Raw genomic sequence first — 72,089 nt, 5'->3', positions numbered from 1 at the left:
CAATATATTTTCTGAACATTTATTTTATTATGTTTTATTTTATTTAGAGATACAGTGTGGAACTTCTGATCCTTCAAGCTGCACTGCCAGCAGCCCTCTGACTTAACCCTAACCTAATCACAAGATAATTTACAATGACTGATTAACCTACTAAACTGGTACATCTTTTCACTGTGAGAGGACACCGTAGCATCCAGAGGAAACCCACACCCTTCACAGGGAGGATGTCTAAACTCCTTACAGATGACGCTGGAATTGAACTCCCAACTCCTACAGCCCAAGCTGTAACAGTGTTACGCTACCGTGGTGCCCTGATGATGTTCTGCTGCTAAATTAAACCAAATCTCCTCTGCCTACCCATGATCTGTATCCCTCAATCCTCTGTATATTAGAGTCACAGAGCAATACAACTCTGAAAGAAGCCCTTCGGCCCATTCAGTCCATGTTAACCACTGTGCCCCCTCCCCCCCCCCCTCCAGCCAGTCCCAATTTCCTGCGTACTGCCTATATCCCTCTCCAAGTGATACTGTCGTACCTTCCTCTGGCAGCTCGTTCCACATACCCACCACCCTCTGAGTCAAAAATCTGCCCCACAGGACCATTTTAAATCCTTCCCTTCTCACCCTAAATCGGTCCCCCTGGTTTTGGACTCCCCTACCCTGGTGTAAAGACAGTTGCCGTCAACCCTATCTATACTTCTCATTCTTTTAAGCATCTCTATAAGATCTCCCCCTCATTCTTCTATATTCCCAGGAATAAAGAGGTAGCCTAGCCTCTGGTCCTGGCAGCATCCTGATAAATCTTCTCTACACTCTTTCCAGTTTAGCCACATCCTTCCCTTTGGGCGGCCGAAGTTCTACACACCACTCCGAATGCCTCCCAGTGCAACACAACGTCCCGGCTCCTGTGCTTAGTGCCCTGGCTGGAAAAGGCCAGTAAGCTAAATACCTTCTTCACCACCCTGCCTACCTGTGACGCCACTCGCAATCCCAGATCATCCATTACACTCTCTCGTGCCCTGCCATTCACGGCATAAGTCCTGCGCTGGTTTGATTTTCCAAAGTGCCTCACCTCACACTGATAAAAACACAGAAAACCTACAGCACAATACAGGCCCTTCGGCCCGCATTGTCGTGCCGAACATGTCTTACTTAGAGATCACCTGAGGTTACCCATACTCCTCTATTTTTCTAATCTGTACTTATCTGTAATGAAATCTATTATTCACTATTCAGCCCACTTTCCTAACTGATCAAGATCTCACTGTAATCAATGATAGCCTTCATATCCTCATTCAGTGTCAGCTGCAAACTTGATGATCAAACCTAGTGGATTCACTCCTGCATTATTTATATAAATTGTAAATAATAAAGGTTGTAGCACAGAGCCCTGTGGCACAGAGCTCATTACCACCACTGAAAATTGTGATTTATGAACATAATTTCATCAATAAGTCAGAATAATACAGCAATTATATCTGTGATCGCTGGGATCAGAGGATGCAGGAGGGTAGAGTTAAGGAGCTGCAAGGGTTGAAAAAGACCCCGATGGGAGTGATATACAGGCTTTTTGAATAGTACCCAGGATGTGGGCTACAAATTTCAACAGGACTTAGAAAAGGCATGTCAAAAAGGCAAAGTTATGATAGTTATGGGGAATTTTAATATGCAGTAAGATTAGGAAAATCAGGTTGCTGCTGGATCCCAAGAGAAAGAATTTGTAGAATGCCTTCGAGATGTCTCAGAACGCAACAACTTAGAAAGCCTGCAAGTGCCTGGTTGCCCCATTACAGGGTGGTGTGGGGGCTTTGGAGAGGGTGCAGACAAGGAAAAGCAGGATGCTGCCTGGATTAGAGGGTACATGCCATAGGGAGAGGCTGCACAAACTTAGGTTGCTTTCTCTGGAGAAATTAAGACCCGGAATGAAATTGGTTTATTATTGTCACATGTACCGGGATACATTGAAAAGCTTGTCTTGTTCATACAGATCAGGTCGTTACATCAGTGCATTGAGGTAGAACAAGATAAAGCAACAACAGAATGCAGAATAAAGTGTAACAGCTCCAGAGGAAGTGTGGTGCAGACAGGCAATATGGTGCAAGGCCATAACGAGGTAGATTGTGAGGTTAAGAGTCCGGCTGACAGAGGTTTGATAGAGAAACCAGATAGAGATGATACTGAAAAGCAGAGTAGACAAGGTTGAAATGCCTTAATATTAAACGGCATACATTGTATAAGTATTTGGGACACTGTGCTGCTTAATTAGGATCGCAGACTGTTGGTGAACTTTTTAACTAGCAGCTATCACGTTCACATCATGTGGCCATCAGATGCTACACCATGAACAGTTTTTAAATAAGTGTCAACTTGTGTGTGTTTGTCCTCGAGAAGCGGTGATCTTCCTCACTGATAGTTGGCGAGTAATAAGCAGAAAGACAATTCGGAACTGTTTTGCTCGCTCACGTTTTGAGCATTCAGGCTTGGAGTAGCCAGAGGCTGCCAGTAGTGAAAATGAAATGATTTCACTGCTTCATCAAATTAGGAACTATGTAAAATTTGAAGATATTGGTGATCACTGTTACAATGAAAATGAAGATCAGAAGACTGCAATTATCAAAAGCATTGTTTGAAAGCAGTCGTTATCTGCACTGGGTGTCTGCACTGATTTTGTTCTTTTACAGTCAATCAAGATAACACAACAACATGCTCTGGGTTAGTTCTTCCATCAGAATCTATTAGGAACTCATACATAGTTTTGTATTACTGTTGGAGTTTTGGTAGTCTTCTAATTTGTTCTGTTTTGCATTTATGATGCTGAGGTACATCCTAGGATGCACTGGGACACACCATCACTGATGTATCCTAGGGCTATCGGGTATTTTGGGTCTCACCCAGGCGACCCAGCCGGGGTTGATCAGGCCCTGACTTGTGTCCCAGCAGCACTGGTCCACGGGTCACACCTCTTGATCCACAGCCACCTGGAGGCTCGCTCAGCAGCCTCTGTGACAGTCCTGGTGGCTCTTCTCTTTGCAGCCCCTGTAATGCCAAGGAGAGGGTAGGATCTGACAGCAGGCAACCAGTAAAACTTGTACACCCTGTATAGGCTGGCATCGTGCCCTCCACCCCTGTCTCTGGCACTGCTTTACCAACTCCTGCTATTTAGCTACACTCAAACTCTCTCAATCCAGTCAGTGTCAGTTCTACCCTGACTACCTGCTTCGAGGTCTCTGACAGAATACCCATGTCAGGGATGTTATCATGATGAAGAAGAAGAAGAAAGACTTTAAGTCCGAGTGGAGTCATCGGGACACCATCATGACGGCGTTATTTTTGCAGGCTTTCTTATTTTTACGAGGCTGAATTGCTAGCTCGACGCTCAACCCAGCACGAATGGAGAGCCCGCTGGATTCGAACTTGGGAGCCTTCGCTCCGAAGTCCACTATGTCACCAGCCGGCTTGATATGACGAAGTCAGGGAATTTTAATTGCTTGCCCGGATTGACTTTCATTTGCCGGTCAGACGCTATGGTGAGCAGGTCTGCTGGTGATCTAGGCTGAGGCTGAGGTTGGTCTCCAGCCAGACACCACTGTCTCTACCAGATCCCTGTGCCTCAGACATGACTCAGCCATTTCCACTTCATCCTTAGCCTTCCACTTCCCGGCTGGCAGAACCGCGATGCCTGCTGATGAGACATTGGATGAGTCGCTGGAATCTCTGAACAGCAGCAATTCTCTTGTATGAGAAACCATGAAGGGAAGATGCAGTTTATTCCTCTATCCAAATAAAGCAATATTGCTCAGGCTACACGGGAGGCCCAGCCTTCTTCAAAGGTAGCCATTGATCTTTAAATACATTATTGGTTACACAGTTAAATGGTAGTTTGTTTTTATTATACTTCTTAACAATTTCTATGAAACTTCTGCTAATTGGGGCAGCCGCTTGATTGGGCCAAAAGGTACTGGTGGACTATGCCCCAGTTAACCAGAATCCACTGTGTATATAAAAAATAATTAAATAAGCAGTGCAGAAAGAGAGCAAAGTATGCTGAAGCAGTGTTCATAGCTTCATTGTCTGTTCAGAAATCTAATACTGCAGCGGAAGAAGCTGTTCCTAAAGCGTTGAGTGTGTGTCTTCAGGCTCCTGTGCTTCCTCCCTAATGGTAACAGTGAGGACGGGATATGGGTGTTGGTAGTCCTTCATGATGGATGCTACTTTTAGAGGCATCGCCTTCTGAAGATTTCCTCAATGGTGGGGGAGGCTAGTGCCCATGATGGAGCTGGCTCAAACCATCAGACATAGGAGCAGAATTAGGCCATTTGGCCCATCAAGTCTGCTCTGCATTCCAGCATGGCTGATCCCGGATCTCACTGAACCCCATGCACCTGCCATATCCTTCGATGCCCCGACCAATCAGGAAAATATCAACTTCCGCCTTAAGTATTCCTATGGACTTGGCCTCCCCCTACAGTCTGTGGAAGAGCATCCTACAGATCTACCACCCTTTGGCTAAAAATTTTCTCCATTACCCCTGTTCTAAAAGATCACCCCTCAATTTTGAGGCTGAGCCCTCTAGTTCTGGACACCTGCAGCATAGGAAACATCCTCTCCACATGCACCCTATCTCGTCCTTTCGATATTCTGTAGGTTTCAATGAGATTCTCCCACATTCTTCTAATTTCTAGAGAGCACAGGCCCAAAGCCGCCAATCATCTGTTAACCCCTTCATTCCCAGAATAATCCTTGTGAACTTTCTCCTGACTCTCTCCAATAACAACAAATCCTTTCTGAGATATGGGGCCCGAAACTGTTGACAATACTCCAAGTGTAGCCTGACTAGTGACTTATATAGCCTGAGCATTATTTCCCTGCTTTTATATTCTATTCCCCTTGAAATAAATGCCAACATTGCATTTGCTTTCTTTACCACAGACTCAACCTGTAAATTAACCTTCTGGGAGTCTTGCACGAGGCCTCCCAAGTCCCTCTGCACCTCTGATGTTTGGACCTTCTCCCCATTTAGATAATAGTCCACACTGTTGTTCCTTTTATCAAAGTGTATTATCATACATTTCCCAATACTGTATTCCATCTGCCACTTTTTTGCCCATTCTTCCAATTTGCCTGTCCTTCTGCAAAACACATTGCTTCCTTAGTACCACCTACCCTCCAACTTATCTTTGTATCATCCGCAAACTTTACCACAAAGCCATCAATTCCATTATCTAAATCACTGACAAACAACGTGAAAAGTAGTGGTCCCAATACTGAACTGAGGCACACCACTAGTCACTGGCAGCCAACCGAAACGGCCCCTTTATTCCCACTCACTGCCTCCTGCCTGTCAGCCATTCCTCTATCCCTGCCAGTATCCTTCCTGCAATGCCATAGGATTTTATCTTGTTCAGCAGTCTTTAACTCTCTGCAGCTCTTTCTGATCTTCTCCTGCACAATAATTTTCCATTATAACCAAGCACCTACCAACTGCTATTTGTTAAATTATGCTATATTCAACTAGACACCCATGTAAAATTATCAAATCAACTTACTATTTGCTAGGATATAGAGATTTTAAATTATTTTAATTTATCAAAATATAAATTTCCTATTAAGCTGTTGTGAACAAAACACTCCCACAGTTATCATTTCCCAATGGATCTTCTCTCCAGGATCGTCCATAGATAACTAACTGTACTTCCTCTCTTGTTTTTGTTACCGTACCGACACATAATTATAACATGTATTTTTACACACATTGTGTTCTGGCTCCTCCCCCTTCCTTTCCAGTGCCAATGAAGGGTCTCGGTCCAAAACATCGGCTATTCATTCCCCTCCATGGATGCTGCCTGACCTGCTGAGTTCCTCCAGCATTTTGTTAGTGTTACTCTGGATTTCCAGCATCTGCAGAATCTCTTGTGTTCAAGTGTTACACACATTTTATAAACATCCAGCTTAATCACACCAATCATTGAGTCTAGGACCAGAGGGTACAAGGATGTCCCTTTAGAGGAGGCATTTCTTTAGCCAGAGGGTGATGAATCTGTGGAATTCATTGCAACAAATGGCTGTGGAGTCAAAGTGTCTGGGTATGTTGAAAGCAGAGCCTAATAGGTGATGCATTAGTAAGAGTGTCAAAAGACATGGGCCGAAGGCAAGACAATGGTTTTGAGAGAGAAAATCGATCAGCCATATTGCAGCAGACTCAATGGACCAAATGGCCTTATCCTGCCATGGCTTATCGTCTTAATGCAGACATTAGCCACCACCATCACTATACCTGTACATAGTCTCGAGCCTTCCTGCCACTGAGGAGACCTTCAAAAGGCAATATCTCAAAAAGGATTAAGGACTCCCAGGCCCTCTTCTCATTGCTACCATCAAGGAGGAGGTACAGGAGCCTGAAGACACACACTCAACGTATCAGAAACAGCTTCTTCCCTCCACCAACAGATTTCTGAACCCATGTACGCCACCTCAATATTTTTGTCTTCTTGGTTTTCTACATTACTTACTCACTTACTTAATTAATTAATTATATATATAGTTGTTTTTATTATTATTATGCAGTGCCATGTACCGCAACACATTGCACAACAGGTGTCCGTGATATTAAACCTGATTCTGATTCTGAGATTCCAAAACTTTCCCAAGGGCCACAACTGCAACGATGACCTTTTCTCATTTACATCCTGAGGAAGAGAATCATCCTTGCACTCACACTCGTTTCCCTTGGACATCTTCTCTGAGCTTGGAAACCCATCTGCCCGGTGCTGCAGCTGGAACTGTTTGTGGCCTCTCTTGACCCTTCTTGCCCACAGTTGACATCAGTCGGTACAATCCAGATTATTCTCCTTCTAGAACTTACACTATGCCCCACCGTCAGTCAGGGGACTGAGTTCAAGAGCTGTGAGGGGACGCTGCAGCTCTGTAAAGCTCACTTTGCGTATTGTGTTCAGTTCTGGTCGCCTCTTTATAGGAAGGAGGTGGAAGCTTTAGAGAGAGTGCAGAGGAGATCTACCGGGATGCATCCAGGATTAGAGAGCATGTCATATGAGGATAGGTTGAGCAAACTAGGGCTTGTCTCTTTGGGGCGAAGGAGGATGAGAGGTGACTGAAAAGAGGTGTGTGCAAGATGATAAGAGGCATAGATGGAGTGGAGAGCCAGAGACTATTGCCCAGGGTAGAAATGCCTAATGTGAGGAGGCATAATTGTAAGGTGATTGGAGGAAAGTACGGATGAAAGGTTAGAGATGGCTTTTCTTTAAGCGCAGAGAGTGGTGGCTGCATGGAACCAGGGGTGATAGTAGAGGCAGAAACATTAGGAACATTTAAGAAACTCTTAGATAAGCGCAGCAATGATAGAAAAACGGAGAGCTCTGTGGGAAGGGAGAGTTACGTTAATCTTGAAGCTGGTTAAAGGGTCAGCGCAACATCTTGGGCTGAAGGGCCTGCACTGTGCAGTAGTGCTCTATGTTCTATGTTTTAACATGTTGCCGTCTGCTCTGGTGTACCAAGTCTGGTCAGGCCCATTCACTAACTCCATAACGATAGGCCCAAGGTGGCACAGTAGGGCAATGCATTACAGTGCCAGTGATCTGGGTTCAATTCCCACTGCCAGCCGTAAAGAGTTGGTATGTTCTCCCTGTGATTGCGTGGGTTTCTTCCCGGTGCTCTGATTTCCTCCTGAGATGAACTGGTAAGGGTTAGTAACTCGTGGGCATGCTATGTTGGTGCCTGAAGGATGGTGTCACTTGCCGGCTGCCCCCAGCACAATCTCAGACTATGCTGGTCATTGACACAAAAGGTGTGTCGTTTGCATGTTCTGATGTGACAATGTTTTGACTTACCAATTCAGAGATAAAAATAAAGACAAACTTTACTTATAGATGTACACTGAGACATCAGAACGTACGGTGAAATGTGTCATACAGTGAAAAACCTTTCTTGCCTGCCACGAAAATAGATAATTTCATTACACCGTGCATTGAGGTAGTACAAGGTAAAACAATAACTGAATACAGAGTGAAGTGAAATAACTACAGAGAAAGTGCGGTGCAGATAGACAAGATCATAACGAGGTAGATTGTGAGGCGAAAACAGTCCATCTTTTTGTCCCAGACAAATGTTTGATCCTCTTATAAACCATTATTTCATTGGGTCTTATAATAGTCTCAAAATGTTGGGTCATGTGTTCTCAAAGGCTTGAGATCTGTTCTCCAGCATCTCATGGACTCACTGTAGAATGTAGCCTCAGAAAATGTTTCATTTTTATTCATCTCCACTTGAGTGGTTTGTGAAACAAAATGATACTGAACACGCTTATTTTACCACATCACCCTGTGCGGAAGGGTGCCGTAGGGACGTCAGAAGAAAGACATCTCTACAAGGGTGCTCGAGTTTAACAATGAGACACCAAATGGGGAAGAGTACTCAACTGTGAGCAGCACAACACTCGTACCGCAATGAGAGTTCTAACAAATCCTGAGAGGAACGTGGGAGAGAGAGAGGCAGCTGAGATAGGATGAAAATTCGAACAACACACAGTGTGTGTGTGTGTGTGTTCACAAGCCACTGGGAAACAAATATCCGATGCCTGGACATTGATGACCAACGGTGTTCCACAGGGATCTGTTGTGGGTCTCCCTGCTCTTTGTGATTTTTATAAATAACTCGGATGAGGAAGTGGAAGGGTGGGTTAGAAAGATGATCAAAAGTTGGTGGTGTTGTAATAATGTGGAAAGTTGCCGTAGGTTGCAATGGGACATTGACAGGAAGAGAGCTGGCAGGTGGAGCTCAGTCTCCAAAATGTGGAGAAAACATAGAAACATAGAAAACCTACAGCACAATACAGGCCCTTCAGCCCACAAAGCTGTGCCGAACATGTCCGTACCTTAGAAATTACCTAGCATAGCCCTCTATTTTTCTAAGCTCTACGTACCTGTCCAGGAGACCCTTAAAAGACCCTATCATTCCCGCCTCCAACACCACCACCGGCAGCCCATTCCATGCACTCACCACTCTCTGCGTAAAAAACTTACCCCTGACATCCCCTCTGTACCTACTTCCAAGCACCTTAAAACTATGCCCTCTCATGTTAGCCTGGGGAAAAGCCTCTGACTATCCACATGATCAATGCCTCTCATCATCTTGTACACCACTATCTGGTCACCTGTCATCCTCCGTCGCTCCAGGGAGAAAAGGCTGAGTTCACTCAACCTATTCTTGTAAGGCATCCTCCCCAATCCAGGTAACATCCTTGTAAATCTCCTCTGCACCCTTTCTATGGTTTCCACATCCTTCCTGTAGTAAGGCGACCAGAACTGAGCACAGTACTCCAAGTGGGGTCTGACTAGGGTCCGATACAGCTGCAACATTAACCCTTGGCTCTTAAACTCAATCCCACGGTTGATGAAGGCCAGTGCACTGACTGCTTGTTTTATGGTAATTGCCAGTAACATCATACACACTTCATGCCTACCTGGTAATCTTCAGGCTGTGTCACTCAGGGACTTGTGCTAACATTATTTTGTGAATGATTGTAGACTTCAGGAGAGGGAAACCAGAGGTCCATGAGCCAATAAAGATTGGAGGATCAGAGGTGGAGAGAGTCAGTAAATATAAGTTCTGGGTGTCAGTACTGTGGGTATACCCTCACCTCAGGGACTGCAGTGGTTCAAGAAGGCAGCTCATCGCCACCTTCTCAAGGGCAACTAGGGATGGGCAATAAATGCTGGCTTAGCTGACGATGCCCAAATCCAAAATGAATAAATTTTAAAAAACTATCTTAGAGGACCTGTCCTGGACCAATCACAGGTAAAACCCTCCCAATCATTGAACACTTCGAACCATAGAACATTACAGCACAGAAACGGGCCATTTGGCCCTTCTTCGCTGTGCTGAACCATTTTTCTGCCTAGTCCCACTGACTTGCACCTGGCCCATATCCCTCCATACACTGTGAGCCCACATTCACCACTTCATCTGACAGCTCATTCCACACTCCCACCACTCTCTGTGTGACATCTACGTGAAATCTTGCTGTGGAAAAGCAACATCAATCATCAGAGATCCTCACCACCCAGGCCACGCTCTTTTCTCACTGCTGCCGTCAGGTAGATGGTACGGAGCATCAGGACTCGAACCACCAGGTTCAAGAATGGTTACTAGCCCTCAGCTATCAGTCTTTTGAACAAAAGGGTATAACTGCACACCTTTAAGGATTATTTTAGCTTGTTATTTGTTGCTATTTATTTATTATCTGCATTTGCACAGTTTGTTTACAGTTTATAGTTCTTGATGTTTGCAGCTCACAGATCCTGCTTACATTTACTGTTCTATAGATGTGCTAAGTGTGCTCACAGAAAAAGAATCTCAGGGTTGTATGTGGTGACGTGTATGTAGCCTAATAATAAATTTTAAACCTTTTGAACTTTGAACCAGCAGTGCTGTGTGCTGTGTCTTGCACCTTGGAGGACCCCGGAGGACTGTTGTTTTGTTTTGCTGTGTACACGGGTTTGGTTAAATGACAATTGCACGAACTTGATCTTGATTTGAGGGCATGCCTTACGAGGAAAGGTTGAGTGAGCTAGGGCTTTTGTGATTGGAATGAAGGAGGATGACATTTCAAGTTCAAGTGCTAGTTGTGCTATATACACATGTATGTAGGCCTCCATTAGTCTTGATAGACCATGGATTTGCACCGTGGAAAGTTTCTTGGAAGACTGGCAGTTGCCCAAGCTGCCAGTCTCCCCTCTCCATGCCACCAATGTTGTCCAAGGGAAGGGCATTAGGACCCATGCAGCTTGGCACCGGTGTCATCGCAGAGCAATGTGTGGTTAAGTGCCTTGCTCAAGGACACACACGCAGCCTCAGCCAAGGCTCAAACTAGCGACCTTCAGATCACTAGACGAATGCCTTAACCACTTGGCCTCGTGCCAACACACACATGTATACAGCTAAATGAAACAGCTTTTCTCCTGGGCCCCTGTGCACAGCATAGTACCAACAGTTACACACAGCATCAGCACATGGTACATATAATTACAAGCACACGCGGTCACACAATAATGTTAGCACAAGTCCCTGAGTCGCATAGCCAAAAGATTGACGGTGCCTGGGATGTTGCCCTGGAGCCACATTTCTGCAAGAACAAGCACATAGCAGTTCCTTATCTCACACAAGGTCAGCCGGAGCTGAAGGCAACCCAGCCTGCCTTTCAGGGAGTTCAGGGAGTGAACACTTGACAGCAGCTCTGGCATGAGAACGGGCCTGTAGGGACCGCCACCCAACCCAGAGCAGATTCCACCATACCTCTGCTCTCCCCCACACTGCCTCTGAGCTCTGGCATGAGAACGGGCCTGTAGGGACCGCCACCCAACCCAGAGCAGATTCCACCGTACCTCTGCTCTCCCCCACACTGCCTCTGGCTGGCTGGAATAGTTGTGCTACGGCACGAGGGCCTGGCCTATGCAAACCCCACGTCCCTGCCACACACACACACACACACAGTCAGCCTTGTCAATGAACCTGACCTGAGGTATATTATAGAACCAGTGTCCATTGAGGTCTTGTGATCACAAGAGAATATTTAACCTCTTGCTGGAGAGGTCGCTGCAACCAAGCATCGTCCCAGAAATTGATAGGGGTACACAAGATAATAAGAGGCTTAGAGAGAGTGAACCCCCAGAGACTTCCCCACCCCCCAAGGTGAAAATAGCTAATATAAGGCGACATAATTTTAAGGTGACTGGATGTCAGAAATGAACTTTTTTTACACAGAGTGGTGGGTGTGTGGAATGCTCTGCCAGGGATGGTTGTAGAGGCAGGTACATTAGGGAACTTTATGAGACTCTTAGATTGACACATGGATGACAGGAAAATAGAGGACTGTATAGGAAGGAAGGTTTAGATTGATCTTGGAGTCAGCTAAAAGGTCAGCATGATACCAGGAGCTGAAAGCCCTGTACAAGGCCATAATGTTCTGTGTTTTAAATTAAGAAAACATTTAGGTAAACACAGGAACAGGAAGGGAGTGGAGGGGCATGGACCATGTGTGGGTAGATTTTTTATTTGTTACTTTATTTGTGGTCATTTTACTTCATATGTTATGTGTGTGAGTTACGTGCACTGTGCTGTGCACCTTGTTCTGGAGAAATGTTGTTTCTTTTGGCAGTGTACAGCTGAGTGACAATAAACTGGACTTGAACTTAATTCGGCAGGGTTAGCACAGGCATGCTGGGCCGAAGGGCCTTTCCCCAAGCTGTACTCTTCTGTCTCTGTATATTCCAAGAGCTGTCCGTGTTGTCACTCACGCCCCACCCAGCCTCACGTTGTGGGTTTGCCTTGCCATTGCACTGGGATGGTAGCAATTATCTGTCTCTGCTCCGTCTCTGCACCCTGCAAGGTGGCGGCTCACTCTCAGCTGACAACCCGTCAGCGCGGGCCAAACCTCAGTGTTGGGGGGTTTCTGGGTGGTCCAAATAGCCCTCCATCTGGGCGGGCGTAGCCACCTACTTCACAGCCGAGCCCAGAACACAGTGTCACCAGCCAAATTGCTTTATCTGGCTTCTTTCTCCAGTTCTCACTCTCCTCCTTTTCATTGTTCTTGCAATAGCTATTTCATTCTTTTTGTATTTTATTTTAGCGAGCAGGCCTTTGTGGTCCATCGAGCCCAGCAACTCATCAACTTACCCCAAGCCTCATCGCAGGACAATTTACAATGACCAATTAACCAGTTCTGTTTTGGACTGGAGATACCGGAGTTCCCAGGAGGAAGCCACTCAATCACAGGGAGACAGCGTCAGAATTGAACTCTGACCTCCGATGCCCCTAGCTGAAATAGTGTCACGCTGACCGCTACACGACTGTGACGCCCCATTTCTAATCAAAATTTATTGTTTTTTTTTACTAATTTGCATTGCAATGCACTGCTGCTGCAAAGCAACAAATTCCACACCATAGGTCAGTGACATTCAACCTGATTCTGACTTTGTTGACAGATTAACTGAAATTGCGACATTTTAAATTTAAAAGCGGTCCTCTCCCTTCGGGATGTGGTCCTCCCCGGTCCCAGAGCCGGCCAAATCCACCTGCATCCCTCTGATCCTCAGGAGAGGGGCGGGAAGCTGGCTTCATCCAATGAGGTCAGTGCAAGCACAGATGTCGAAGGCCAAAGGTCAAACCCATGGTCCGATAGTCACGGGATTGATACCAAGACGTCGGCAAAGGCTGGAGGGCCAACTTGAAGGTCGAAGTGAAGAGTTCAGCGACTGTCCAGGGGTACAATCGTAAAAAGAGTCACAAGGGGTTAAGGAGCAGGGGAGTTAGTCAGAAGTGTTAGCAGAACTTGAGGATTCCCTTCAAAGATCCAGGCAATCCCCAACCTCTCACACTCTAGATGCACATCAGTTAATCCTCTGTGAAAAAAAGCTGAAAAATAGTAATAGAGTCTAAAGCAGACAAGTGTGATGAGGTGCTAAAATTTGAGAAGACAAACCAACGTAGATCCTACACAGGGTACTGAGGAGTGCAGTAGGACAAGGTAATCTGACAATATACAAGAATAATTCCTGGAAACTAGTGTCACGGCAGATAGGTTTGTGAAGAATGCTCTTGACAATTGGCCTTCAATAATCAGAGTACTGAGAAGAGGAGTCATGGACAAGTAATTATGTTAAGGTGCAATAAGACGTTGTTGAGTCCGACTTTGCAGTAATGAGCACCTTTGGATCAGAACAATAATGTATGAAGTAAGGTGGGGGCAATGGTCACTCAGTGACTGATAAGTACACTGATGTGTGAGGTAAGGTGGGGTGATGGTCACTCAGTGACTGATAAGTACACTGATGTGTGAGGTAAGGTGGGGGCAATGGTCACTCAGTGAGTGATAAGTACATTGATGTGTGAGGTAAGGTGGGGGCAATGGTCACTCAGTGAGTGATAAGTACATTGATGTGTGAGGTAAGGTGGGGGCAATGGTCACTCAGTGAGTGATAAGTACATTGATCTGTGAGGTAAGGTGGGGGCGATGGTCACTCAGTGAGTGATAAGTACATTGACGGGCGAGGTAAGGTGGGGCGATGGTCACTCAGTGAGTGATAAGTACATTGAAGTGTGAGGTAATGTGGGGGCGATGGTCACTCAGTCAGTGATCAGTACATTGATGTGTGAGGTAATGTGGGGGCGATGGTCACTCAGTGAGTGATCAGTACATTGATGTGTGAGTTAGGGTGGGGGGATGGTCACTCAGTGAGTGATAAGTACATTGATGTGTGAGGTAAGGTGGGGGCGATGGTCACTCAGTGAGTGATAAGTACATTGATGTGTGAGGTAAGGTGGGGGGATGGTCACTCAGTGAGTGATAAGTACATTGATGTGTGAGGTAAGGTGGGGGCGATGGACACTCAGTGAGTGATAAGTACATTGATGTGTGAGGTAAGGTGGGGGTCACTCAGTGAGTGATAAGAACTTTGATGTGAGAGGTAAGGTGGGGGGATGGTCACTCAGTGAGTGATAAGTACATTGATGTGTGAGGTAAGGTGGGGGCGATGGTCACTCAGTGAGTGATAAGTACATTGATGTGTGAGGTAAGGTGGGGGCTACAGTCACTCAGTGAGTGATAAGTACATTGATGTGTGAGGTAAGGTGGCGGCGATGGTCACTCAGTGAGTGATAAGTACATTGATGGGTGAGGTAAGGTGGGGGCGATGGTCACTCAGTGAGTGATAAGTACATTGATGGGTGAGGTAAGGTGGGGGCGATGGTCACTCAGTGAGTGATAAGTACATTGATGTGTGAGGTAAGGTGGGGGCGATGGACACTCCGTGAGTGATAAGTACATTGACGGGCGAGGTAAGGTGGGGCGATGGTCACTCAGTGAGTGATAAGTACATTGATGTGTGAGGTAAGGTGGGGGGATGGTCACGCAGTGAGTGGTAATTACATTGATGTGTGAGGTAAGGTGGCGGCGATGGTCACTCAGTGAGTGATAAGTACATTGATGTGTGAGTTAGGGTGGGGGGATGGTCACTCAGTGAGTGATAAGAACATTGATGTGTGAAGTAAGGTGGGGGCGATGATCACTCAGTGAGTGATAAGTACATTGATGTGTGAGGTAAGGTGGGGGTCACTCAGTGAGTGATAAGAACTTTGATGTGAGAGGTAAGGTGGGGGGATGGACGCACAGTGAGTGATAAGTACATTGATGTGTGAGGTAAGGTGGGGGTCACTCAGTGAGTGATAAGAACTTTGATGTGAGAGGTAAGGTGGGGGGATGGACGCACAGTGAGTGATAAGTACATTGATGGGCGAGGTAAGGTGGGGGCGATGGTCACTCAGTGAGTGATAAGAACATTGATGTGTGAGGTAAGGTGGGGGCGATGGTCACACAGTGAGTGATAAGTACATTGATATGTGAGGTATGGTGGGGGGATGTTCACTCACTGAGTGATAAGTACATTGATGGGCGAGGTAAGGTGGGGGCGATGGTCACTCAGTGAGTGATAAGAACATTGATGTGTGAGGTAAGGTGGGGGCGATGGTCACTCAGTGAGTGATAAGTACATTGATGTGTGAGGTAAGGTGGGGGCGATGGTCACTCACTGAGTGATAATTACATTCATGTGTGAGGTAAGGTGGGGGCGATGGTCACTCAGTGAGTGATCAGTACATTGATGTGTGAGGTAAGGTGGGGGGGATGGTCACTCAGTGAGTGATAAGTACATTGATGTGTCAGTTAGGGTGGGGGGATGGTCACTCAGTGAGTGATAAGAACAATGATGTGTGAGTTAAGGTGGGGGCAATGGTCACTCAGTGAGTGATAAGTACATTGATGTGTGAGGTAAGGTGGGGGCGATGGTCACTCAGTGAGTGATAAGTACATTGATGTGTCAGTTAGGGTGGGGGGATGGTCACTCAGTGAGTGATAATTACATTCATGTGTGAGGTAAGGTGGGGGCGATGGTCACTCAGTGAGTGATCAGTACATTGATGTGTCAGTTAGGGTGGGGGGATGGTCACTCAGTGAGTGATAAGAACAATGATGTGTGAGTTAAGGTGGGGGCAATGGTCACTCAGTGAGTGATAAGTACATTGATGTGTGAGGTAAGGTGGGGGGATGGTCACTCAGTGAGTGATAAGTACATTGATGGACGAGGTAAGGTGGGGGCGATGGTCACTCAGTGAGTGATAAGAACATTGATGGGCGAGGTAAGGTGGGGGCAATGGTCACTCAGTGAGTGATAAGTACTTTGATGTGTGAGGTAAGTTGGGGGGACGGACACACAGTGAGTGATAAGTACATTGATGTGTGAGGTAAGATGGGGGGATGGTCACTCAGTGAGTGATAAGTACATTGATGGACGAGGTAAGGTGGGGGCGATGGTCACTCAGTGAGTGATAAGAACATTGATGGGCGAGGTAAGGTGGGGGCAATGGTCACTCAGTGAGTGATAAGTACTTTGATGTGTGAGGTAAGTTGGGGGGACGGACACACAGTGAGTGATAAGAACATTGATGGGCGAGGTAAGGTGGGGGCAATGGTCACTCAGTGAGTGATAAGTACATTGATGTGGGAGGTAAGGTGGGGGGATGGTCACTCAGTGAGTGATAAGTACATTGATGTGTGAGGTAAGGTGGGGGCGATGGTCACTCAGTGAGTGATAAGTACATTGATGTGTCAGTTAGGGTGGGGGGATGGTCACTCAGTGAGTGATAATTACATTCATGTGTGAGGTAAGGTGGGGGCGATGGTCACTCAGTGAGTGATCAGTACATTGATGTGTCAGTTAGGGTGGGGGGATGGTCACTCAGTGAGTGATAAGAACAATGATGTGTGAGTTAAGGTGGGGGCAATGGTCACTCAGTGAGTGATAAGTACATTGATGTGTGAGGTAAGGTGGGGGGATGGTCACTCAGTGAGTGATAAGTACATTGATGGACGAGGTAAGGTGGGGGCGATGGTCACTCAGTGAGTGATAAGAACATTGATGGGCGAGGTAAGGTGGGGGCAATGGTCACTCAGTGAGTGATAAGTACTTTGATGTGTGAGGTAAGTTGGGGGGACGGACACACAGTGAGTGATAAGTACATTGATGTGTGAGGTAAGATGGGGGGATGGTCACTCAGTGAGTGATAAGTACATTGATGGACGAGGTAAGGTGGGGGCGATGGTCACTCAGTGAGTGATAAGAACATTGATGGGCGAGGTAAGGTGGGGGCAATGGTCACTCAGTGAGTGATAAGTACTTTGATGTGTGAGGTAAGTTGGGGGGACGGACACACAGTGAGTGATAAGAACATTGATGGGCGAGGTAAGGTGGGGGCAATGGTCACTCAGTGAGTGATAAGTACATTGATGTGGGAGGTAAGGTGGGGGGATGGTCACTCAGTGAGTGATCAGTACATTGATGTGTGAGTTAGGGTGGGGGCGATGGTCACTCAGTGAGTGATAAGTACATTGATTTGTGAGATAAAGTGGGGGCGATGGTCACTCAGTGAGTGATAAGTACATTGATGTGTGAGGTAAGATGGGGGGATGGTCACTCAGTGAGTGATAAGTACATTGATGGACGAGGTAAGGTGGGGGCGATGGTCACTCAGTGAGTGATAAGAACATTGATGGGCGAGGTAAGGTGGGGGCAATGGTCACTCAGTGAGATTTAAGTACTTTGATGTGTGAGGTAAGGTGGGGGCGATGGTCACTCAGTGAGTGATAAGTACTTTGATGTGTGAGGTAAGTTGGGGGGATGGACACACAGTGAGTGATAAGAACATTGATGGGCGAGGTAAGGTGGGGGCAATGGTCACTCAGTGAGTGATAAGTACATTGATGTGTGAGGTAACGTGGGGGCGATGGTCACTCAGTGAGTGATCAGTACATTGATGTGTGAGGTAAGGTGGGGCGATGGTCACTCAGTGAGTGATATGTACATTGATGTGTGAGGTGATGTGGGGGGATGGTCACTCACTGAGTGATATGTACATTGATGTGTGAGGTAAGGTGGGGGGATGGACACTCAGTGAGTGATCAGTACATTGATGTGGGAGGTAAGGTGGGGGCGATGGTCACTCAGTGAGTCATAAGTACTTTGATGTGTGATTTAAGGTGGGGGGATGGTCACTCAGTGAGAGAAAAGTACATTGATGTGGGAGGTAAGGTGGGGGGATGGTCACTCAGTGAGTGATCAGTACATTGATGTGTGAGTTAGGGTGGGGGCGATGGTCACTCAGTGAGTGATAAGTACATTGATTTGTGAGATAAAGTGGGGGCGATGGTCACTCAGTGAGTGATAAGTACATTGATGTGTGAGGTAAGATGGGGGGATGGTCACTCAGTGAGTGATAAGTACATTGATGTGTGAGTTAGGGTGGGGGGATGGTCACTCAGTGAGTGATAAGTACATTGATGTGTGAGGTAAATTGGGGGCTACAGTCACTCAGTGAGTGATAAGTACACTGATGTGTGAGGTAAGGTGGGGGCGATGGTCACTCAGTGAGTGATCAGTACATTGATGTGTGAGGTAGGGTGGGATCAATGGTCACTCACTGAGTGATAATTACATTCATGTGTGAGGTAAGGTGGGGGCGATGGTCACTCAGTGAGTGATAAGTACACTGATGTGTGAGGTAAGGTGGGGCGATGGACACTCAGTGAGTGATAAGAACATTGATGGGCGAGGTAAGGTATGGGGCAATGGTCACTCAGTGAGTGATAAGTACATTGATCTGTGAGGTAAGGTGGGGGCGATGGTCACTCAGTGAGTGATAAGAACATTGATGGGCGAGGTAAGGTGGGGGCAATGGTCACTCAGTGAGTGATAAGTACATTGATCTGTGAGGTAAGGTGGGGGCAATGGTCACTCAGTGAGTGATAAGTACATTGATCTGTGAGGTAAGGTGGGGGCAATGGTCACTCAGTGAGTGATAAGTACATTGATCTGGGAGGTATGGTGGGGGGATGGTCACTCAGTGAGTGATAAGTACATTGATGTGTGAGGTAACGTGGGGGCGATGGTCACTCAGTGAGTGATCAGTACATTGATGTGTGAGGTAAGGTGGGGCGATGGTCACTCAGTGAGTGATATGTACATTGATGTGTGAGGTAAGGTGGGGGGATGGACACTCAGTGAGTGATCAGTACATTGATGTGGGAGGTAAGGTGGGGGCGATGGTCACTCAGTGAGTCATAAGTACTTTGATGTGTGATTTAAGGTGGGGGGATGGTCACTCAGTGAGAGAAAAGTACATTGATGTGGGAGGTAAGGTGGGGGGATGGTCACTCAGTGAGTGATCAGTACATTGATGTGTGAGTTAGGGTGGGGGCGATGGTCACTCAGTGAGTGATAAGTACATTGATTTGTGAGATAAAGTGGGGGCGATGGTCACTCAGTGAGTGATAAGTACATTGATGTGTGAGGTAAGATGGGGGGATGGTCACTCAGTGAGTGATAAGTGCATTGATGGACGAGGTAAGGTGGGGGCGATGGTCACTCAGTGAGTGATAAGAACATTGATGGGCGAGGTAAGGTGGGGGCAATGGTCACTCAGTGAGTGATAAGTACATTGATGGGCGAGGTAAGGTGGGGGCAATGGTCACTCAGTGAGTGATAAGTACTTTGAAGTGTGAGGTAAGTTGGGGGGATGGACACACAGTGAGTGATAAGAACATTGATGGGCGAGGTAAGGTGGGGGCAATGGTCACTCAGTGAGTGATAAGTACATTGATGTGTGAGGTAACGTGGGGGCGATGGTCACTCAGTGAGTGATCAGTACATTGATGTGTGAGGTGAGGTGGGGGGATGGTCACTCACTGAGTGATATGTACATTGATGTGTGAGGTAAGGTGGGGGGATGGACACTCAGTGAGTGATCAGTACATTGATGTGGGGGGTAAGGTGGGGGCGATGGTCACTCAGTGAGTCATAAGTACTTTGATGTGTGATTTAAGGTGGGGGGATGGTCACTCAGTGAGAGAAAAGTACATTGATGTGGGAGGTAAGGTGGGGGGATGGTCACTCAGTGAGTGATCAGTACATTGATGTGTGAGTTAGGGTGGGGGCGATGGTCACTCAGTGAGTGATAAGTACATTGATTTGTGAGATAAAGTGGGGGCGATGGTCACTCAGTGAGTGATAAGTACATTGATTTGTGAGATAAAGTGGGGGCGATGGTCACTCAGTGAGTGATAAGTACATTGATGTGTGAGTTAGGGTGGGGGGATAGTCACTCAGTGAGTGATAAGTACATTGATGTGTGAGGTAAATTGGGGGCTACAGTCACTCAGTGAGTGATAAGTACATTGATGTGTGAGGTAAGGTGGGGGCGATGGTCACTCAGTGAGTGATCAGTACATTGATGTGTGAGGTAGGGTGGGATCGATGGTCACTCACTGAGTGATAATTACATTGATGTGTGAGGTAAGGTGGGGGGATGGTCACTCAGTGAGTGATAAGTACATCGATGTGTGAGGTAAGGTGGGGGCGATGGTCACTCAGTGAGTGATAAGAACATTGATGGGCGAGGTAAGGTGGGGGCAATGGTCACTCAGTGAGTGATAAGTACATTGATCTGTGAGGTAAGGTGGGGGGATGGTCACTCAGTGAGTGATAAGTACATTGATCTGTGAGGTAAGGTGGGGGCGATGGTCACTCAGTGAGTGATAAGAACATTGATGGGCGAGGTAAGGTGGGGGCAATGGTCACTCAGTGAGTGATAAGAACATTGATGGGCGAGGTAAGGTGGGGGGATGGTCACTCAGTGAGTGATAAGTACTTTGATGTGTGAGGTAAGTTGGGGGGATGGACACACAGTGAGAGATAAGTACATTGATGGGTGAGTTAAATTGGGGGTTACAGTCACTCAGTGAGTGATAAGTACATTGATGTGTGAGTTAGGGTGGGGGGATGGTCACTCACTGAGTGATAATTACATTGATGTGTGAGGTAAGGTGGGGGGATGGTCACTGAGTGAGTGATAAGTACATTGATGTGTGAGGTAAGGTGGGGCGATATTCACTCAGTGAGTGATCACTACATTGATGTGTGAGTTAGGGTGGGGGCGATGGTCACTCAGTGAGTGATATGTACATTGATGTGTGAGGTAAGGTGGGGGGATGGTCACTCAGTGAGTGATAAGTACATTGATGTGGGAGGTAAGGTGGGGGCGATGGTCACTCAGTGAGTCATAAGTACTTTGATGTGTGAGGTAAGATGGGGGGATGGTCACTCAGTGAGTGATAAGTACATTGATGTGTGAGTTAGGGTGGGGGGATGGTCACTCAGTGAGTGATAAGTACACTGATGTGTGAGGAAAGGTGGGGGCGATGGTCACTCAGTGAGTGATCAGTACATTGATGTGTGAGGTAGGGTGGGATCGATGGTCACTCACTGAGTGATAATTACATTGATGTGTGAGTTAGGGTGGGGGCGATGGTCGCTCAGTGAGTGATAAGTACATTGATGTGTCAGTTAGGGTGGGGGGATGGTCACTCAGTGAGTGATAAGAACATTGATGGGCGAGGTAAGGTGGGGGCAATGGTCACTCAGTGAGTGATAAGTACATTGATCTGTGAGGTAAGGTGGGGGGATGGTCACTCAGTGAGTGATAAGTACATTGATCTGTGAGGTAAGGTGGGGGCGATGGTCACTCAGTGAGTGATAAGAACATTGATGGGCGAGGTAAGGTGGGGGCAATGGTCACTCAGTGAGTGATAAGAACATTGATGGGCGAGGTAAGGTGGGGGCAATGGTCACTCAGTGAGTGATAAGAACATTGATGGGCGAGGTAAGGTGGGGGGATGGTCACTCAGTGAGTGATAAGTACTTTGATGTGTGAGGTAAGTTGGGGGGATGGACACACAGTGAGAGATAAGTACATTGATGTGTGAGGTAAATTGGGGGTTACAGTCACTCAGTGAGTGATAAGTACATTGACGGGCGAGGTAAGGTGGGGACGATGGTCACTCAGTGAGTGATAAGTACATTGATGTGTGAGTTAGTGTGGGGGCGATGGTCACTCAGTGAGTCATAAGTACTTTGATGTGTGATTTAAGGTGGGGGGATGGTCACTCAGTGAGTGATAAGTACACTGATGTGGGAGGTAAGGTGGGGGGATGGTCACTCAGTGAGTGATAAATACATTGATGTGTGAGTTAGGGTGGGGGCGATGGTCACTCAGTGAGTCATAAGTACTTTGATGTGTGATTTAAGGTGGGGGGATGGTCACTCAGTGAGTGATAAGTACATTGATGTGGGAGGTAAGGTGGGGGGATGGTCACTCAGTGAGTGATAAATACATTGATGTGTGAGTTAGGGTGGGGGCGATGGTCACTCAGTGAGTGATAAGTACATTGATTTGTGAGATAAAGTGGGGGCGATGGTCACTCAGTGAGTGATAAGTACATTGATGTGGGAGGTAAGGTGGGGGGATGGTCACTCAGTGAGTGATAAGTACATTGATGTGTGAGTTAGGGTGGGGCGATGGTCACTCAGTGAGTGATAAGTACATTGATGGGTGAGGTAAATTGGGGGTTACAGTCACTCAGTGAGTGATAAGTATATTGATGTGTGAGTTAGGGTGGGGGCGATGGTCACTCAGTGAGTGATAAGTACATTGATGTGTGAGGTAAGGTGGAGGATGGTCACTCAGTGAGTGATAAGTACATTGATGTGTGAGGTAAGGTGGGGGGATGGTCACTCACTGAGTGATAAGTACATTGATGTGTGAGGTAACGTGGGGGCGATGGTCACTCAGTGAGTGATAAGTACATTGATGTGTGAGGTATGGTGGGGGGATGGTCACTCAGTGAGTGATAAGTAATTGATGTGTGAGGTAAGGTGGGGGAATGGTCACTCACTGAGTGATAAGTACATTGATGTGTGAGGTAAGGTGGGGGGATGGTCACTCAGTGAGTGATAAATACATTGATGTGTGAGGTATGGTGGGGGGATGGTCACTCAGTGAGTGATAAGTACATTGATGTGTGAGGTAAGGTGGGGGCGATGGTCACTTTGTGAGTGATCAGTACATTGATGTGTGAGGTAAGGTGGGGGGATGGTCACTCAGTGAGCGATAAGGACATTGACGGGCGAGGTAAGGTGGGGGCGATGGTCACTCAGTGAGTGATAAGTACATTGATGTGTGAGGTAAGGTGGGGGGATGGTCACTCAGTGAGTGATAAGTACATTGATGTGTGAGGTATGGTGGGGGGATGGTCACTCAGTGAGTGATAAGTACATTGATGTGTGAGGTATGGTGGGGGGATGGTCACTCAGTGAGCGATAAGGACATTGACGGGCGAGGTAAGGTGGGGGGATGGTCACTCAGTGAGCGATAAGGACATTGACGGGCGAGGTAAGGTGGGGGCGATGGTCACTCAGTGAGTGATAAGTACATTGATGTGTGAGGTAAGGTGGGGGCGATGGTCACTCAGTGAGTGATAAGTACATTGATGTGTGAGGTAAGTTGCGGGCGATGGTCACTCAGTGAGCGATAAGTACATTGATGTGTGAGGTAAGGTGGGGGCGATGGTCACTCAGTGAGTGATAAGTACATTGACGTGTGAGGTAGCGTAGGGGCGATGGTCACTCAGTGAGTGATAAGTACATTGATGTGTGAGGTAAGGTGGGGGGATGTTCACTCAGTGAGTGATAAGTACATTGATGTGTGAGTTAGGGTGGGGGCGATGGTCACTCAGTGAGTGATAATTACATTGATGTGTGAGGTAACGTGGGGGCGATGGTCACTAACTCAGTGATAATTACATTGATGTGTGAGGTAACGTGGGGGCGATGGTCACTCAGTGAGTGATAATTACATTGATGTGTGAGGTAACGTGGGGGCGATGGTCACTCAGTGAGTGATAATTACATTGATGTGTGAGGTAACGTGGGGGCGATGGTCACTCACTGAGTGATAATTACATTGATGTGTGAGGTAACGTGGGGGCGATGGTCACTCAGTGAGTGATAATTACATTGATGTGTGAGGTAACGTGGGGGCGATGGTCACTCAGTGAGTGATAATTACATTGATGTGTGAGGTAACGTGGGGGCGATGGTCACTCAGTGAGTGATAATTACATTGATGTGTGAGGTAACGTGGGGGCGATGGTCACTCAGTGAGTGATAAGTACATTGATGTGTGAGGTAAGATGGGGGGATGGTCACTCAGTGAGTGATCAGTACATTGATGACTGAGGTAAGGTGGGAGCGATGGTCACTCAGTGAGTGATAAGTACTTTGATGTGTGAGGTAAGGTGGGGGGATGGTCACTCAGTGAGTGATAAGTACATTGATGTGTGAAGTAAGGTGGGGGGATGGTCACTCAGTGAGTGATCAGTACATTGATGTGTGAGTTAGGGTGGGGGCGATGGTCACTCAGTGAGTGATAAGTACATTGATGTGTGAGTTAGGGTGTGGGCGATGGTCACTCAGTGAGTGATAAGTACATTGATGTGAGAGGTAAGGTGGGGGCGATGGTCACTCAGTGAGTGATAAGTACATTGATGTGTGAGTTAGGGTGGGGGCGATGGTCACTCAGTGATTGATCAGTACATTGATGTGTGAGGTAAGGTGGGGGCGATGGTCACTCAGTGAGTGATCAGTACATTGATGTGTGAGTTAGGGTGGGGGCGATGGTCACTCAGTGATTGATCAGTACATTGATGTGTGAGGTAAGGTGGGGGCGATGGTCACTCAGTGATTGATCAGTACATTGATCTGTGAGGTCGGGTGGGGCGATGGTCACTCACTGAGTGATCAGTACATTGATGTGCGAGGTAAGGTGGGGGGATGGTCACTCAGTGAGTGATAAGTACATTGATGGACGAGGTAAGGTGGGGCGATGGTCACTCAGTGAGTGATAAGTACATTGATGTGCGAGGTAAGGTGGGGGGATGGTCACTCAGTTAGTGATAAGTACATTGATGTGTGAGGTAACGTGGGGGCGATGGTCACTCAGTGAGTGATAAGTACATTGATGTGTGAGGTAAGGTGGGAGCGATGGTCACTCAGTGAGTGATAAGTACATTGATGTGTGAGGTAAGGTGGGGGGATGGTCACTCAGTGAGTGATAAGTAATTGATGTGTGAGGTATGGTGGGGGGATGGTCACTCAGTGAGTGATAAGTAATTGATGTGTGAGGTATGGTGGGGGGATGGTCACTCAGTGAGTTATAAGTAATTGATGTGTGAGGTATGGTGGGGGGACGGTCACTCAGTGAGTGATAAGTACATTGATGTGTGAGGTAAGGTGGGGGCGATGGTCACTCAGTGAGTGATAAGTACATTGATATGTGAGGTAAGGTGGGGGGATGGTCACTCAGTGAGTGATAAGTAATTGATGTGTGAGGTATGGTGGGGGGATGGTCACTCAGTGAGTGATAAGTAATTGATGTGTGAGGTATGGTGGGGGGATGGTCACTCAGTGAGTTATAAGTAATTGATGTGTGAGGTATGGTGGGGGGATGGTCACTCAGTGAGTGATAAGTAATTGATGTGTGAGGTATGGTGGGGGGATGGTCACAGTGAGTTATAAGTAATTGATGTGTGAGGTAAGGTGGGGGCGATGTTCACTCAGTCAGTGATAAGTACATTGATGTGTGAAGTAAGTTGGGGGGATGGACGCACAGTGAGTGATAAGTACATTGATGTGTGAGGTAAGGTGGGGGTCACTCAGTGAGTGATAAGAACTTTGATGTGAGAGGTAAGGTGGGGGGATGGACGCACAGTGAGTGATAAGTACATTGATGTGTGAGGTAAGGTGGGGGCGATGGTCACTCAGTGAGTGATAAGTAGATTGATAAGTGAGGTAAGGTGGGGGGATGTTCACTCACTGAGTGATAAGTACATTGATGGGCGAGGTAAGGTGGGGGCGATGGTCACTCAGTGAGCGATAAGTACATTGACGGGCGAGGTAAGGTGGGGCGATGGTCACTCAGTGAGTGATCAGTACATTGATGTGTGAGTTAGGGTGGGGGCGATGGTCACTCAGTGAGTGATAAGTACATTGATGTGTGAGGTAAATTGGGGACTACAGTCACTCAGTGAGTGATAAGTACATTGATGTGCGAGGTAAGGTGGGGGCGATGGTCTCTCAGTGAGTGATAAGTACATTGATGTGTGAGGTAAGGTGGGGGCGATGGTCACTCAGTGAGTGATAAGTACATTGATGTGTGAGGTATGGTGGGGGGATGTTCACTCAGTGAGTGATAAGTAATTGATGTGTGAGTTAGGGTGGGGGCGATGGTCACTCAGTGAGTGATAAGTACATTGATGTGTGAGGTAAATTGGGGGAATGGTCACTCACTGAGTTATAAGTACATTAATGTGTGAGGTGAGGTGGGGGGATGGTCACTCACTGAGTGATAAGTACATTGATGTGTGAGGTAAGGTGGGGGGATGGTCACTCAGTGAGTGATAAGTACATTGATGGGCGAGGTAAGGTGGGGGGATGGTCACTCAGTGAGTGATAAGTACATTGATGTGTGAGGTATGGTGGGGGCGATGGTCACTCAGTGAGCGATAAGGACATTGACGGGCGAGGTAAGGTGGGGGCGATGGTCACTCAGTGAGTGATCAGTACATTGATGTGTGACGTAAGGTGGGGGGATGGTCACTCAGTGAGTGATAAGTACATTGATGTGTGAGGTAAGGTGCGGGCGATGGTCACTCAGTGAGTGATCAGTACATTGATGTGTGACGTAAGGTGGGGGGATGGTCACTCAGTGAGTGATAAGTACATTGATGTGTGAGGTAAGGTGGGGTTATGGTCACTCAGTGAGTGATAAGTACATTGATGTGTGAGGAATGGTGGGGGGATGGTCACTCAGTGAGTTATAAGTACATTGATGGGCGAGGTAAGGTGGGGGCGATGGTCACTCAGTGAGTGATAATTAATTGATGTGCGAGGTAAGGTGGGGGGATGGTCACTCAGTGAGTGATTAGTACATTGATGTGTGAGGTAAGGTGGGGGCGATGGTCACTCAGTGAGTGATCAGTACATTGATGTGTGAGGTAAGGTAGGGGGATGGTCACTCAGTGAGTGATAAGTAATTGATGTGTGAGGTAAGGTGGTGGGATGGTCACTCAGTGAGTGATAAGTAATTGATGTGTGAGGTAAGGTGGGGGGATGGTCACTCAGTGAGTGATAAGTACATTGATGTGTGAGGTAAGGTGGGGGGATGGTCACTCAGTGAGTGATAAGTACATTGATGTGTGAGGTAAGGTAGGGGGATGGTCACTCAGTGAGTGATAAGTACATTGATGTGTCAGGTAATGTGGGGGCGATGGTCACTCAGTGAGTAATAAGTACTTTGATGTGAGAGGTAAGGTGGGGGGATGGACACACAGTGAGTGATAAGTACATTGATGTGAGAGGTAAGGTGGGGGCGATGGTCACTCAGTGAGTGATCAGTACATTGATGTGTGAGGTATGGTGGGGGGATTGTCACTCAGTGAGTGATAAGAACATTGATGTGTGAGGTAAGGTGGGGGCGATGGTCACTCAGTGAGTGATCAGTACATTGATGTGTGAGGTATGGTGGGGGGATTGTCACTCAGTGAGTGATAAGAACATTGATGTGTGAGGTATGGTGGGGGGATGGTCACTCAGTGAGTGATAAGAACATTGATGTGTGAGGTAAGGTGGGGGCGATGGTCACTCAGTGAGTGATCAGTACATTGATGTGTGAGGTATGGTGGGGGGATGGTCACTCAGTGAGTGATAAGAACATTGATGTGTGAGGTATGGTGGGGGGATGGTCACTCAGTGAGTGATAAGAACATTGATGTGTGAGGTAAGGTGGGGGGATGGTCACTCAGTGAGTTATAAGTACATTGATGGGCGAGGTAAGGTGGGGGGATGGTCACTCAGTGAGTGATAAGTAATTGATGTGTGAGGTATGGTGGGGGGATGGTCACTCAGTGCGTTATAAGTACATTGATGTGTGAGGTAAGGTGGGGGCGATGGCCACTCAGTGAGTGATAAGTACATTGATGTGTGAGGTAAGGTGGGGGGATGGTCACTCAGTGAGTGATAAGTACATTGATGTGTGAGGTAAGGTGGGGCGATGGTCTCTCAGTGAGTGATAAGTGCATTGATATGGGAGGTAATGTGGGGGCGATGGTCACTCAGTGAGTGAAAAGTACTTTGATGGGAGAGCTAAGGAGGGGGCGATGTTCTCTCAGTGAGTGATAAGAACATTGATGAGTGAGTTAGAGTGAGGGGAATGGTCACTCAGTGGGTGATAAGTACATTGATGTCTGAGGTAAGGTGGGGGCGATCGTAACTGAGTGATAGGTACATTGATCTGTGAGGTAAGGTGGGGGGATGGTCACTCAGTGAGTGATAAGTACATTGATGGGCGAGGTAAGGTGGGGGCGATGGTCACTCAGTGAGTGATAAGTACATTGATGTGTGAGGTAAGGTGGGGTGATGGTCACTCAGTGAGTGATAAGAACATTGATGTGTGAGGTATGGTGGGGGCGATGGTCACTCAGTGAGTGATAAGAACATTGATGTGTGAGGTAAGGTGGGGTGATGGTCACTCAGTGAGTGATAAGTACATTGATGTGGGAGGTAAGGTGGGGGCGATGGTCACTCAGTGAGTGATAAGTACATTGATGTGTGAGGTAAGGTGGGGGCGATGGTCACTCAGTGAGTGATCAGTACATTGATGTGTGAGTTAGGGTGGGGGCGATGGTCACTCAGTGAGTGATAAGTACATTGATGTGTGAGGTAAGGTGCGGGCGATGGTCACTCAGTGAGTGATAATTACAGTGATGTGTGAGGTAAGGTGGGGGCGATGGTCACTCAGTGAGTGATAATTACAGTGATGTGAGAGGTAAGGTGGGGGCGATGGTCACTCACTGAGTGATAAGTACATTGATGTGTGAGGTATGGTGGGGGGATGGTCACTCAGTGAGTGATAATTACAGTGATGTGAGAGGTAAGGTGGGGGCGATGGTCACTCACTGAGTGATAAGTACATTGATGTGTGAGGTATGGTGGGGGCGATGGTCACTCAGTGAGTGATAAGTACATTGATGTGTCAGGTAATGTGGGGGCGATGGTCACTCAGTGAGTGATCAGTACAATGATGTGTGAGTTAGGGTGGGGGCGATGGTCACTCAGTGGGTGATAATTACATTGATGTGTGAGGTAAGGTGGGGGGATGGTCACTCACTGAGTTATAAGTACATTGATGTGTGAGGTATGGTGGGGGCGATGGTCACTCAGTGAGTGATAAGTACATTGACGGGCGAGGTAAGGTGGGGGCGATGGTCACTCAGTGAGTGATCAGTACAATGATGTGTGAGTTAGGGTGGGGGCGATGGTCACTCAGTGAGTGATAATTACATTGATGTGTGAGGTAAGGTGGGGGCGATGGTCACTCAGTGAGTGATAAGTACATTGATGTGTGAGGTAAATTGGGGGCTACAGTCACTCAGTGAGTGATAATTACATTGATGTGTGAGGTAAGGTGGGGGCGATGGTCACTCAGTGAGTGATAAGTACATTGATGTGTGAGTTAGGGTGGGGGCGATGGTCTCTCAGTGGGTGATAATTACATTGATGTGAGAGGTAAGGTGGGGCGATGTTCAATCAGTGAGTGATAAGTACATTGATGGGTGAGGTAAGGTGGGGGCGATGTTCACTCAGTGAGTGATAAGTACATTGATGTGTGAGGTAAGGTGGGGGCGACGGTCACTCAGTGAGTGATAAGAACATTGATGAGTGAGGTAAAGTGGGGGCTACAGTCACTCAGTGAGTGATAAGTACATTGATGTGTGAGTTAGGGTGGGGGCGATGGTCTCTCAGTGGGTGATAATTACATTGATGTGAGAGGTAAGGTGGGGCGATGTTCAATCAGTGAGTGATAAGTACATTGATGTGTGAGGTAAAGTGGGGGGATGGTCACTCAGTGAGTGATAAGTACATTGATGAGTGAGGTAAAGTGGGGGCTACAGTCACTCAGTGAGTGATAAGTACATTGATGTGTGAGTTAGGGTGGGGGCGATGGTCTCTCAGTGGGTGATAATTACATTGATGTGAGAGGTAAGGTGGGGCGATGTTCACTCAGTGAGTGATAAGTACATTGATGTGTGAGGTAAGGTGGGGGGATGGTCACTCAGTGAGTGATAAGTAATTGATGTGTGAGGTATGGTGGGGGGATGGTCACTCAGTGAGTGATAAGTAATTGATGTGTGAGGTATGGTGGGGCGATGGTCACTCAGTGAGTGATAAGTACATTGATGTGCGATGTAAGGTGGGGGCGATGATCTCTTAGTGGGTGATAATTACATTGATGTGTGAGGTAAGGTGGGGGCGATGTTCACTCAGTGAGTGATAAGTACATTGATGTGTGAGGTAAGGTGGGGGGATGGTCACTCAGTGAGTGATAAGTACATTGATGAGTGAGGTAAAGTGGGGGCTACAGTCACTCAGTGAGTGATAAGTACATTGATGTGTGAGTTAGGGTGGGGGCGATGGTCTCTCAGTGGGTGATAATTACATTGATGTGAGAGGTAAGGTGGGGCGATGTTCACTCAGTGAGTGATAAGTACATTGATGTGTGAGTTAGGGTGGGGGGATGGTCACTCAGTGAGTGATAAGTACATTGATGTGTGAGGTAAGGTGGGGGGATGGTCACTCAGTGAGTGATAAGTAATTGATGTGTGAGGTATGGTGGGGGGATGGTCACTCAGTGAGTGATAAGTAATTGATGTGTGAGGTATGGTGGGGGGATGGTCACTCAGTGAGTGATAAGTAATTGATGTGTGAGGTATGGTGGGGGCGATGGTCACTCAGTGAGTGATAAGTACATTGATGTGCGATGTAAGGTGGGGGCGATGATCTCTCAGTGGGTGATAATTACATTGATGTGTGAGGTAAGGTGGGGGCGATGTTCACTCAGTGAGTGATAAGTACATTGATGTGTGAGGTAAGGTGGGGGGATGGTCACTCAGTGAGTGATAAGTACATTGATGAGTGAGGTAAAGTGGGGGTACAGTCACTCAGTGAGTGATAAGTACATTGATGTGTGAGGTAAGGTGGGGGGATGGTCACTCAGTGAGTGATAAGTACATTGATGTGAGAGGTAAGGTGGGGGCGATGGTCACTCAGTGAGTGATAATTACATTGATGTGTGAGGTAAGGTGGGGGGATGGACACACAGCGAGTGATAAGTACATTGATGTGTGAGGTAAGGTGGGGGCGATGTTCACTCAGTGAGTGATAAGTACATTGATGTGTCAGTTAGGGTGGGGGGATGGTCACTCAGTGAGTGATAAGAACATTGATGGGCGAGGTAAGGTGGGGGCGATGGTCACTCAGTGAGTGATAAGAACATTGATGGGCGAGGTAAGGTGGGGGCAATGGTCACTCAGTGAGTGATAATTACATTGATGTGTGAGGTAACGTGGGGGCGATGGTCACTCAGTGAGTGATAAGTACACTGATGTGTGAGGTAAGGTGGGGGCAATGGTCACTCAGTGAGTGATAATTACATTGATGTGTGACGTAACGTGGGGGCGATGGTCACTCAGTGAGTGATAAGAACATTGATGTGTGAGGTAAGGTGGGGGCGATGGTCACTCAGTGAGTGATAAGTACATTGATGTGTGAGGTGAGGTGGGGGGATGGTCACTCACTGAGTGATATGTACATTGATGTGTGAGGTAAGGTGGGGGGATGGTCACTCACTGAGTGATAATTACATTGATGTGTGACGTAACGTGGGGGTGATGGTCACTCAGTGAGTGATAAGTACATTGATGTGTGAGGTAAGGTGGGGCGATGGTCACTCAGTGAGTGATAAGTACTTTGATGTGTGAGGTAACGTGGGGGCGATGGTCACTCAGTGAGTGATAATTACATTGATGTGTGAGGTAACGTGGGGGCGATGGTCACTCAGTGAATGATAATTACATTGATGTGTGAGGTAAGGTGGGTGGATGGTCACTCACTGAGTGATAATTACATTGATGTGTGAGGTAACGTGGGGGTGATGGTCACTCAGTGAGTGATAAGTACATTGATGGGCGAGGTAAGGTGGGGGGATGGACACTCAGTGAGTGATAAGTACACTGATGTGTGAGGTAAGGTGGGGGGATGGTCACTCACTGAGTGATAAGTACATTGATGTGTGAGGTAAGGTGGGGGGATGGTCACTCAGTGAGTGATAAGTACATTGATGTGTGAGGTAAGGTGGGGGCGATGGTCACTCAGTGAGTGATAAGTACATTGATGTGCGAGGTAAGGTGGGGGGATGGTCACTCAGTGAGTGATAAGTACATTGATGTGTGAGGTATGGTGGGGTGATGGTCACTCAGTGAGTTATAAGTACATTGATATGTGAGGTAAGGTGGGGGGATGGTCACTCAGTGAGTGATAAGTACATTGACGGGCGAGGTAAGGTGGGGGCGATGGTCACTCAGTGAGTGATCAGTACATTGATGTGTGAGGTAGGGTGGGATCGATGGTCACTCAGTGAGTGATAAGTACATTGATGGGTGAGGTAAGGTGGGGGGATGGTCACTCAGTGAGTGATAATTACATTCATGTGTGAGGTAAGGTGGGGGCGATGGTCGCTCAGTGAGTGATAAGTACGTTCATGTGTCAGTTAGGGTGGGGGGATGGTCACTCAGTGAGTGATCAGTACATTGATGTGTGAGGTAAGGTGCGGGCGATGGTCACTCAGTGAGTGATAAGAACATTGATGGGCGAGGTAAGGTGGGGGCAATGGTCACTCAGTGAGTGATCAGTACATTGATGTGTGAGGTAAGGTGCGGGCGATGGTCACTCAGTGAGTGATAAGTACATTGATGTGTGAGGTAAGGTGGGGGGATGGTCGCTCAGTGAGTGATAAGTACTTTGATGTGTGAGGTAAGGTGGGGGGATGGTCACTCAGTGAGTGATAAGTACATTGATGTGTGAGGTAAGGTGCGGGCGATGGTCACTCAGTGAGTGATAAGAACATTGATGGGCGAGGTAAGGTGGGGGCAATGGTCACTCAGTGAGTGATCAGTACATTGATGTGTGAGGTAAGGTGCGGGCGATGGTCACTCAGTGAGTGATAAGAACATTGATGGGCGAGGTAAGGTGGGGGCAATGGTCACTCAGTGAGTGATCAGTACATTGATGTGTGAGGTAAGGTGCGGGCGATGGTCACTCAGTGAGTGATAAGTACATTGATGTGTGAGGTAAGGTGGGGGGATGGTCGCTCAGTGAGTGATAAGTACTTTGATGTGTGAGGTAAGGTGGGGGGATGGTCACTCAGTGAGTGATAAGTACATTGATGTGTCAGTTTGGGTGGGGGGATGGTCACTCAGTGAGTGATAAGTAAATTGATGTGTGAGGTAAGGTGGGGGGATGGTCACTCAGTGAGTGATAAGAACTTTGATGTGTGAGGTAAGGTGGGGGGATGGTCACTCAGTGAGTGATAAGAACTTTGATGTGTGAGGTAAGGTGGGGGGATGGTCGCTCAGTGAGTGATAAGTACATTGATGTGTGAGTTAGGGTGGGGGGATGGTCACTCAGTGAGTGATAAGTACATTGATGTGTCAGTTATGGTGGGTGGATGGTCACTCAGTGAGTGATAAGAACATTGATGTGTGAGGTAAGGTGGGGGGATGGACGCACAGTGAGTGATAAGTACATTGATGTGTGAGGTAAGGTGGGGGTCACTCAGTGAGTGATAAGAACTTTGATGTGAGAGGTAAGGTGGGGGGATGGACGCACAGTGAGTGATAAGTACATTGATGTGTGAGGTATGGTGGGGCGATGGTCTCTCAGTGAGTGATAAGTACATTGATGGGCGAGGTAAGGTGGGGGGATGGTCACTCAGTGAGTGATAAGTACATTGATATGTGAGGTAAGGTGGGGGGATGGTCACTCAGTGAGTGATAAGTAATTGATGTGTGAGGTATGGTGGGGGGATGGTCACTCAGTGAGTGATAAGTAATTGATATGTGAGGTAAGGTGGGGGGATGGTCACTCAGTGAGTGATAAGTACATTGATGTGTGAGGTAAGGTGGGGGCAATGGTCACTCAGTGAGTGATAAGTACATTGACGGGCGAGGTAAGGTGGGATCGATGGTCACTCAGTGAGTGATAAGTACATTGATGTGTGAGGTATGGTGGGGGCGATGGTCACTCAGTGAGTGATAATTACATTCATGTGTGAGGTAAGGTGGGGGCGATGGTCGTTCAGTGAGTGATAAGTACATTGATGTGTCAGTTAGGGTGGGGGGATGGTCACTCAGTGAGTGATAAGAACATTGATGGGCGAGGTAAGGTGGGGGCAATGGTCACTCAGTGAGTGATAAGTACATTGATGTGTGAGGTAAGGTGGGGGGATGGTCACTCAGTGAGTGATAAGAACATTGATGGGCGAGGTAAGGAGGGGGCGATGGTCACTCAGTGAGTGATAAGTACATTGATGTGTCAGTTAGGGTGGGGGTATGGTCACTCAGTGAGTGATAAGTAAATTGATGTGAGAGGTAAGGTGGGGGGATGGTCACTCAGTGAGTGATAAGTACATTGATGTGTGAGTTATGGTGGGGGGATGGTCACTCAGTGAGTGATAAATACATTGATGTGTGAAGTAAGGTGGGGGCGATGGTCACTCAGTGAGTGATAAGTACATTGACTTGTGAGGTAAAGTGGGGGTACAGTCACTCAGTGAGTGATAAGTACATTGATGTGCGAGGTAAGGTGGGGGGATGGACACTCAGTGAGTGATAAGTACATTGATGTGTGAGGTAAGGTGGGGGGATGGTCACTCAGTGAGTGATAAGTACACTGATGTGTGAGGTAAGGTGGGGGGATGGTCACTCAGTGAGTGATAAGTACATTGATGTGTGAGGTAAGGTGGGGGCGATGGTCACTCAGTGAGTGATAAGTACATTGATGTGTGAGGTAAGGTGGGGGTCACTCAGTGAGTGATAAGAACTTTGATGTGAGAGGTAAGGTGGGGGGATGGACGCACAGTGAGTGATAAGTACATTGATGTGTCAGTTAGGGTGGCGGCGATGGTCACTCAGTGAGTGATAAATACATTGATGTGTGAAGTAAGGTGGGGGCGATGGTCACTCAGTGAGTGATAAGTACATTGATGTGTGAGGTAAGGTGGGGGGGATGGGCACTCAGTGAGTGAAAAGTACATTGACTTGTGAGGTAAAGTGGGGGTACAGTCACTCAGTGAGTGATAAGTACATTGATGTGCGAGGTAAGGTGGGGGGATGGACACTCAGTGAGTGATAAGTACATTGATGTGTGAGGTAAGGTGGGGTGATGGTCACTCAGTGAGTGATAAGTACACTGATGTGTGAGGTAAGGTGGGGGTATGGTCACTCAGTGAGTTATAAGTACATTGATGTGTGAGGTAAGGTGGGGGTCACTCAGTGAGTGATAAGAACTTTGATGTGAGAGGTAAGGTGGGGGGATGGTCACTCAGTGAGTGATAAGTACATTGATGTGTGAGGTAAGGTGGGGGCGATGGTCACTCAGTGAGTGATAAGTACATTGATGTGTGAGGTAAGGTGGGGGGATGGTCACTCAGTGAGTGATAAGTACATTGATGTGTGAGGTAAGGTGGGGGCGATGGTCACTCAGTGAGTGATAAGTACATTGATGTGTGAGGTAAGGTGGGGGTCACTCAGTGAGTGATAAGAACTTTGATGTGAGAGGTAAGGTGGGGGGATGGACGCACAGTGAGTGATAATTACATTGATGTGTGAGGTAAGGTGGGGGCGATGGTCACTCAGTGAGTGATAAGAACAATGTTTGAGGTAAGGTGGGGGGATGGTCACTCACTGAGTGATAAGTACATTGATGGGCGAGGTAAGGTGGGGGCGATGGTCACTCAGTGAGTGATAAGTACATTGATGTGTCAGTTAGGGTGGGGGCAATGGTCACTCAGTGAGTGATAAGTACATTGATGTTTGAGGTAAGGTGGGGGCGATGGTCACTCAGTGAGTGATAAGTACATTGATGTTTGAGGTAAGGTGGGGGGATGGTCACTCAGTGAGTGATAAGAACATTGATGTGTGAAGTAAGGTGGGGGCGATGGTCACTCAGTGAGTGATAAGTACATTGATGTGTGAGTTAGGGTGGGTGGATGGTCACTCAGTGAGTGATAAGAACATTGATGTGTGAAGTAAGGTGGGGGCGATGGTCACTCAGTGAGTGATAAGTACATTGATGTGTGAGGTAAGGTGGGGGTCACTCAGTGAGTGATAAGAACATTGATGTGTGAGGTAAGGTGGGGGGATGGACACACAGTGAGTGATAAGTACATTGATGTGTGAGGTATGGTGGGGCGATGGTCTCTCAGTGAGTGATAAGTACATTGATGGGCGAGGTAAGGTGGGGGGATGGTCACTCAGTGAGTTATAAGTACATTGATATGTGAGGTAAGGTGGGGGGATGGTCACTCAGTGAGTGATAAGTAATTGATGTGTGAGGTATGGTGGGGGGATGGTCACTCAGTGAGTGATAAGTAATTGATGTGTGAGGTATGGTGGTGGTATGGTCACTCAGTGAGTTATAAGTAATTGATGTGTGAGGTATGGTGGGGGGATGGTCACTCAGTGAGTGATAAGTACATTGACGGGCGAGGTAAGGTGGGGGCGATGGTCACTCAGTTAGTGATCAGTACATTGATGTGTGAGGTAGGGTGGGATCGATGGTCACTCAGTGAGTGATAAGTACATTGATGTGTGAGGTAAGGTGGGGGCGATGGTCACTCAGTGAGTGATAATTACATTGATGTGTCAGTTAGGGTGGGGGGATGGTCACTCAGTGAGTGATAAGAACATTGATGGGCGAGGTAAGGTGGGGGCAATGGTCACTCAGTGAGTGATAAGTACATTGATGTGTGAGGTAAGGTGGGGGGATGGTCGCTCACTGAGTGATAAGTACATTGATGTGTCAGTTTGTGTGGGGGGATGGTCACTCAGTGAGTGATAAGAACATTGATGGGCGAGGTAAGGAGGGGGCGATGGTCACTCAGTGAGTGATAAGTACATTGATGTGTCAGTTAGGTTGGGGGGATGGTCACTCAGTGAGTGATAAGTACATTGATGTGTGAGGTAAGGTGGGGGCAATGGTCACTCAGTGAGTGATAAGTACATTGATCTGTGAGGTAAGGTGGGGGGATGGTCATTCAGTGAGTGATAGGTACATTGATGTGTGAGGTAAGGTGGGGGGATGGACACACAGTGAGTGATAAGTACATTGATGTGTGAGTTAGGGTGGGGGGATGGTCACTCAGTGAGTGATAAGTACATTGATGTGTGAGGTAAGGTGGGGGTGATGGTCACTCAGTGAGTGATAAGTACATTGATCTGTCAGGTAAGGTGGGGGGATGGTCACTCAGTGAGTGATAAGAACAATGATGTTTGAGGTAAGGTGGGGGCGATGGTCACTCAGTGAGTGATAAGTACATTGATGTGTGAGTTAGGGTGGGGGGATGGTCACTCAGTGAGTTATAAGAACATTGATGTGTGAAGTAAGGTGGGGGCGATGGTCACTCAGTGAGTGATAAGTACATTGATGTGTGAGGTAAGGTGGGGGTCACTCAGTGAGTGATAAGAAATTTGATGTGAGAGGTAATGTGGTGGGATGGACGCACAGTGAGTGATAGGTACATTGATCTGTGAGGTAAGGTGGGGCGATGGTCACTCAGTGAGTGATAAGAACAATGATGTTTGAGGTAAGGTGGGGGCAATGGTCACTCAGTGAGTGATAAGTACATTGATGTGTGAGGTAAGGTGGGGGGATGGTCACTCAGTGAGTGATAAGTACATTGATGTGTGAGTTAGGGTGGGGGCGATGGTCACTCAGTGAGTGATATGTACATTGATGTGTGAGGTGAGGTGGGGCGATGGTCACTCAGTGAGTGATAAGTACATTGATGTGTGAGGTAAGGTGGGGGCAATGGTCACTCAGTGAGTGATAAGTACATTGATGTGTGAAGTAAGGTGGGGGGTTGGTCACTCAGTGAGTGATAAATACATTGATGAGTGAGATAGTGTGGGGGGATGGTCACTCAGTGAGAGAAAAGTACATTGATGTGGGAGGTAAGGTGGGGGCGATGGTCACTCAGTGAGTGATAAGTACACTGATGTGTGAGGTAAGGTGGGGGCGATGGTCACTCAGTGAGTGATAAGTACATTGATATGTGAGGTAAGGTGGGGGGATGGTCACTCAGTGAGTGATAAGTACATTGACGGGCGAGGTAAGGTGGGGGGATGGTCACTCAGTGAGTGATAATTACATTGATGTGTGAGGTAAGGTGGGGGTATGGTCACTCAGTGAGTGAAAAGTAGTTTGATGGGAGAGCTAAGGAGGGGGCGATGTTCTCTCAGTGAGTGATAAGAACATTGATGTGTGATGTAAGTTGGGGGCGATGGTCACTCAGTGAGTGATAAGAACATTGATGAGTGCGGTAAGGAGGCGGGAATGTTCACTCAGTGAGTGATAAGTACATTGATGTGTGAGTTAGGGTGGGGGGATGGTCACTCAGTGAGTGATAAGTACATTGATGTGTGAGGTAAGGTGGGGGCGATGGTCACTCAGTGAGTGATTAGTACATTGATGTGTGAGGTAAGGTGGGGGGATGGTCACTCAGTGAGTGATTAGTACATTGATGTGCGAGGTAAGGTGGGGGCAATGGTCACTCAGTGAGTGATAAGTACATTGATGTGTGAGTTAGAGTGGGGGGATGGTCACTCAGTGAGTGATAAGTACATTGATGTGTGAGGTAAGGTGGGGGTCACTCAGTGAGTGATAAGTACATTGATGTGTGAGGTAAGGTGGGGGGATGGTCACTCACTGAGTGATAAGTACATTGATGGGCGAGGAAAGGTGGGGGCGATGCTCACTCAGTGTGCGATAAGTACATTGACGGGCGAGGTAAGGTGGGGGCGATGGTCGCTCAGTGAGTGATAAGTACATTGATGGGCGAGGTAAGGTGGGGGGATGGTCACTCAGTGAGTGATAAGTACATTGATGTGTGAGGTAAGGTGGGGGGATGGTCACTCAGTGAGTGATAAGTACATTGATGGGCGAGGTAAGGTGGGGGGATGGTCACTCAGTGAGTGATAAAAACATTGATGTGTGAGGTATGGTGGGGGGATGGTCACTCAGTGAGTGATAAGTACATTGATGTGTGAGGTAAGGTGGGGGTGATGGTCACTCAGTGAGTGATAAGTACATTGATCTGTGAGGTAAGGTGGGGGGATGGTCACTCAGTGAGTGATAAGAACATTGATGTGTGAAGTAAGGTGGGGGCGATGGTCACTCAGTGAGTGATAAGTACATTGATGTGTGAGGTAATGTGGGGGGATGGACGCACAGTGAGTGATAAGTACATTGATGTGTGAGGTAAGGTGGGGGGATGGTCACTCACTGAGTGATAAGTACATTGATCTGTGAGGTAAGGTGGGGGGATGGTCGCTCAGTGAGTGATCAGTACATTGATCTGTGAGGTAAGGTGGGGGGATGGTCACTCAGTGAGTGATAAGTACATTGATGTGTGAGTTAGGGTGGGGGCGATGGTCACTCAGTGAGTGATAAGAACAATGATGTTTGAGGTAAGGTGGGGGCAATGGTCACTCAGTGAGTGATAAGTACATTGATGTGTGAGGTAAGGTGGGGGCGATGGTCACTCCGTGAGTGATAAGTACATTGATGTGTGAGTTAGAGTGGGGGGATGGTCACTCAGTGAGTGATAAGTACATTGATGTGTGAGGTAAGGTGGGGGCAATGGTCACTCAGTGAGTGATAAGTACATTGATGTGTGAGGTAATGTGGGGGGATGGTCACTCAGTGAGTGATAAGAACAATGATGTTTGAGGTAAGGTGGGGGCAATGGTCACTCAGTGAGTGATAAGTACATTGATGTGTGAGGTAAGGTGGGGGCGATGGTCACTCCGTGAGTGATAAGTACATTGATGTGTGAGTTAGAGTGGGGGGATGGTCACTCAGTGAGTGATAAGTACATTGATGTGTGAGGTAAGGTGGGGGCAATGGTCACTCAGTGAGTGATAAGTACATTGATGTGTGAAGTAAGGTGGGGGGATGGTCACACAGTGAGTGATCAGTACATTGATGTGTGAGTTAGGGTGGGGGCGATGGTCACTCAGTGAGTGATATGTACATTGATGTGTGAGGTGAGGTGGGGCGATGGTCACTCAGTGAGTGATAAGTACATTGATGTGGGAGGTATGGTGGGGGGATGGTCACTCAGTGAGTGATAAGTACATTGATGTGTGAGGTAAGGTGGGGGCAATGGTCACTCAGTGAGTGATAAGTACATTGATGTGTGAAGTAAGGTGGGGGGTTGGTCACTCAGTGAGTGATAAATACATTGATGAGTGAGATAGTGTGGGGGGATGGTCACTCAGTGAGAGAAAAGTACATTGATGTGTGAGGTAAGGTGGGGGCGATGGTCACTCAGTGAGTGATAAGTACACTGATGTGTGAGGTAAGGTGGGGGCGATGGTCACTCAGTGAGTGATAAGTACATTGATATGTGAGGTAAGGTGGGGGGATGGTCACTCAGTGAGTGATAATTACATTGATGTGTGAGGTAAGGTGGGGGGATGGTCACTCAGTGAGTGAAAAGTAGTTTGATGGGAGAGCTAAGGAGGGGGCGATGTTCTCTCAGTGAGTGATAAGAACATTGATGTGTGATGTAAGTTGGGGGCGATGGTCACTCAGTGAGTGATAAGAACATTGATGAGTGCGGTAAGGAGGCGGGAATGTTCACTCAGTGAGTGATAAGTACATTGATGTGTGAGGTAAGGTGGGGGGATGGTCACTCAGTCAGTGATAAGAACATTGATGAGTGCGGTAAGGAGGCGGGAATGTTCACTCAGTGAGTGATCAGTACATTGATGTGTGAGGTAAGGTGGGGGCGATGGTCACTCAGTGAGTGATTAGTACATTGATGTGCGAGGTAAGGTGGGGGCGATGGTCACTCAGTGAGTGATAGGTACGTTGATGTGTGAGGTAAGGTGGGGGGATGGTCACTCAGTGAGTGATAAGTACATTGATCTGTGAGGTAAGGTGGGGGGATGGTCACTCAGTGAGTGATAAGAACATTGATGTGTGAAGTAAGGTGGGGGCAATGGTCGCTCAGTGAGTGATAAGTACACTGATGTGTGAGTTAGGGTGGGGGGATGGTCACTCAGTGAGTGATAAGAACATTGATGTGTGAAGTAAGGTGGGGGCGATGGTCACTCAGTGAGTGATAAGTACATTGATGTGTGAGGTAATGTGGGGGGATGGACGCACAGTGAGTGATAAGTACATTGATGTGTGAGGTAAGGTGGGGGGATGGTCACTCACTGAGTGATAAGTACATTGATCTGTGAGGTAAGGTGGGGGGATGGTCGCTCAGTGAGTGATCAGTACATTGATCTGTGAGGTAAGGTGGGGGGATGGTCACTCAGTGAGTGATAAGTACATTGATGTGTGAGTTAGGGTGGGGGCGATGGTCACTCAGTGAGTGATAAGAACAATGATGTTTGAGGTAAGGTGGGGGCAATGGTCACTCAGTGAGTGATAAGTACATTGATGTGTGAGGTAAGGTGGGGGCGATGGTCACTCCGTGAGTGATAAGTACATTGATGTGTGAGTTAGAGTGGGGGGATGGTCACTCAGTGAGTGATAAGTACATTGATGTGTGAGGTAAGGTGGGGGCAATGGTCACTCAGTGAGTGATAAGTACATTGATGTGTGAGGTAATGTGGGGGGATGGTCACTCAGTGAGTGATAAGAACAATGATGTTTGAGGTAAGGTGGGGGCAATGGTCACTCAGTGAGTGATAAGTACATTGATGTGTGAGGTAAGGTGGGGGCGATGGTCACTCCGTGAGTGATAAGTACATTGATGTGTGAGTTAGAGTGGGGGGATGGTCACTCAGTGAGTGATAAGTACATTGATGTGTGAGGTAAGGTGGGGGCAATGGTCACTCAGTGAGTGATAAGTACATTGATGTGTGAAGTAAGGTGGGGGGATGGTCACACAGTGAGTGATCAGTACATTGATGTGTGAGTTAGGGTGGGGGCGATGGTCACTCAGTGAGTGATATGTACAATGATGTGTGAGGTGAGGTGGGGCGATGGTCACTCAGTGAGTGATAAGTACATTGATGTGGGAGGTATGGTGGGGGGATGGTCACTCAGTGAGTGATAAGTACATTGATGTGTGAGGTAAGGTGGGGGCAATGGTCACTCAGTGAGTGATAAGTACATTGATGTGTGAAGTAAGGTGGGGGGTTGGTCACTCAGTGAGTGATAAATACATTGATGAGTGAGATAGTGTGGGGGGATGGTCACTCAGTGAGAGAAAAGTACATTGATGTGTGAGGTAAGGTGGGGGCGATGGTCACTCAGTGAGTGATAAGTACACTGATGTGTGAGGTAAGGTGGGGGCGATGGTCACTCAGTGAGTGATAAGTACATTGATATGTGAGGTAAGGTGGGGGGATGGTCACTCAGTGAGTGATAATTACATTGATGTGTGAGGTAAGGTGGGGGGATGGTCACTCAGTGAGTGAAAAGTAGTTTGATGGGAGAGCTAAGGAGGGGGCGATGTTCTCTCAGTGAGTGATAAGAACATTGATGTGTGATGTAAGTTGGGGGCGATGGTCACTCAGTGAGTGATAAGAACATTGATGAGTGCGGTAAGGAGGCGGGAATGTTCACTCAGTGAGTGATAAGTACATTGATGTGTGAGGTAAGGTGGGGGGATGGTCACTCAGTCAGTGATAAGAACATTGATGAGTGCGGTAAGGAGGCGGGAATGTTCACTCAGTGAGTGATCAGTACATTGATGTGTGAGGTAAGGTGGGGGCGATGGTCACTCAGTGAGTGATTAGTACATTGATGTGCGAGGTAAGGTGGGGGCGATGGTCACTCAGTGAGTGATAGGTACGTTGATGTGTGAGGTAAGGTGGGGGGATGGTCACTCAGTGAGTGATTAGTACATTGATGTGCGAGGTAAGGTGGGGGCAATGGTCACTCAGTGAGTGATAAGTACATTGATGTGTGAGTTAGAGTGGGGGGATGGTCACTCAGTGAGTGATAAGTACATTGATGTGTGAGTTAGAGTGGGGGGATGGTCACTCAGTGAGTGATAAGTACATTGATGTGTGAGTTAGAGTGGGGCGATGGTCACTCAGTGAGTGATAAGAACAATGATGTTTGAGGTAAGGTGGGGGCAATGGTCACTCAGTGAGTGATAAGTACATTGATGTGTGAGTTAGGGTGGGGGCGATGGTCACTCAGTGAGTGATAAGAACAATGATGTTTGAGGTAAGGTGGGGGCAATGGTCACTCAGTGAGTGATAAGTACATTGATGTGTGAGGTAAGGTGGGGGTGATGGTCACTCAGTGAGTGATAAGTACATTGATCTGTGAGGTAAGGTGGGGGGATGGTCACTCAGTGAGTGATAAGAACATTGATGTGTGAAGTAAGGTGGGGGCAATGGTCGCTCAGTGAGTGATAAGTACACTGATGTGTGAGTTAGGGTGGGGGGATGGTCACTCAGTGAGTGATAAGAACATTGATGTGTGAAGTAAGGTGGGGGCGATGGTCACTCAGTGAGTGATAAGTACATTGATGTGTGAGTTAGGGTGGGGGGATGGTCACTCAGTGAGTGATAAGTACATTGATGTGTGAGGTAAGGTGGGGGCGATGGTCACTCAGTGAGTGATTAGTACATTGATGTGTGAGGTAAGGTGGGGGGATGGTCACTCAGTGAGTGATTAGTACATTGATGTGCGAGGTAAGGTGGGGGCAATGGTCACTCAGTGAGTGATAAGTACATTGATGTGTGAGTTAGAGTGGGGGGATGGTCACTCAGTGAGTGATAAGTACATTGATGTGTGAGGTAAGGTGGGGGTCACTCAGTGAGTGATAAGTACATTGATGTGTGAGGTAAGGTGGGGGGATGGTCACTCACTGAGTGATAAGTACATTGATGGGCGAGGAAAGGTGGGGGCGATGCTCACTCAGTGTGCGATAAGTACATTGACGGGCGAGGTAAGGTGGGGGCGATGGTCGCTCAGTGAGTGATAAGTACATTGATGGGCGAGGTAAGGTGGGGGGATGGTCACTCAGTGAGTGATAAGTACATTGATGTGTGAGGTAAGGTGGGGGGATGGTCACTCAGTGAGTGATAAGTACATTGATGGGCGAGGTAAGGTGGGGGGATGGTCACTCAGTGAGTGATAAAAACATTGATGTGTGAGGTATGGTGGGGGGATGGTCACTCAGTGAGTGATAAGTACATTGATGTGTGAGGTAAGGTGGGGGGATGGTCACTCAGTGAGTGATAAGTACATTGATGTGTGAGTTAGGGTGGGGGCGATGGTCACTCAGTGAGTGATAAGAACAATGATGTTTGAGGTAAGGTGGGGGCAATGGTCACTCAGTGAGTGATAAGTACATTGATGTGTGAGTTAGGGTGGGGGCGATGGTCACTCAGTGAGTGATAAGAACAATGATGTTTGAGGTAAGGTGGGGGCAATGGTCACTCAGTGAGTGATAAGTACATTGATGTGTGAGGTAAGGTGGGGGTGATGGTCACTCAGTGAGTGATAAGTACATTGATCTGTGAGGTAAGGTGGGGGGATGGTCACTCAGTGAGTGATAAGAACATTGATGTGTGAAGTAAGGTGGGGGCAATGGTCGCTCAGTGAGTGATAAGTACACTGATGTGTGAGTTAGGGTGGGGGGATGGTCACTCAGTGAGTGATAAGAACATTGATGTGTGAAGTAAGGTGGGGGCGATGGTCACTCAGTGAGTGATAAGTACATTGATGTGTGAGGTAATGTGGGGGGATGGACGCACAGTGAGTGATAAGTACATTGATGTGTGAGGTAAGGTGGGGGGATGGTCACTCACTGAGTGATAAGTACATTGATCTGTGAGGTAAGGTGGGGGGATGGTCGCTCAGTGAGTGATCAGTACATTGATCTGTGAGGTAAGGTGGGGGGATGGTCACTCAGTGAGTGATAAGTACATTGATGTGTGAGTTAGGGTGGGGGCGATGGTCACTCAGTGAGTGATAAGAACAATGATGTTTGAGGTAAGGTGGGGGCAATGGTCACTCAGTGAGTGATAAGTACATTGATGTGTGAGGTAAGGTGGGGGCGATGGTCACTCCGTGAGTGATAAGTACATTGATGTGTGAGTTAGAGTGGGGGGATGGTCACTCAGTGAGTGATAAGTACATTGATGTGTGAGGTAAGGTGGGGGCAATGGTCACTCAGTGAGTGATAAGTACATTGATGTGTGAGGTAATGTGGGGGGATGGTCACTCAGTGAGTGATAAGAACAATGATGTTTGAGGTAAGGTGGGGGCAATGGTCACTCAGTGAGTGATAAGTACATTGATGTGTGAGGTAAGGTGGGGGCGATGGTCACTCCGTGAGTGATAAGTACATTGATGTGTGAGTTAGAGTGGGGGGATGGTCACTCAGTGAGTGATAAGTACATTGATGTGTGAGGTAAGGTGGGGGCAATGGTCACTCAGTGAGTGATAAGTACATTGATGTGTGAAGTAAGGTGGGGGGATGGTCACACAGTGAGTGATCAGTACATTGATGTGTGAGTTAGGGTGGGGGCGATGGTCACTCAGTGAGTGATAAGTACATTGATGTGGGAGGTATGGTGGGGGGATGGTCACTCAGTGAGTGATAAGTACATTGATGTGTGAGGTAAGGTGGGGGCAATGGTCACTCAGTGAGTGATAAGTACATTGATGTGTGAAGTAAGGTGGGGGGTTGGTCACTCAGTGAGTGATAAATACATTGATGAGTGAGATAGTGTGGGGGGATGGTCACTCAGTGAGAGAAAAGTACATTGATGTGTGAGGTAAGGTGGGGGCGATGGTCACTCAGTGAGTGATAAGTACACTGATGTGTGAGGTAAGGTGGGGGCGATGGTCACTCAGTGAGTGATAAGTACATTGATATGTGAGGTAAGGTGGGGGGATGGTCACTCAGTGAGTGATAATTACATTGATGTGTGAGGTAAGGTGGGGGGATGGTCACTCAGTGAGTGAAAAGTAGTTTGATGGGAGAGCTAAGGAGGGGGCGATGTTCTCTCAGTGAGTGATAAGAACATTGATGTGTGATGTAAGTTGGGGGCGATGGTCACTCAGTGAGTGATAAGAACATTGATGAGTGCGGTAAGGAGGCGGGAATGTTCACTCAGTGAGTGATAAGTACATTGATGTGTGAGGTAAGGTGGGGGGATGGTCACTCAGTCAGTGATAAGAACATTGATGAGTGCGGTAAGGAGGCGGGAATGTTCACTCAGTGAGTGATCAGTACATTGATGTGTGAGGTAAGGTGGGGGCGATGGTCACTCAGTGAGTGATTAGTACATTGATGTGCGAGGTAAGGTGGGGGCGATGGTCACTCAGTGAGTGATAGGTACGTTGATGTGTGAGGTAAGGTGGGGGGATGGTCACTCAGTGAGTGATTAGTACATTGATGTGCGAGGTAAGGTGGGGGCAATGGTCACTCAGTGAGTGATAAGTACATTGATGTGTGAGTTAGAGTGGGGGGATGGTCACTCAGTGAGTGATAAGTACATTGATGTGTGAGTTAGAGTGGGGGGATGGTCACTCAGTGAGTGATAAGTACATTGATGTGTGAGTTAGAGTGGGGGGATGGTCACTCAGTGAGTGATAGGTACATTGATCTGTGAGGTAAGGTGGGGGGATGGTCACTCAGTGAGTGATAAGTACATTGATGTGTGAGGTAAGGTGGGGGCGATGGTCACTCAGTGAGTGATAAGTACATTGATGTGAGAGGTAAGGTGGGGGCGATGGTCACTCAGTGAGTGATAAGTACATTGATGTGTGAGGTAAGGTGGGGCGATGGTCACAGTGAGTGATAAGTACATTGCTGTGTGAGGTAAGGTGGGGGCGATGGTCTCTCAGTGAGTGATAAGTACATTGATGTGTGAGGTAAGGTGGGGGGATGGTCACTCAGTGAGTGATAAGTACATTGATGTGTGAGGTAAGGTGGGGGCGATGGTCTCTCAGTGAGTGATAAGTACATTGATGGGCGCGGTAGGGTGGGGGAGATGTTCACTCAGTGAGTTATAAGTACATTGATGTGTGAGGTATGGTGGGGGGATGGTCACTCAGTGAGTGATAAGTAATTGATGTGTGAGGTAAATTGGGGGCTACAGTCACTCAGTGAGTGATAAGTACATTGATGTGTGAGGTATGGTGGGGGGATGGTCACTCAGTGAGTGATAAGTACATTGATGTGTGAGGTAAGTTGGGGGCGATGGTCACTCAGTGAGTGATAAGTACATTGATGTGTGAGGTAAGGTGGGGGGATGGTCACTCAGTGAGTGATAAGTACATTGATGTGTGAGTTAGGGTGGGGGGATGGTCACTCAGTGAGTGATAAGTACATTGATGTGTGAGTTAGGGTGGGGGGATGGTCACTCAGTGAGTGATAAGTACATTGATGTGTGAGGTATGGAGGGGGCGATGGTCACTCCGTGAGTGATAAGAACATTGATGAGTGCGATAACGAGGTGGCAATGTTCACTCAGTGAGTGATAAGTACATTGATGTGTGAGGTAAGTTGGGGACGATGGTCACTCAGTCAGTGATAAGTACATTGACGTGTGAGGTAACGTGGGGGCGATCGTCACTCAGTCAGTGATAAGTACATTGATGTGTGAGGTAATGTGGGGGCTATGGTCACTCAGTGAGTGATAAGTACATTGATGGGCGAGGTAAGGTGGGGGCGATGGTCACTCAGTGAGTGATAATTACATTGATGTGTGAGGTAATGTGGGGGCGATGGTCACTCAGAGAGTGATAAGTACATTGATGGGCGAGGTAAGGTGGGGGGATGGTCACTCAGTGAGTGATAAGTACATTGATGTGTGAGTTAGAGTGGGAGCGATGGTCTCTCAGTGAGTGATAAGTACATTGATATGTGAGGTAAGGTGGGGGCGATGGTCACTCAGTGAGTTATAAGTACTTTGATGTGTGAGGTAAAGTGGGGGGATGGTCACTCAGTGAGTGATAAGTATGATGTGTGAGGTAAGGTGGGGGGATGGTCACTCAGTGAGTGATAAGTACATTGATGGGTGAGGTAAATTGGGGGATGGTCACTCAGTGAGTGATAAGTACATTGATGTGTGAGTTAGGGTGGGGGGATGGTCACTCACTGAGTGATAAGTACATTGATGGGCGAGGTAAGGTGCGGGCGATGGTCTCTCAGTGAGTGATAAGTACATTGATGTGTGAGGTAAGGTGGGGGCGATGGTCACTCAGTGAGTGATAATTACATTGATGGGCGAGGTGAGGTGGGGGCGATGGTCACTCAGTGAGTGATAAGTACATTGATGTGTGAGGTAAGGTGGGGGGATGGTCTCTCAGTGAGTGATAATTACATTGATGGGCGAGGTGAGGTGGGGGCGATGGTCACTCAGTGAGTGATAAGTACATTGATGTGTGAGGTAAGGTGGGGGGATGGTCACTCAGTGAGTGATAATTACATTGATGGGCGAGGTGAGGTGGGGGCGATGGTCACTCAGTGAGTGATAAGTACATTGATGTGTGAGGTAAGGTGGGGGGATGGTCACTCAGTGAGTGATAAGTACATTGATGTGTGAGGTATGGTGGGGGCGATGGTCACTCAGTGAGTGAAAAGTAGTTTGATGGGAGAGGTAAGGTGGGGGGATGGTCACTCAGTGAGTGATAAGTACATTGATGTGTCAGGTAAGGTGGGGGCGATGGTCACTCAGTGAGTGATAAGTACATTGACGTGTGAGGTAAGGTGGGGGGATGGTCACTCAGTGAGTGATAAGTACATTGATGTGTGAGGTATGGTGGGGGGATGGTCACTCAGTGAGTGATAAGTACATTGATGGGTGAGGTAAGGTGGGGGGATGGTCACTCAGTGAGTGATAAGTACATTGATGTGTGAGGTAAGGTGGGGGGATGGTCACTCAGTGAGTGATAAGTACATTGATGTGTGAGTTAGAGTGGGGGGATGGTCACTCAGTGAGTGATAAATACATTGATGGGCGAGGTAAGGTGGGGGCGATGGTCACTCAGTGAGTGATAATTACATTGATGGGCGAGGTAAGGTGGGGGGATGGTCACTCAGTGAGTGATAAGTACATTGATGGGCGAGGTAAGGTGGGGGGATGGTCACTCAGTGAGTGATAAGTACATTGATGGGCGAGGTAAGGTGGGGGGATGGTCACTCAGTGAGTGATAAGTACATTGATGTGTGAGTTAGAGTGGGAGCGATGGTCTCTCAGTGAGTGATAAGTACATTGATATGTGAGGTAAGGTGGGGGCGATGGTCACTCAGTGAGTGATAAGTACATTGATGTGTGAGGTAAGGTGGGGGGATGGTCACTCAGTGAGTGATAAGTACTTTGATGTGTGAGGTAAAGTGGGGGGATGGTCACTCAGTGAGTGATAAGTACTTTGATGGGCGAGGTAAGGTGGGGGGATGGTCACTCAGTGAGTGATAAGTACATTGATGTGTGAGGTAAGGTGGGGGGATGGTCACTCAGTGAGTGATAAGTACATTGATGTGTGAGTTAGAGTGGGGGGATGGTCACTCAGTGAGTGATAAATACATTGATGGGCGAGGTAAGGTGGGGGCGATGGTCACTCAGTGAGTGATAAGTACATTGATGTGTGAGGTAAGGTGGGGGGATGGTCACTCAGTGAGTGATAAGTACATTGATGGGCGAGGTAAGGTGGGGGGATGGTCACTCAGTGAGTGATAAGTACATTGATGTGTGAGTTAGAGTGGGGGGATGGTCACTCAGTGAGTGATAAATACATTGATGGGCGAGGTAAGGTGGGGGCGATGGTCACTCAGTGAGTGATAATTACATTGATGTGTGAAGTAATGTGGGGGCGAGGGTCACTCAGTGAGTGATAAGTACATTGATGTGTGAGTTAGAGTGGGGGGATGGTCACTCAGTGAGTGATAAGTACATTGATGGGCGAGGTAAGGTGGGGGGATGGTCACTCAGTGAGTGATAAGTACATTGATGGGCGAGGTAAGGTGGGGGGATGGTCACTCAGTGAGTGATAAGTACATTGATGTGTGAGTTAGAGTGGGAGCGATGGTCTCTCAGTGAGTGATAAGTACATTGATATGTGAGGTAATGTGGGGGCGATGGTCACTCAGTGAGTGATAAGTACATTGATGGGCGAGGTAAGGTGGGGGGATGGTCACTCAGTGAGTGATAAGTACATTGATGTGTGAGTTAGAGTGGGGGGATGGTCACTCAGTGAGTGATAAATACATTGATGGGCGAGGTAAGGTGGGGGCGATGGTCACTCAGTGAGTGATAATTACATTGATGTGTGAGGTAATGTGGGGGCGAGGGTCACTCAGTGAGTGATAAGTACATTGATGTGTGAGTTAGAGTGGGGGGATGGTCACTCAGTGAGTGATAAGTACATTGATGGGCGAGGTAAGGTGGGGGGATGGTCACTCAGTGAGTGATAAGTACATTGATGGGCGAGGTAAGGTGGGGGGATGGTCACTCAGTGAGTGATAATTACATTGATGGGCGAGGTGAGGTGGGGGCGATGGTCACTCAGTGAGTGATAAGTACATTGATGTGTGAGGTAAGGTGGGGGGATGGTCTCTCAGTGAGTGATAATTACATTGATGGGCGAGGTGAGGTGGGGGCGATGGTCACTCAGTGAGTGATAAGTACATTGATGTGTGAGGTAAGGTGGGGGGATGGTCACTCAGTGAGTGATAATTACATTGATGGGCGAGGTGAGGTGGGGGCGATGGTCACTCAGTGAGTGATAAGTACATTGATGTGTGAGGTAAGGTGGGGGGATGGTCACTCAGTGAGTGATAAGTACATTGATGTGTGAGGTATGGTGGGGGCGATGGTCACTCAGTGAGTGAAAAGTAGTTTGATGGGAGAGGTAAGGTGGGGGGATGGTCACTCAGTGAGTGATAAGTACATTGATGTGTCAGGTAAGGTGGGGGCGATGGTCACTCAGTGAGTGATAAGTACATTGACGTGTGAGGTAAGGTGGGGGGATGGTCACTCAGTGAGTGATAAGTACATTGATGTGTGAGGTATGGTGGGGGGATGGTCACTCAGTGAGTGATAAGTACATTGATGGGTGAGGTAAGGTGGGGGGATGGTCACTCAGTGAGTGATAAGTACATTGATGTGTGAGGTAAGGTGGGGGGATGGTCACTCAGTGAGTGATAAGTACATTGATGTGTGAGTTAGAGTGGGGGGATGGTCACTCAGTGAGTGATAAATACATTGATGGGCGAGGTAAGGTGGGGGCGATGGTCACTCAGTGAGTGATAATTACATTGATGGGCGAGGTAAGGTGGGGGGATGGTCACTCAGTGAGTGATAAGTACATTGATGGGCGAGGTAAGGTGGGGGGATGGTCACTCAGTGAGTGATAAGTACATTGATGGGCGAGGTAAGGTGGGGGGATGGTCACTCAGTGAGTGATAAGTACATTGATGTGTGAGTTAGAGTGGGAGCGATGGTCTCTCAGTGAGTGATAAGTACATTGATATGTGAGGTAAGGTGGGGGCGATGGTCACTCAGTGAGTGATAAGTACATTGATGTGTGAGGTAAGGTGGGGGGATGGTCACTCAGTGAGTGATAAGTACTTTGATGTGTGAGGTAAAGTGGGGGGATGGTCACTCAGTGAGTGATAAGTACTTTGATGGGCGAGGTAAGGTGGGGGGATGGTCACTCAGTGAGTGATAAGTACATTGATGTGTGAGGTAAGGTGGGGGGATGGTCACTCAGTGAGTGATAAGTACATTGATGTGTGAGTTAGAGTGGGGGGATGGTCACTCAGTGAGTGATAAATACATTGATGGGCGAGGTAAGGTGGGGGCGATGGTCACTCAGTGAGTGATAAGTACATTGATGTGTGAGGTAAGGTGGGGGGATGGTCACTCAGTGAGTGATAAGTACATTGATGGGCGAGGTAAGGTGGGGGGATGGTCACTCAGTGAGTGATAAGTACATTGATGTGTGAGTTAGAGTGGGGGGATGGTCACTCAGTGAGTGATAAATACATTGATGGGCGAGGTAAGGTGGGGGCGATGGTCACTCAGTGAGTGATAATTACATTGATGTGTGAAGTAATGTGGGGGCGAGGGTCACTCAGTGAGTGATAAGTACATTGATGTGTGAGTTAGAGTGGGGGGATGGTCACTCAGTGAGTGATAAGTACATTGATGGGCGAGGTAAGGTGGGGGGATGGTCACTCAGTGAGTGATAAGTACATTGATGGGCGAGGTAAGGTGGGGGGATGGTCACTCAGTGAGTGATAAGTACATTGATGTGTGAGTTAGAGTGGGAGCGATGGTCTCTCAGTGAGTGATAAGTACATTGATATGTGAGGTAATGTGGGGGCGATGGTCACTCAGTGAGTGATAAGTACATTGATGGGCGAGGTAAGGTGGGGGGATGGTCACTCAGTGAGTGATAAGTACATTGATGTGTGAGTTAGAGTGGGGGGATGGTCACTCAGTGAGTGATAAATACATTGATGGGCGAGGTAAGGTGGGGGCGATGGTCACTCAGTGAGTGATAATTACATTGATGTGTGAGGTAATGTGGGGGCGAGGGTCACTCAGTGAGTGATAAGTACATTGATGTGTGAGTTAGAGTGGGGGGATGGTCACTCAGTGAGTGATAAGTACATTGATGGGCGAGGTAAGGTGGGGGGATGGTCACTCAGTGAGTGATAAGTACATTGATGGGCGAGGTAAGGTGGGGGGATGGTCACTCAGTGAGTGATAAGTACATTGATGTGTGAGTTAGAGTGGGAGCGATGGTCTCTCAGTGAGTGATAAGTACATTGATATGTGAGGTAAGGTGGGGGCGATGGTCACTCAGTGAGTGATAAGTACATTGATGTGTGAGGTAAGGTGGGGGGATGGTCACTCAGTGAGTGATAAGTACTTTGATGTGTGAGGTAAAGTGGGGGGATGGTCACTCAGTGAGTGATAAGTACATTGATGTGTGAGGTAAGGTGGGGGGATGGTCACTCAGTGAGTGATAAGTACATTGATGTGTGAGGTAAGGTGGGGCGATGGTCACTCAGTGAGCGATAAATACATTGATGAGTGAGGTAGTGTGGGGGGATGGTCACTCAGTGAGTGAAAAGTACATTGATGTGTGAGGTAAGGTGGGGGGATGGTCACTCAGTGAGTGATAAGTACATTGATGGGTGAGGTAAATTGGGGGTTACAGTCACTCAGTGAGTGATAAGTATATTGATGTGTGAGGTAAGGTGGGGGATGGTCACTCAGTGAGTGATAAGTACATTGATGTGTGAGGTAAGGTGGGGCGATGGTCACTCAGTGAGCGATAAATACATTGATGAGTGAGGTAGTGTGGGGGGATGGTCACTCAGTGAGTGAAAAGTACATTGATGTGTGAGGTAAGGTGGGGGGATGGTCACTCAGTGAGTGATAAGTACATTGATGGGCGAGGTAAGGTGGGGGCTACAGTCACTCAGTGAGTGATAAGTACATTGATGTGTGAGTTAGGGTGGGGGCGATGGTCACTCAGTGAGTGATAAGTACATTGATGTGTGAGGTAGGGTGGGGGCGATGGTCACTCAGTGAGTGATAAGTACATTGATGTGTGAGGTAAGGTGGGGGGATGGTCACTCAGTGAGTGATAAGTACATTGATGTGTGAGGTAAGGTGGGGGCAATGGTCACTCAGTGAGTGATAAGTACATTGACGGGCGAGGTAAGGTGGGGGGATGGTCACTCAGTGAGTGATAAGTACATTGATGTGTGAGTTAGGGTGGGGGCGATGGTCACTCAGTGAGTGATAAGTACATTGATGTGTGAGGTAAGGTGGGGGCGATGGTCACTCAGTGAGTGATAAGTACATTGATGTGTGAGGTAAGGTGGGGGGATGGGCACTCAGTGAGTGAAAAGTACATTGACTTGTGAGGTAAAGTGGGGGTACAGTCACTCAGTGAGTGATAAGTACATTGATGTGCGAGGTAAGGTGGGGGGATGGACACTCAGTGAGTGATAAGTACATTGATGTGTGAGGTAAGGTGGGGGGATGGACACTCAGTGAGTGATAAGTACACTGATGTGTGAGGTAAGGTGGGGGCGATGGTCACTCAGTGAGTGATAAGTACATTGACTTGTGAGGTAAGGTGGGGCGATGGTCACTCAGAGAGTGATAATTACATTGATGTGTGAGGTAAGGTTGGGGGATGGTCACTCACTGAGTGATAAGTACATTGATGTGTGAGGTAAGGTGGGGGGATGGTCACTCACTGAGTGATAAGTACATTGATGTGTGAGGTAAGGTGGGGGGATGGACACTCAGTGAGTGATAAGTACACTGATGTGTGAGGTAAGGTGGGGGCGATGGTCACTCAGTGAGTGATAATTACATTGATGTGTGAGGTAAGGTTGGGGGATGGTCACTCACTGAGTGATAAGTACATTGATGTGTGAGGTAAGGTGGGGGGATGGACACTCAGTGAGTGATAAGTACATTGATGTGTGAGGTAAGGTTGGGGGATGGTCACTCACTGAGTGATAAGTACATTGATGTGTGAGGTAAGGTGGGGGGATGGTCACTCAGTGAGTGATAAGTACATTGACGGGTGAGGTAAGGTAGGGGGATGGACACTCAGTGAGTGATAAGTACTTTGATGTGAGAGGTAAGGTGGGGGGATGGACACTCAGTGAGTGATAAGTACATTGATGTGTGAGGTAAGGTGGGGGCGATGGTCACTCAGTGAGTGATCAGTACATTGATGTGTGAGGTAAGGTAGGGGGATGGTCACTCAGTGAGTGATAAGTACTGATGTGTGAGGTAAGGTAGGGGGATGGTCACTCAGTGAGTGATAAGTACTTTGATGTGAGAGGTAAGGTGGGGGGATGGACACTCAGGGAGTGATAAGTACATTGATGTGTGAGGTAATGTGGGGGCGATGGTCACTCAGTGAGTGATCAGTACATTGATGTGTGAGGTAAATTGGGGGCTACAGTCACTCAGTGAGTGATAAGTACATTGATGTGTGAGGTAAGGTGGGGGCGATGGTCTCTCAGTGAGTGATAAGTACATTGATGGGCGAGGTAAAGTGGGGGGATGGTAACTCAGTGAGTGATAAGTACATTGATATCTGAGGTAAGGTGGGGGGATGGTCACTCAGTGAGTGATAAGTACATTGATGTGTGAGGTATGGTGGGGGGATGTTCACTCAGTGAGTGATAAGTACATTGATGTGTGAGGTAAGGTGGGGGGATGGTCACTCAGTGAGTTATAAGTACATTGATGGGCGAGGTAAGGTGGGGGCGATGGTCACTCAGTGAGTGATAAGTACACTGATGTGTGAGGTATGGTGGGGGGATGGTCACTCAGTGAGTTATAAGTACATTGATGGGCGAGGTAAGGTGGGGGGATGGTCACTCAGTGAGTGATAATTACATTGATGTGTGAGTTAGGGTGGGGGTTGGTCACTCAGTGAGTGATAAGTACATTGATGTGTGAGGTAAGGTGGGGCGATGGTCACTCAGTGAGTGATAAGTACATTGATGTGTGAGGTAATGTGGGGGCGATGGTCACTCAGTGAGTGATCAGTACATTGATGTGTGAGGTAAATTGGGGGCTAGAGTCACTCAGTGAGTGATAAGTACATTGATGTGCGAGGTAAGGTGGGGGCGATGGTCTCTCAGTGAGTGATAAGTACATTGATGGGCGAGGTAAGGTGGGGGCGATGGTCACTCAGTGAGCGATAAGTACATTGACCGGCGAGGTAATCTGGGGGCGATGGTCACTCAGTGAGTGATAAGTACATTGATGTGTGAGGTAAGGTGGGGGGATGGTCACTCACTGAGTGATAATTACATTGATGTGTGAGGTAAGGTGGGGCGATGGTCACTCAGTGAGTGATAATTACATTGATGTGTGAGGTAAGGTTGGGGGATGGTCACTCACTGAGTGATAAGTACATTGATGTGTGAGGTAAGGTTGGGGGATGGTCACTCACTGAGTGATAAGTACATTGATGTGTGAGGTAAGGTAGGGGGATGGTCACTCAGTGAGTGATAAGTACATTGACGGGCGAGGTAAGGTAGGGGGATGGTCACTCAGTGAGTGATAAGTACTTTGATGTGAGAGGTAAGGTGGGGGGATGGACACTCAGTGAGTGATAAGTACATTGATGTGTGAGGTAAGGTGGGGGCGATGGTCACTCAGTGAGTGATCAGTACTGATGTGTGAGGTAAGGTAGGGGGATGGTCACTCAGTGAGTGATAAGTACTGATGTGTGAGGTAAGGTAGGGGGATGGTCACTCAGTGAGTGATAAGTACTTTGATGTGAGAGGTAAGGTGGGGGGATGGACACTCAGGGAGTGATAAGTACATTGATGTGTGAGGTAATGTGGGGGCGATGGTCACTCAGTGAGTGATCAGTACATTGATGTGTGAGGTAAATTGGGGGCTACAGTCACTCAGTGAGTGATAAGTACATTGATGTGTGAGGTAAGGTGGGGGCGATGGTCTCTCAGTGAGTGATAAGTACATTGATATATGAGGTAAGGTGGGGGGATGGTCACTCAGTGAGTGATAAGTACATTGATGTGTGAGGTAAGGTGGGGGCGATGGTCACTCAGTGAGTGATAAGTACATTGATGTGTGAGGTATGGTGGGGGGATGTTCACTCAGTGAGTGATAAGTACATTGATGTGTGAGGTAAGGTGGGGGGATGGTCACTCAGTGAGTGATAAGTACATTGATGTGTGAGGTATGGTGGGGGGATGTTCACTCAGTGAGTGATAAGTACATTGATGTGTGAGGTAAGGTGGGGGCGATGGTCTCTCAGTGAGTGATAAGTACATTGATGTTTGAGGTAAGGTGGGGGGATGGTCACTCAGTGAGTGATAAGTACATTGATGTGTGAGGTATGGTGGGGGGATGGTCACTCAGTGAGTTATAAGTACATTGATGGGCGAGGTAACGTGGGGGCGATGGTCACTCAGTGAGTGATAAGTACACTGATGTGTGAGGTATGGTGGGGGGATGGTCACTCAGTGAGTTATAAGTACATTGATGGGCGAGGTAAGGTGGGGGGATGGTCACTCAGTGAGTGATAATTACATTGATGTGTGAGTTAGGGTGGGGGGATGGTCACTCAGTGAGTGATAAGTACATTGATGTGTGAGGTAAGGTGGGGCGATGGTCACTCAGTGAGTGATAAGTACATTGATGTGTGAGGTAATGTGGGGGCGATGGTCACTCAGTGAGTGATCAGTACATTGATGTGTGAGGTAAATTGGGGGCTAGAGTCACTCAGTGAGTGATAAGTACATTGATGTGCGAGGTAAGGTGGGGGCGATGGTCTCTCAGTGAGTGATAAGTACATTGATGTGTGAGGTAAATTGGGGGCTACAGTCACTCAGTGAGTGATAAGTACATTGATGGGCGAGGTAAGGTGGGGGCGATGGTCACTCAGTGAGTGATAAGTACATTGATCTGTGAGGTAAGGTGGGGGCGATGGTCACTCAGTGAGCGATAAGTACATTGACCGGCGAGGTAATCTGGGGGCGATGGTCACTCAGTGAGTGATCAGTACATTGATATGTGAGGTAAGGTGGGGGCGATGGTCACTCAGTGAGTTATAAGTACTTTGATGTGTGAGGTAAAGTTGGGGGATGGTCACTCAGTGAGTGATAAGTACTTTGATGTGTGAGGTAAAGTGGGGGGATGGTCACTCAGTGAGTGATAAGTATGATGTGTGAGGTAAGGTGGGGGGATGGTCACTCAGTGAGTGATAAGTACATTGATGGGTGAGGTAAATTGGGGGTTACAGTCACTCAGTGAGTGATAAGTATATTGATGTGTGAGGTAAGGGGGGGGATGGTCACTCAGTGAGTGATAAGTACATTGATGGGTGAGGTAAATTGGGGGTTACAGTCACTCAGTGAGTGATAAGTATATTGATGTGTGAGGTAAGGGGGGGGATGGTCACTCAGTGAGTGATAAGTACATTGATGGGCGAGGTAAGGTGGGGGCTACAGTCACTCAGTGAGTGATAAGTACATTGATGGGTGAGGTAAATTGGGGGTTACAGTCACTCAGTGAGTGATAAGTATATTGATGTGTGAGGTAAGGTGGGGGGATGGTCACTCAGTGAGTGAAAAGTACATTGACTTGTGAGGTAAAGTGGGGGTACAGTCACTCAGTGAGTTATAAGTACATTGATGTGCGAGGTAAGGTGGGGGGATGGACACTCAGTGAGTGATAAGTACATTGACTTGTGAGGTAAGGTGGGGCGATGGTCACTCAGTGAGTGATAATTACATTGATGTGTGAGGTAAGGTTGGGGGATGGTCACTCACTGAGTGATAAGTACATTGATGTGTGTGGTAAGGTGGGGGGATGGTCACTCAGTGAGTGATAAGTACATTGACGGGCGAGGTAAGGTAGGGGGATGGTCACTCAGTGAGTGATAAGTACTTTGATGTGAGAGGTAAGGTGGGGGGATGGACACTCAGTGAGTGATAAGTACATCGATGGGCGAGGTAAGGTGGGGGCGATGGTCACTCAGTGAGTGATAAGTACACTGACGTGTGAGGTATGGTGGGGGGATGGTCACTCAGTGAGTTATAAGTACATTGATGGGCGAGGTAAGGTGGGGGGATGGTCACTCAGTGAGTGATAATTACATTGATGTGTGAGTTAGGGTGGGGGGATGGTCACTCAGCGAGTGATAAGTACATTGATGTGTGAGGTAAGGTGGGGGGATGGTCACTCAGAGAGTGATATGTACATTGATGTGTGAGGTAAGGTGGGGTGATGGTCACTCAGTGAGTGATAAGTACACTGATGTGTGAGGTAAGGTAGGGGGATGGTCACTCAGTGAGTGATAAGTACATTGATGTGTGAGGTAAGGTGGGGCGATGGTCACTCAGTGAGTGATAAGTACATTGATGTGTGAGGTAAGGTGGGGGCGATGGTCACTCAGTGAGTGATAATTACATTGATGGGCGAGGTGAGGTGGGGGCGATGGTCACTCAGTGAGTGATAAGTACATTGATGTGTGAGGTAAGGTGGGGGGATGGTCACTCAGTGAGTGATAATTACATTGATGGGCGAGGTGAGGTGGGGGCGATGGTCACTCAGTGAGTGATAAGTACATTGATGTGTGAGGTAAGGTGGGGGGATGGTCACTCAGTGAGTGATAATTACATTGATGGGCGAGGTGAGGTGGGGGCGATGGTCACTCAGTGAGTGATAAGTACATTGATGTGTGAGGTAAGGTGGGGGGATGGTCACTCAGTGAGTGATAAGTACATTGATGTGTGAGGTATGGTGGGGGCGATGGTCACTCAGTGAGTGAAAAGTAGTTTGATGGGAGAGGTAAGGTGGGGGGATGGTCACTCAGTGAGTGATAAGTACATTGATGTGTCAGGTAAGGTGGGGGCGATGGTCACTCAGTGAGTGATAAGTACATTGACGTGTGAGGTAAGGTGGGGGGATGGTCACTCAGTGAGTGATAAGTACATTGATGGGTGAGGTAAGGTGGGGGGATGGTCACTCAGTGAGTGATAAGTACATTGATGTGTGAGGTAAGGTGGGGGGATGGTCACTCAGTGAGTGATAAGTACATTGATGTGTGAGTTAGAGTGGGGGGATGGTCACTCAGTGAGTGATAAGTACATTGATGGACGAGGTAAGGTGGGGGGATGGTCACTCAGTGAGTGATAAGTACATTGATGGGCGAGGTAAGGTGGGGGGATGGTCACTCAGTGAGTGATAAGTACATTGATGTGTGAGTTAGAGTGGGAGCGATGGTCTCTCAGTGAGTGATAAGTACATTGATATGTGAGGTAAGGTGGGGGCGATGGTCACTCAGTGAGTGATAAGTACATTGATGTGTGAGGTAAGGTGGGGGGATGGTCACTCAGTGAGTGATAAGTACATTGATGTGTGAGGTAAAGTGGGGGGATGGTCACTCAGTGAGTGATAAGTACATTGATGTGTGAGGTAAGGTGGGGGGATGGTCACTCAGTGAGTGATAAGTACATTGATGGGCGAGGTAAGGTGGGGGGATGGTCACTCAGTGAGTGATAAGTACATTGATGGGCGAGGTAAGGTGGGGGGATGGTCACTCAGTGAGTGATAAGTACATTGATGTGTGAGTTAGAGTGGGGGGATGGTCACTCAGTGAGTGATAAATACATTGATGGGCGAGGTAAGGTGGGGGCGATGGTCACTCAGTGAGTGATAAGTACATTGATGTGTGAGGTAAGGTGGGGGGATGGTCACTCAGTGAGTGATAAGTACATTGATGGGCGAGGTAAGGTGGGGGGATGGTCACTCAGTGAGTGATAAGTACATTGATGTGTGAGGTAAGGTGGGGGGATGGTCACTCAGTGAGTGATAAGTACATTGATGTGTGAGGTATGGTGGGGGCGATGGTCACTCAGTGAGTGAAAAGTAGTTTGATGGGAGAGGTAAGGTGGGGGGATGGTCACTCAGTGAGTGATAAGTACATTGATGTGTCAGGTAAGGTGGTGGCGATGGTCACTCAGTGAGTGATAAGTACATTGACGTGTGAGGTAAGGTGGGGGGATGGTCACTCAGTGAGTGATAAGTACATTGATGGGTGAGGTAAGGTGGGGGGATGGTCACTCAGTGAGTGATAAGTACATTGATGTGTGAGGTAAGGTGGGGGGATGGTCACTCAGTGAGTGATAAGTACATTGATGTGTGAGTTAGAGTGGGGGGATGGTCACTCAGTGAGTGATAAGTACATTGATGGACGAGGTAAGGTGGGGGGATGGTCACTCAGTGAGTGATAAGTACATTGATGGGCGAGGTAAGGTGGGGGGATGGTCACTCAGTGAGTGATAAGTACATTGATGTGTGAGTTAGAGTGGGAGCGATGGTCTCTCAGTGAGTGATAAGTACATTGATATGTGAGGTAAGGTGGGGGCGATGGTCACTCAGTGAGTGATAAGTACATTGATGTGTGAGGTAAGGTGGGGGGATGGTCACTCAGTGAGTGATAAGTACATTGATGTGTGAGGTAAAGTGGGGGGATGGTCACTCAGTGAGTGATAAGTACATTGATGTGTGAGGTAAGGTGGGGGGATGGTCACTCAGTGAGTGATAAGTACATTGATGGGCGAGGTAAGGTGGGGGGATGGTCACTCAGTGAGTGATAAGTACATTGATGTGTGAGTTAGAGTGGGGGGATGGTCACTCAGTGAGTGATAAATACATTGATGGGCGAGGTAAGGTGGGGGCGATGGTCACTCAGTGAGTGATAAGTACATTGATGTGTGAGGTAAGGTGGGGGGATGGTCACTCAGTGAGTGATAAGTACATTGATGGGCGAGGTAAGGTGGGGGGATGGTCACTCAGTGAGTGATAAGTACATTGATGTGTGAGTTAGAGTGGGGGGATGGTCACTCAGTGAGTGATAAATACATTGATGGGCGAGGTAAGGTGGGGGCGATGGTCACTCAGTGAGTGATAATTACATTGATGTGTGAGGTAATGTGGGGGCGAGGGTCACTCAGTGAGTGATAAGTACATTGATGTGTGAGTTAGAGTGGGGGGATGGTCACTCAGTGAGTGATAAGTACATTGATGGGCGAGGTAAGGTGGGGGGATGGTCACTCAGTGAGTGATAAGTACATTGATGGGCGAGGTAAGGTGGGGGGATGGTCACTCAGTGAGTGATAAGTACATTGATGTGTGAGGTAAGGTGGGGGCGATGGTCACTCAGTGAGTGATAAGTACATTGATGTGTGAGGTAAGGTGGGGGGATGGTCACTCAGTGAGTGATAAGTACTTTGATGTGTGAGGTAAAGTGGGGGGATGGTCACTCAGTGAGTGATAAGTACATTGATGTGTGAGGTAAGGTGGGGGGATGGTCACTCAGTGAGTGATAAGTACATTGATGTGTGAGGTAAGATGGGGCGATGGTCACTCAGTGAGCGATAAATACATTGATGAGTGAGGTAGTGTGGGGGGATGGTCACTCAGTGAGTGAAAAGTACATTGATGTGTGAGGTAAGGTGGGGGGATGGTCACTCAGTGAGTGATAAGTACATTGATGGGTGAGGTAAATTGGGGGTTACAGTCACTCAGTGAGTGATAAGTATATTGATGTGTGAGGTAAGGTGGGGGATGGTCACTCAGTGAGTGATAAGTACATTGATGTGTGAGGTAAGGTGGGGCGATGGTCACTCAGTGAGCGATAAATACATTGATGAGTGAGGTAGTGTGGGGGGATGGTCACTCAGTGAGTGAAAAGTACATTGATGTGTGAGGTAAGGTGGGGGGATGGTCACTCAGTGAGTGATAAGTACATTGATGGGCGAGGTAAGGTGGGGGCTACAGTCACTCAGTGAGTGATAAGTACATTGATGTGTGAGTTAGGGTGGGGGCGATGGTCACTCAGTGAGTGATAAGTACATTGATGTGTGAGGTAGGGTGGGGGCGATGGTCACTCAGTGAGTGATAAGTACATTGATGTGTGAGGTAAGGTGGGGGGATGGTCACTCAGTGAGTGATAAGTACATTGATGTGTGAGGTAAGGTGGGGGCAATGGTCACTCAGTGAGTGATAAGTAAATTGACGGGCGAGGTAAGGTGGGGGGATGGTCACTCAGTGAGTGATAAGTACATTGATGTGTGAGTTAGGGTGGGGGCGATGGTCACTCAGTGAGTGATAAGTACATTGATGTGTGAGGTAAGGTGGGGGCGATGGTCACTCAGTGAGTGAAAAGTACATTGACTTGTGAGGTAAAGTGGGGGTACAGTCACTCAGTGAGTGATAAGTACATTGATGTGCGAGGTAAGGTGGGGGGATGGACACTCAGTGAGTGATAAGTACATTGATGTGTGAGGTAAGGTGGGGGGATGGACACTCAGTGAGTGATAAGTACACTGATGTGTGAGGTAAGGTGGGGGCGATGGTCACTCAGTGAGTGATAAGTACATTGACTTTTGAGGTAAGGTGGGGCGATGGTCACTCAGTGAGTGATAATTACATTGATGTGTGAGGTAAGGTTGGGGGATGGTCACTCACTGAGTGATAAGTACATTGATGTGTGAGGTAAGGTGGGGGGATGGTCACTCACTGAGTGATAAGTACATTGATGTGTGAGGTAAGGTGGGGGGATGGACACTCAGTGAGTGATAAGTACACTGATGTGTGAGGTAAGGTGGGGGCGATGGTCACTCAGTGAGTGATAATTACATTGATGTGTGAGGTAAGGTTGGGGGATGGTCACTCACTGAGTGATAAGTACATTGATGTGTGAGGTAAGGTGGGGGGATGGACACTCAGTGAGTGATAAGTACATTGACTTGTGAGGTAAGGTGGGGCGATGGTCACTCAGTGAGTGATAATTACATTGATGTGTGAGGTAAGGTTGGGGGATGGTCACTCACTGAGTGATAAGTACATTGATGTGTGAGGTAAGGTTGGGGGATGGTCACTCACTGAGTGATAAGTACATTGATGTGTGAGGTAAGGTGGGGGGATGGTCACTCAGTGAGTGATAAGTACATTGACGGGCGAGGTAAGGTAGGGGGATGGTCACTCAGTGAGTGATAAGTACTTTGATGTGAGAGGTAAGGTGGGGGGATGGACACTCAGTGAGTGATAAGTACATTGATGTGTGAGGTAAGGTGGGGGCGATGGTCACTCAGTGAGTGATCAGTACATTGATGTTTGAGGTAAGGTAGGGGGATGGTCACTCAGTGAGTGATAAGTACTGATGTGTGAGGTAAGGTAGGGGGATGGTCACTCAGTGAGTGATAAGTACTTTGATGTGAGAGGTAAGGTGGGGGGATGGACACTCAGGGAGTGATAAGTACATTGATGTGTGAGGTAATGTGGGGGCGATGGTCTCTCAGTGAGTGATAAGTACATTGATATGTGAGGTAAGGTGGGGGGATGGTCACTCAGTGAGTGATAAGTACATTGATGTGTGAGGTAAGGTGGGGGCGATGGTCTCTCAGTGAGTGATAAGTACATTGATATGTGAGGTAAGGTGGGGGGATGGTCACTCAGTGAGTGATAAGTACATTGATGTGTGAGGTATGGTGGGGGGATGTTCACTCAGTGAGTGATAAGTACATTGATGGGCGAGGTAAGGTGGGGGCGATGGTCACTCAGTGAGTGATAAGTACATTGATGGGCGAGGTAAGGTGGGGGCGATGGTCACTCAGTGAGTGATAAGTACACTGATGTGTGAGGTAAGGTGGGGGGATGGTCACTCAGTGAGTTATAAGTACATTGATGGGCGAGGTAAGGTGGGGGCGATGGTCACTCAGTGAGTGATAAGTACACTGATGTGTGAGGTATGGTGGGGGGATGGTCACTCAGTGAGTTATAAGTACATTGATGGGCGAGGTAAGGTGGGGGGATGGTCACTCAGTGAGTGATAATTACATTGATGTGTGAGTTAGGGTGGGGGGATGGTCACTCAGTGAGTGATAAGTACATTGATGTGTGAGGTAAGGTGGGGCGATGGTCACTCAGTGAGTGATAAGTACATTGATGTGTGAGGTAATGTGGGGGCGATGGTCACTCAGTGAGTGATCAGTACATTGATGTGTGAGGTAAATTGGGGGCTAGAGTCACTCAGTGAGTGATAAGTACATTGATGTGCGAGGTAAGGTGGGGGCGATGGTCTCTCAGTGAGTGATAAGTACATTGATGGGCGAGGTAAGGTGGGGGCGATGGTCACTCAGTGAGCGATAAGTACATTGATGTGTGAGTTAGAGTGGGAGCGATGGTCTCTCAGTGAGTGATAAGTACATTGATGTGTGAGGTAAGGTGGGGGGATGGTCACTCACTGAGTGATAATTACATTGATGTGTGAGGTAAGGTGGGGGGATGGTCACTCAGTGAGTGATAAGTACATTGACTTGTGAGGTAAGGTGGGGCGATGGTCACTCAGTGAGTGATAATTACATTGATGTGTGAGGTAAGGTTGGGGGATGGTCACTCACTGAGTGATAAGTACATTGATGTGTGAGGTAAGGTTGGGGGATGGTCACTCACTGAGTGATAAGTACATTGATGTGTGAGGTAAGGTGGGGGGATGGTCACTCAGTGAGTGATAAGTACATTAACGGGCGAGGTAAGGTAGGGGGATGGTCACTCAGTGAGTGATAAGTACTTTGATGTGAGAGGTAAGGTGGGGGGATGGACACTCAGGGAGTGATAAGTACATTGATGTGTGAGGTAATGTGGGGGCGATGGTCACTCAGTGAGTGATCAGTACATTGATGTGTGAGGTAAATTGGGGGCTACAGTCACTCAGTGAGTGATAAGTACATTGATGTGTGAGGTAAGGTGGGGGCGATGGTCTCTCAGTGAGTGATAAGTACATTGATATGTGAGGTAAGGTGGGGGGATGGTCACTCAGTGAGTGATAAGTACATTGATGTGTGAGGTATGGTGGGGGGATGTTCACTCAGTGAGTGATAAGTACATTGATGTGTGAGGTAAGGTGGGGGCGATGGTCTCTCAGTGAGTGATAAGTACATTGATGTTTGAGGTAAGGTGGGGGGATGGTCACTCAGTGAGTGATAAGTACATTGATGTGTGAGGTATGGTGGGGGGATGGTCACTCAGTGAGTTATAAGTACATTGATGGGCGAGGTAACGTGGGGGCGATGGTCACTCAGTGAGTGATAAGTACACTGATGTGTGAGGTATGGTGGGGAGATGGTCACTCAGTGAGTTATAAGTACATTGATGGGCGAGGTAAGGTGGGGGGATGGTCACTCAGTGAGTGATAATTACATTGATGTGTGAGTTAGGGTGGGGGGATGGTCACTCAGTGAGTGATAAGTACATTGATGTGTGAGGTAAGGTGGGGCGATGGTCACTCAGTGAGTGATAAGTACATTGATGTGTGAGGTAATGTGGGGGCGATGGTCACTCAGTGAGTGATCAGTACATTGATGTGTGAGGTAAATTGGGGGCTAGAGTCACTCAGTGAGTGATAAGTACATTGATGTGCGAGGTAAGGTGGGGGCGATGGTCTCTCAGTGAGTGATAAGTACATTGATGGGCGAGGTAAGGTGGGGGCGATGGTCACTCAGTGAGCGATAAGTACATTGACCGGCGAGGTAATCTGGGGGCGATGGTCACTCAGTGAGTGATCAGTACATTGATATGTGAGGTAAGGTGGGGGCGATGGTCACTCAGTGAGTTATAAGTACTTTGATGTGTGAGGTAAAGTGGGGGGATGGTCACTCAGTGAGTGATAAGTACTTTGATGTGTGAGGTAAAGTGGGGGGATGGTCACTCAGTGAGTGATAAGTATGATGTGTGAGGTAAGGTGGGGGGATGGTCACTCAGTGAGTGATAAGTACATTGATGTGTGAGGTAAGGTGGGGGGATGGTCACTCAGTGAGTGATAAGTACATTGATGGGTGAGGTAAATTGGGGGTTACAGTCACTCAGTGAGTGATAAGTATATTGATGTGTGAGGTAAGGGGGGGGATGGTCACTCAGTGAGTGATAAGTACATTGATGGGTGAGGTAAATTGGGGGTTACAGTCACTCAGTGAGTGATAAGTATATTGATGTGTGAGGTAAGGGGGGGGATGGTCACTCAGTGAGTGATAAGTACATTGATGGGCGAGGTAAGGTGGGGGCTACAGTCACTCAGTGAGTGATAAGTACATTGATGGGTGAGGTAAATTGGGGGTTACAGTCACTCAGTGAGTGATAAGTATATTGATGTGTGAGGTAAGGTGGGGGGATGGTCACTCAGTGAGTGAAAAGTACATTGACTTGTGAGGTAAAGTGGGGGTACAGTCACTCAGTGAGTTATAAGTACATTGATGTGCGAGGTAAGGTGGGGGGATGGACACTCAGTGAGTGATAAGTACATTGACTTGTGAGGTAAGTTGGGGCGATGGTCACTCAGTGAGTGATAATTACATTGATGTGTGAGGTAAGGTTGGGGGATGGTCACTCACTGAGTGATAAGTACATTGATGTGTGAGGTAAGGTGGGGGGATGGTCACTCAGTGAGTGATAAGTACATTGACGGCGAGGTAAGGTAGGGGGATGGTCACTCAGTGAGTGATAAGTACTTTGATGTGAGAGGTAAGGTGGGGGGATGGACACTCAGTGAGTGATAAGTACATCGATGGGCGAGGTAAGGTGGGGGCGATGGTCACTCAGTGAGTGATAAGTACACTGACGTGTGAGGTATGTTGGGGGGATGGTCACTCAGTGAGTGATAAGTACACTGACGTGTGAGGTAAGGTGGGGGGATGGACACTCAGTGAGTGATAAGTACATTGATGGGCGAGGTAAGGTGGGGGGATGGTCACTTAGTGAGTGATAATTACATTGATGTGTGAGTTAGGGTGGGGGGATGGTCACTCAGCGAGTGATAAGTACATTGATGTGTGAGGTAAGGTGGGGGGATGGTCACTCAGAGAGTGATATGTACATTGATGTGTGAGGTAAGGTGGGGTGATGGTCACTCAGTGAGTGATAAGTACACTGATGTGTGAGGTAAGGTGGGGCGATGGTCACTCAGTGAGTGATAAGTACATTGATGTGTGAGGTAAGGTGGGGCGATGGTCACTCAGTGAGTGATAAGTACACTGATGTGTGAGGTAAGGTTGGGCGATGGTCACTCAGTGAGTGATAAGTACATTGATGTGTGAGGTAAGGTGGGGGGATGGTCACTCAGAGAGTGATATGTACATTGATGTGTGAGGTATGGTGGGGGGATGGTCACTCAGTGAGTGATAAGTACATTGATGTGTGGGGTATGGTGGGGGGATGGTCACTCAGTGAGTTATAAGTACATTGATGTGTGAGGTAAGGTAGGGGGATGGTCACTCAGAGAGTGATATGTACATTGATGTGTGAGGTATGGTGGGGGGATGGTCACTCAGTGAGTGATAAGTACATTGATGTGTGGGGTATGGTGGGGGGATGGTCACTCAGTGAGTTATAAGTACATTGATCTGTGAGGTAAGGTGGGGGCGATGGCCACTCAGTGAGCGATAAGTACATTGACCGGCGAGGTAATCTGGGGGCGATGGTCACTCAGTGAGTGATAGGTACATGGATGTGTGAGGTAAGGTGGGGGGATGGTCACTCAGTGAGTGATAGGTACATTGATGTGTGAGGTAAGGTGGGGGGATGGTCACTCAGTGAGTGATAAGTACATTGATGTGTGAGGTAAGGTGGGGGGATGGTCACTCAGTGTGTGATAAGTACATTGATGTGTGATGTAAGTTGGGGGCGATGGTCACTCAGTGAGTGATCAGTACATTGATGTGTGAGGTAAGGTGGGGGGATGGTCACTCAGTGTGTGATAAGTACATTGATGTGTGATGTAAGTTGGGGGCGATGGTCACTCAGTGAGTGATCAGTACATTGATGTGTGAGGTAAGGTGGGGGTATGGTCACTCAGTGAGTGAAAAGTAGTTTGATGGGAGAGCTAAGGAGGGGGCGATGTTCTCTCAGTGAGTGATAAGAACATTGATGAGTGCGGTAACGAGGCTTCAATGTTCACTCAGTGAGTGATAAGTACATTGATGTGTGATGTAAGTTGGGGGCGATGGTCACTCAGTGAGTGATAAGTACATTGATGTGTGAGTTAGGGTGGGGGCAATGGTCACTCAGTGAGTGATAAGTACATTGATGTGTGAGGTAAGGTGGGGGGATGGTCACTCAGTGAGTGATCAGTACATTGATGTGTGAGTTAGAGTGGGGGGATGGTCACTCAGTGAGTGATAAGTACATTGATGTGTGAGGTAAGGTGGGGGCGATGGTCACTCAGTGAGCGATAAGGACATTGACGGGCGAGGTAAGGTGGGGGGATGGTCACTCAGTGAGTGATCAGTACATTGATGTGTGAGTTAGGGTGTGGGCGACGGTCACTCAGTGAGTGATAAGTACATTGATGTGTGAGGTAAGGTGGGGGCGATGGTCACTCAGTGAGTGATAAGTACATTGATGTGTGAGGTAAGGTGGGGGCGATGGTCACTCAGTGAGTGATCAGTACATTGATGTGTGAGGTAAGGTGGGGGGATGGTCACTCACTGAGTGATAAGTACATTGATGTGTGAGGTATGGTGGGGGGATGGTCACTCAGTGAGTGATAAGTAATTGATGTGTGAGGTATGGTGGGGGGATGGTCACTCAGTGAGTTATAAGTAATTGATGTGTGAGGTTTGGTGGGGGGATGGTCACTCAGTGAGTTATAAGTAATTGATGTGTGAGGTTTGGTGGGGGCGATGGTCACTCAGTGAGTGATAAGAACATTGATGTGTGAGGTAAGGTGGGGGGATGGTCACTCAGTGAGTGATAAGTACATTGATGTGTGAGGTAAGGTGGGGGTCACTCAGTGAGTGATAAGAACATTGATGTGTGAGGTAAGGTGGGGGAATGGTCACTCAGTGAGTGATAAGTAATTGATGTGTGAGGTAAGGTGGGGGTCACTCAGTGAGTGATAAGTACTTTGATGTGAGAGGTAAGGTGGGGGGATGGTCACTCAGTGAGTGATAAGTACATTGATGTGTGAGGTAAGGTGGGGGTCACTCAGTGAGTGATAAGAACATTGATGTGTGAGGTAAGGTGGGGGTCACTCAGTGAGTGATAAGTACTTTGATGTGAGAGGTAAGGTGGGGGGATGGTCACTCAGTGAGTTATAAGTACATTGATGGGCGAGGTAAGGTGGGGGCGATGGTCACTCACTGAGTGATCAGTACATTGATGTGTGAGGTAAATTGGGGGCTACAGTCACTCAGTGAGTGATAAGTACATTGATGTGAGAGGTAAGGTGGGGGCGATGGTCTCTCAGTGAGTGATAAGTACATTGATGTGTGAGGTAAGGTGGGGGAATGGTCACTCACTGAGTGATAAGTAATTGATGTGTGAGGTATGGTGGGGGGATGGTCACTCAGTGAGTTATAAGTACATTGATGTGTGAGGTAAGGTGGGGGGATGGTCACTCACTGAGTGATAAGTAATTGATGTGTGAGGTATGGTGGGGGGATGGTCACTCAGTGAGTGATAAGTACATTGATGTGTGAGGTAAATTGGGGGCTACAGTCACTCAGTGAGTGATAAGTACATTGATGTGTGAGGTAAGGTGGGGGGATGGTCACTCAGTGTGTGATAAGTACATTGATGTGTGATGTAAGTTGGGGGGGATGGTCACTCAGTGAGTGATAAGTACATTGATGTGTGAGGTAAGTTGGGGGCGATGGTCATTCAGTGAGTGATAGGTACATTGATGTGTGAGGTAAGGTGGGGGTATGGTCACTCAGTGAGTGAAAAGTACTTTGATGGGAGAGGTAAGGAGGCAGGAATGTTCACTCAGTGAGTGATAAGTACACTGATGTGTGAGGTAAGGTGGGGGGATGGTCACTCAGTGAGTGATAAGTACATTGATGTGTCAGGTAAGGTGGGGGGCGATGGTCACTCAGTGAGTGATAAGTACATTGATGTGTGAGGTAACGTGGGGGCGATCGTCACTCAGTCAGTGATAAGTACATTGATGTGTGAGGTAAGGTGGGGACGATGGTCACTCAGTCAGTGATAAGTACATTGATGTGTGAGGTAAGGTGGGGCGATGGTCACTCAGTGAGTGATCAGTACTTTGATGTGTGATGTAAGTTGGGGGCGATGTTCACTCAGTGAGTGATAAGTACATTGATGTGTGAGGTAAGGTGGGGGCGATGGTCACTCAGTGAGTGATAATTACATTGATGTGTGAGGTAAGGTGGGGGCAATGGTCACTCAGTGAGTGATAGGTACATTGATGGGCGAGGTAAGGTGGGGGGATGGTCACTCAGTGAGTGATAAGTATATTGATGTGTGAGTTAGAGTGGGGGGATGGTCACTCAGTGAGTGATAAATACATTGATGGGCGAGGTAAGGTGGGGGGATGGTCACTCAGTGAGTGATAAGAACATTGATGGGCGAGGTAAGGTGGGGGGATGGTCACTCAGTGAGTGATAAGTACATTGATGTGTGAGGAAAGGTGGGGGGATGGTCACTCAGTGAGTGATAAGTACATTGATGTGTGAGGAAAGGTGGGGGCGATGGTCACACAGTGAGTGATCAGTACATTGATGGGTGAGGTAAGTTGGGGGTGATGGTCACTCAGAATTAATGATTATTTATTTATTTATTTTGAGATTCATTGCAAAACAGACCCTTCTGTCCCAATGACCTGCACGACTCTGGCAGCTGCCCATTTAACCCCAGCCCAATCACAGGACAATTGACACTGTCCTCTTAGCTTGTTAACCGGTACATCTTTGTACTGTGTGAGGAAAACAGAGCACCAAAAGGAAGCCCACGTGGTCACGGAGAGCATTTAGAAACTTGCGCTACCTGCCTACGCTAGCGTTACTCCCTCTGATGCTCCACACACGCCCACTGATCCAAAAGAAACTGACACACCTGTGCCTCTCGTCCCAGATTTTCCCCAACTCCGCCTCTATGTTTCAGGCCTCGGCTTTTCCACGAATCCGCTCTGACCTGTGCCACAACTCGAGGCTGGCTGAAAGCCTCTGTGTTCGGCTGGGAGGCAACGCGAAGTTCCGCCAGTGATGCCCTGCAAAACGCAGCACTTGAGTGGGTGACGCCTCAACAAGGCAAGCATCTGTTGTGAAGGACCCTCTCTACCTCGGACATGCCCTCTTACCAGGGAGCAGGTACAGGTGCCTAAAGGCCCACATTCAACAATTCAGCAACAGCTTCTTCTTCCACCATTAGATTTCTGAACAGTCCATGAGTATACAAGCTCACAATTCTGCTCTTTTTGTTTCGTATTTCTTATTACCCTCCCGAACCAGTGTGGATAACTTCACTCACCTCCACACAGAGTTGATTCCAAAACCTACAGGTTCACTTTCCAGGACTCTACAACTCATGCTCTCCGTATTATCTCATGTCTTGACGAAGGGTCTCTGCACAAAACGTCGACACTGCTTCTCCTTATAGATGCTGCCTGGCCTGCTGTGTTTCCCCAGCCTTTTGTGTCT

This window comes from Hypanus sabinus, chromosome 4 (genome assembly GCF_030144855.1).
Source record: "Hypanus sabinus isolate sHypSab1 chromosome 4, sHypSab1.hap1, whole genome shotgun sequence".
Classification (NCBI taxonomy): Eukaryota; Metazoa; Chordata; class Chondrichthyes; order Myliobatiformes; family Dasyatidae; genus Hypanus; species Hypanus sabinus.
This window is presented reverse-complemented; position numbering follows the sequence as displayed.